General features: G+C 34.4%; 2 protein-coding genes across 3 annotated transcripts in view; one reads left to right on the top strand and one right to left on the bottom strand.

The window, feature by feature from the left end:
• The window catches only part of LOC139875982 (uncharacterized), a 25,101-nt gene extending 5,485 nt beyond the window's left edge, over positions 1–19,616 (bottom strand). Inside the window, exons 1-4 of the mRNA XM_071863280.1 lie at positions 18,276–19,616; positions 17,879–18,194; positions 17,365–17,458; positions 16,134–17,073 (exon numbers count right to left, since the gene is read on the bottom strand). Of these exons, the coding sequence (XP_071719381.1) occupies positions 16,134–17,073; positions 17,365–17,458; positions 17,879–18,194; positions 18,276–19,616 (2,691 nt within the window). The remainder of the gene's footprint in view (positions 1–16,133; positions 17,074–17,364; positions 17,459–17,878; positions 18,195–18,275) is intronic.
• Positions 19,617–63,200: 43,584 nt separating this feature from the next.
• On the top strand, positions 63,201–71,577 carry LOC139876349 (uncharacterized). 2 transcript variants are annotated; one of them, XM_071863658.1, is made up of 19 exons: positions 63,201–64,429; positions 65,120–65,194; positions 65,282–65,486; positions 65,570–65,672; positions 66,289–66,381; positions 66,547–66,633; positions 66,780–66,866; positions 67,012–67,086; positions 67,218–67,299; positions 67,433–67,545; positions 67,914–68,086; positions 68,468–68,672; positions 69,353–69,467; positions 69,561–69,806; positions 70,378–70,442; positions 70,522–70,578; positions 70,666–70,759; positions 70,868–71,008; positions 71,114–71,577. In XM_071863658.1, exons 1-19 carry the CDS (start codon positions 63,416–63,418, stop codon positions 71,249–71,251), a joined length of 3,168 nt encoding a protein of 1,055 aa, XP_071719759.1. In that variant the 5' UTR covers positions 63,201–63,415; the 3' UTR covers positions 71,252–71,577. The 2 variants fall into 2 exon arrangements, with proteins under 2 accessions (XP_071719759.1, XP_071719758.1); XM_071863657.1 differs by having other exon boundaries at positions 66,538–66,633.
• Positions 71,578–72,089: the final 512 nt, after the last annotated feature.

The following is a 72,089-nucleotide window of genomic DNA, read 5'->3' as shown; positions in this document are numbered from 1 at the left end:
TTCTCTATTATCTGTTGAGTATAGCTCAGAATGACATATTCGTTGCGTGAGGATGGTTATACTGGAGATTTAGTAGTTAGAACTATTGGTAAACCCTGGCCTGATCAGCTAGTGGTCGAAGGCCCGTATAAGCTGTCGGGCCTCTTATTGGAGCATTGTTGTTGTTGTTTCCTGATGTATGTTGTTGCTAGCTGTCGTGGCTTAGTATAAGTTGGTACTATATGCTAGACCTATTAGATAGTTTCATTCAATTAGCTTCGTGCTAACCCCTCATATCCTCCCTTACAGGATTTGGATCTTTTGCATGCTAGATAGAAGGGATGGAACTTGTTGAAGATATGTTTGACAGAGCCAACTGAAATGTCCCGTTCTTATTGATTAAAAACGTTCCATATTGATTGATTTCGTTGCGAGGTTTTGACCTCTATATGAGACGTTTTTCAAAGACTGCATTCATTTTTAAAACAAACCATAACCTTTATTTCATAAATAAAGGTTTAAAAAGCTTTACGTAGATTATCAAATAATGATAATCTAAAATATCCTGTTTAACACGACCATTACATAATGGTTTACAATACAAATATGTTACATCGAAATCAGTTTCTTGAATGCAGTTTTTACACAATATCATACAAACATGGACTCCAAATCTTGTCCTTATTTTAGTATGCAACAGCGGAAGCTCTTAGTATTCACCTGAGAATAAACATGCTTTAAACGTCAACAAAAATGTTGGTGAGTTATTGATGTGGTAGCGTGGGGGTACGTGATAGTACTATATTTTACTACGAAATACGTTACAAATTACACAAGTTTTAATTATTTATTTACAAATGGGATATACCTAAACCTTGCTACAACACTATAGGCAGTGTACCTAATCGTAGAGTAGTATAGTTTTTAGTAAGTCCGGTTCGTTCCACAGGGAGCGGGCTTATTGCACACTATATTTTTAAACAACTATATTTGTACAAAATATATATAATTATATATAATAATATATAAAAGGGGGTTTATCGTTTAATGACCGGTTTGTCGATTTTAAGACTTTAGTCGCAGTTAAAACCTAATGTAAAATATAAAATAAATACAAGACTTAAATTAAAGCGTAAAGTAAATAACGATAATGAAATTGCGAATAATAAAAGTGCGATAAAATAAAATTGCGATAATTAAAAAGTACGATAATTAAAAGTGCGATTAAATAACAATAAATAAAAGTGCGATAATTGGAAGTGCAATTAAATATAAAATAAAGGAAATTAAATATGAAATAAAAGAATTATGCTTATTTAAACTTCCGTAATCATGATGTTTGACGTGTTGATTTTAGTTTTATGCCCATGGGTTAATTGTCCTTTGTCCTGGATTATTTAATCTGTCCGTCTGGTTTTTGTCCATAACAGTCCATCAGTCATAAATATAAAGTGCGAGTGCCCTCGTCAAATTATTATTATACCCGAAGTTAAATATTCCAACTAATTGGGGATTCGAATTGTAACAAGGTTTTAATACTTTCTTTAATGAATACACCAGGTTATCGACTGCGTGTAATCCAAGGTTTTACTACTTTGTTAACAATTACACCAATTACCCTTGAATGTAATTTCACCCCTGTTTTAATTATTCTAGTGGCTATTAATCCATTCCCGTGTCCGGTTAAATGAACGATTATTCGTACATATAAATACCCCGCCCATCGTGTCCGATCGAGTGTAAATGGTAATTTATAGGGACGCCCAATTGTAAATCTTTATATTAACATTAACAAACTTTCATTTAGTTAAACAAATATAAAGCCCATTAATAGCCCATAGTCTAATTTCCACAAGTGTCGTTCTTTTGTCCAAACCCCAATTATGGTACAAAGCCCAATTACCCAATTTTAGTAATTAGCCCAACATCATGATTACTTCGTTTTAAATAAGCATAATAATAACTTAGCTACTAGACATTAATTTAAAAAGGAGAACATAACTTACATTGAGTATTTATCGCGTAGTGTTATACGGACAGAATTTCGACTTCAAAAACCCGTAAAATAACCTTTACATAACCCAAACTAATCTAATATAACACTAATCTATATTATATATATATATATATATATATATTATATATATTTATTTATATTATACTAGGGAGTATTATTATTATTATGTTTTTTTTTTACATGCAGAACTCGAGAGCTTTTATAGCCAGAACTGAAATTCACTGCTCCGCGAGTCGCGACCATTTTGGCCTTCCAGCTCCGCAAGTCGCGGAGGTTCCAAAACCAGCCCACAAGTTCAAGATCCAAGGCTGCCGATGGTTTTTATTTAAATATATATAATATATAAATAATTTTTATAATTATTTATATATTATATTATATTTATATACATAGTAGACTCGTAATTTTTTTTCCGTTGCGTCGAGCGTTGAGAGTTGGTTCATGTACCGGTTCCGGATTTTCGAACGTCCTTGCGTACGCTGAGATATTTTGTACTTTGCGTTTCGTAACTTGTGCTCTTGTCATTTTTAGACGTTCCTTATCAATAAATTGAACCTTTTTAATTGTATCTTGTACTTTTGAGCTTTTTGGACCTTTGCGTCTTCAATTCGTTGTTTTCGCCTTTTGTCTTCGCACTTATTTAATATAAATGAATATTACATGAAAATGGAACAATTGCAACTGAAATCTTTACATATCGGAGGGATATTGATACTAAATATATGTTCATTTGGAGCACTATCAAATATCCCCACACTTGAACGTTGCTTGTCCTCAAGCAATACAGTCTTGAAATAAAAATATACATGAATCACTTTTTTATTCATCACACTTTGTACATCAGTGATTTTGATATGGTGGTATAAACAATGATAGTAACGATAGAACCATGGTTAAAGGTGGGTGTGTCATCCACAGTTGCCTCGGGTTTAGGTCAACGACACTTGCAATCAAATAGCCGATTTACTTTCGGTTTCCAAAGCAAAGTGCACATTTGAAAGGCGGTTTACAGTCCCACATGACTATGAAAATTTAGATCCGTTAGGAAATTGGATCTTTATGAAAACATTTGATCTTTTGAAAATTCAATCTAGCTTTTACCCTAGACAAGTTTTCCGGAATAACCCTTCACCGGTGTTGCAAAATATTTTTGTGGGTTTTGTGGGTTTCAGATTTGAAAATTTTAGCTCAACACTTGTGGTTTTGTGTTACCCACTTGCTAACCTTGTATTAGGAAAGCAACACGTCCAGTTTACTTGTCCCGTATATTACCTTTCGGCAAACTACCATCCGGTTGTAAAGGAAAGCGTTGAACAAGCAACTGTTAAGGCAATGTCCCGTGACATGCTTTTGATTATGGTCTTATAACGTGTCAGATGCTATTACTATCCTTTGTAGGAGCAATAGTAAAGATCATCCTATGATTTTTTTTTTGTCTGGCACAAGGTCCTGTCTCTGACCATGCTATGCAACCACCGTTCTTATGGTTGACACCCGATTTGGTTCAGGTGACCTAATGAATTCCAGGTGAATTCCTAGGATTTTACGTTCAATGGTAATGAACGCATTGAAAATAGGTTTTCAGAAAACAAATCGGTTTTAATTTTGATCAAAATATTTTCTCGTTCAAGCTCGAGTTTAGATATCATCGAATTCCATGAGTTTGTAATTCTCAATCTTTAAGGTCAATCTCAAGGATTGAGTAATATCAGTCTTAAAAGCTGATTTTTAATCTTTTAAGGAGATTATCCTTTCTAGGAGTCTGATTCATTAGTCTTATCAAGCTAATTTGCACGGTGCCCTCCCCATTTTACGAGACAGACCCTCTCATGGTTAGGATAAGTCTGACCACTTGGCGACCCTGTTTTATGCTGAGGTCCGTGGATTTCCTGCTGATTTTAGTGATGACTTTTCTAGATTTTTCGTCAACCTACTGCTGGTCTGGACGACAACTTCTTGACCTAAATCAAGAAGCGCGTGTCTTTTTCGGAAGACTTTACTTCCTTTTAATGATGGAATTGATTCATCGTGTAGATCCATCTTTCTTTCAAGTATGTTACAGTAAATAGGGTAAAACAGTTAATTTAGTCCAAACAAAAGCACCTGCAATAAACTTTACAGAAACATGTGATAGATAGTTTTTAATTGAATAACTTGGTACATTCTCCCCACACTTAGTTTCTTTCTTTGCCTTTTTATTCTCCTTTATTCCATTTTAAATGAATTCAACCGTTTTAGGGTGTTTCTCAATTTATGTCCTTTTCGAGGTATCGATAATTTCGGTATTAACACCTAGTTTTCATCGTTCATAAATATGTATAAACATGATTTTGACTTCATTTAGTTGAAAATTTTTCAAATTTTCACAAAATTTGGCAAATAAACCAAGTGTAAACCCGAGAGAATTTATAACCCTTCCCCACACTTGAGATCATGCAATGCCCTCATTAGCATGAAATCAGACTATAATTATAAATTCATGAGGGTGATTAGTGTAGAAAAGTGATTGAAAATACCCAGTTTGTAATTACAAAGCTCGTCGAATGATAGATGGCGCGGCTCATCGTTCATTCCTTCTTGTTTTATCACACATATTTTTCTTCAAAAACGGTTGCTTTTCTGAACTGTTTGCTAATCTTTAAAAATGCGTCTTTTACCCTAATTTATTATGCATGTTTATTAACGAGTTATGCACTAACCCGAACCCCTAATTTAACGTTAAGTGGGGTTAGACTTCCCCACACTTAGCTGACGACATGTGAAGTCAGTAGAATAAGTTCCAAGAATTAGAATAGTGAGCCAGTTATTTACATCTCGGGTGGTGTATAATATATCAATGGGTTTAAAGTTTAGACTCTCCCGATCGTCACTACTTAATTCTTTTTTAAGTGTAGCTTTTAGTAAATGGATATGTCTCTTTTTTAGTTCTTGGTCAAATGGATCGATATACACCGACATTCTTATTTCTATAGGGTGGACAATTCCTAATATTTCCTTCCTTTTATTCTCAGGATCAAAATTTTCACCTCTATTACCCAATTGGGTGAAATTTGAGGTGTCATTATCTATTACAGCTTGTAGTTCATTTCCGGTGGATGACTCGTCTATTGAGAATATTGGGTTGGAAGGTTGTGGAATGGTGAAGTTTGGTTTGGCCTTGGGGGTAAAATTTTCAACGTTATCGTTTTCCCAAGAGTACCAATTTGTCACCCTTACTTCTTCTTCATCATCCATTGATGGATTGATGATTTCGTCGGTAGAGGCTAATGTGTCAATATGTTGTGAAATTGGTAAGACTGAATAAAAAGTATCATCGGGATAGTTGGTGATTTCGGAGCTCTTGAATTCATCAAAATTCGATGATATGAGTTTTTCTTGTACAATACTCCTCAGATCAACAGGTGTGTAGTCTGATAGAGTTTCAGCTTGCCGGTTTACAAACTCTCTCATTTGTTCATTTTGAGCATTGAGTTCTTCGAGTTTGATTTTCATATAATCTAAAGAATTTTCAGGCACATAATTTTCCTCGTCTTCTGGTTGTTGAGTTTGGATATATTCTTGGGAATAATCCCAATTTGAATTGTATTCTTCGTAATCGTTCCATTCAGGTTTCGTGGGTGCGTAATTTTCCATAGGAACGTAATAGTAACATTCCCATGTTGAGTGATAATCTCCACAAATTTCACAACCAGTTATTGTTTCGTCGTTCGTGATCCAAGATTGACCGAATGAATTTTTATCAACACTCGTTTGAGAGTATTGATTTAATTAATTTCGGATATCAAAAAGAGTTTCCATAGCCTTGTTTTCAAAATTTTCCATTTTATTGCGATGGCCAAATTTTAGCTACAATGTGGTGCATTTACTAATTATCCTATTAGTTATAAAAATAGAAAAACTTATATAAGTTGTCCAATTAATAGACTTTTCTGCTTTTGCCCACGTTTCGAATAGCCAAAAGATGCAGCAGGGAGCCAGAACCCTTTAAATCGGAAGCTCACAACTCAGCCACTAACAAATCCAACTATTACTACGAAGCAGAAAATTGTCAACGTCCATTAATTTAACCACTTAAATAATTTTTCTTTCTGTTTGAGATATTAGATAAGAAATAGAGAAAATTTCTAAGTCCTAAAAACTAAAGCGTCGAGAAATAAGAAAGAAAAAGAATGCGCGTCGAAAAACGTCGAAAAATAAAAACAAGAAAATAGGGCGTCGTAACTTAAAAAGGAATTAAAAACTAAGAATTAAAAGTTGCGTCTTAAAATATTAAAGCTTAAAAGAAAAACTATATCCCAAATGGTAATAACTTAAAAAGATACTAAAATATAAAAACGGCGTCGCAAAATTCTAAAGCACCTAAATCTTAGTCTAAAGAAAAAGCACTTAAGGGATTTTACGGCAAAGCCTAAAAATCTAGAAGTAAAAATAACTATGGCAAAAACTAAGTTTAAAACTAAATATGAGCTAAAAATACAAATATTATGCTAAAACGATTAAAAAGGGACAAAATATAAAAATATACAAAAAGTTGTAAAAAGTACAATTTTTATAAAAATATTATTTTTATATTATTTATTTATTAAAACTATTAATTTTACATATAATAAAACTAATAAAAATTTAAAATACAATTTAATTAAAAAAAACTTAAACTAATTATAATAATTAAACTAATTAGGGTTTATTAATAATAATAATAATAAAATCCGTAATTAATGTGAAATTAGGGTTCTGTCACGTGTGTCAGAGTGTCTCCGCGAGTCGCGGTATTTCAAGCAGCAAACCCCGCGAGTCGCGGGGTTCCAAAATTCAACTCTGGTACAGTTTTTAATTCGACGTTTTTTTTTTTTTTTTTTTTTTTCTAAAAATATATAAAAATATATTTATACAAAAATAAATTAAAAATATAGCGTTTTGCCGAGTCCCCGGCAGCGGCGCCAAAAACTTGATGTGGTAGCGTGGGGGTACGTGATAGTACTATATTTTACTACGAAATACGTTACAAATTACACAAGTTTTAATTATTTATTTACAAATGGGATATACCTAAACCTTGCTACAACACTATAGGCAGTGTACCTAATCGTAGAGTAGTATAGTTTTTAGTAAGTCCGGTTCGTTCCACAGGGAGCGGGCTTATTGCACACTATATTTTTAAACAACTATATTTGTACAAAATATATATAATTATATATAATAATATATAAAAGGGGGTTTATCGTTTAATGACCGGTTTGTCGATTTTAAGACTTTAGTCGCAGTTAAAACCTAATGTAAAATATAAAATAAATACAAGACTTAAATTAAAGCGTAAAGTAAATAACGATAATGAAATTGCGAATAATAAAAGTGCGATAAAATAAAATTGCGATAATTAAAAAGTACGATAATTAAAAGTGCGATTAAATAACAATAAATAAAAGTGCGATAATTGGAAGTGCAATTAAATATAAAATAAAGGAAATTAAATATGAAATAAAAGAATTATGCTTATTTAAACTTCCGTAATCATGATGTTTGACGTGTTGATTTTAGTTTTATGCCCATGGGTTAATTGTCCTTTGTCCTGGATTATTTAATCTGTCCGTCTGGTTTTTGTCCATAACAGTCCATCAGTCATAAATATAAAGTGCGAGTGCCCTCGTCAAATTATTATTATACCCGAAGTTAAATATTCCAACTAATTGGGGATTCGAATTGTAACAAGGTTTTAATACTTTGTTTAATGAATACACCAGGTTATCGACTGCGTGTAATCCAAGGTTTTACTACTTTGTTAACAATTACACCAATTACCCTTGAATGTAATTTCACCCCTGTTTTAATTATTCTAGTGGCTATTAATCCATTCCCGTGTCCGGTTAAATGAACGATTATTCGTACATATAAATACCCCGCCCATCGTGTCCGATCGAGTGTAAATGGTAATTTATAGGGACGCCCAATTGTAAATCTTTATATTAACATTAACAAACTTTCATTTAGTTAAACAAATATAAAGCCCATTAATAGCCCATAGTCTAATTTCCACAAGTGTCGTTCTTTTGTCCAAACCCCAATTATGGTACAAAGCCCAATTACCCAATTTTAGTAATTAGCCCAACATCATGATTACTTCGTTTTAAATAAGCATAATAATAACTTAGCTACTAGATATTAATTTAAAAAGGAGAACATAACTTACATTGAGTATTTATCGCGTAGTGTTATACGGACAGAATTTCGACTTCAAAAACCCGTAAAATAACCTTTACATAACCCAAACTAATCTAATATAACACTAATCTATATTATATATATATATATATATATATATATATATATATATATATATATATATATATATATATATTATATATATTTATTTATATTATACTAGGGAGTATTATTATTATTATGTTTTTTTTTTTTTACATGCAGAACTCGAGAGCTTTTATAGCCAGAACTGAAATTCACTGCTCCGCGAGTCGCGGCCATTTTGGCCTTCCAGCTCCGCAAGTCGCGGAGGTTCCAAAACCAGCCCACAAGTTCAAGATCCAAGGCTGCCGACGGTTTTTATTTAAATATATATAATATATAAATAATTTTTATAATTATTTATATATTATATTATATTTATATACATAGTAGACTCGTAATTTTTTTCCGTTGCGTCGAGCGTTGAGAGTTGGTTCATGTACCGGTTCCGGATTTTCGAACGTCCTTGCGTATGCTGAGATATTTTGTACTTTGCGTTTCGTAACTTGTGCTCTTGTCATTTTTAGACGTTCCTTATCAATAAATTGAACCTTTTTAATTGTATCTTGTACTTTTGAGCTTTTTGGACCTTTGCGTCTTCAATTCGTTGTTTTCGCCTTTTGTCTTCGCACTTATTTAATATAAATGAATATTACATGAAAATGGAACAATTGCAACTGAAATCTTTACATATCGGAGGGATATTGATACTAAATATATGTTCATTTGGAGCACTATCAGTTATAGGTTTAACCTATATATATCAAATCGTAACAATAGACCACAAGATTTCATATTTCAATACACATCCCATACATAGAGATAAAAATCATTCATATGGTGAACACCTGGTAACTGACATTAACAAGATGCATATATATATAAGAATATCCCCATCATTCCGGGACACCCTTCGGATATGATATAAATTTCGAAGTACTAAAGCATCCGGTACTTTGGATGGGGTTTGTTAGGCCCAATAGATCTATCTTTAGGATTCGCGTCAATTAGGGTGTCTGTTCCCTAATTCTTAGATTACCAGACTTAATAAAAAGGGGCATATTCGATTTCGATAATTCAACCATAGAATGTAGTTTCACGTACTGGTGTCTATTTTGTAAATCATTTATAAAACCTGCATGTATTCTCATCCCAAAAATATTAGATTTTAAAAGTGGGACTATAACTCACTTTCACAAATTTTTACTTCGTCGGAAAGTAAGACTTGGCCACTGGTTGATTCACGAACCTATAACAAATATGTACATATATATCAAAGTATGTTCAAAATATATTTACAACACTTTTAATACATTTTGATGTTTTAAGTTCGTTAAGTCAGCTGTCCTCGTTAGTAACCTACAACTAGTTGTCCACAGTTAGATGTACAGAAATAAATCGATATATATTATCTTGAATCAATCCACGACTCAGTGTATACATATCTCAGTATTGATCACAACTCAAACTATATATATTTTGGAATCAACCTCAACCCTGTATAGCTAACTCCAACATTCACATATAGAGTGTCTATGGTTGTTCCGAAATATATATAGATGTGTCGACATGATAGGTCGAAATATTGTATACGTGTCTATGGTATCTCAAGATTACATAATATACAATACAAGTTGATTAAGTTATGGTTGGAATAGATTTGTTACCAATTTTCACGTAGCTAAAATGAGAAAAATTATCCAATCTTGTTTTACCCATAACTTCTTCATTTTAAATCCGTTTTGAGTGAATCAAATTGCTATGGTTTCATATTGAACTCTATTTTATGAATCTATACAGAAAAAGTATAGGTTTATAGTCGGAAAAATAAGTTACAAGTCGTTTTTGTAAAGGTAGTCATTTCAGTCGAAAGAACGACGTCTAGATGACCATTTTAGAAAACATACTTCCACTTTGAGTTTAACCATAACTTTTGGATATAGTTTCATGTTCATAATAAAAATCATTTTTCCAGAATAACAACTTTTAAATCAAAGTTTATCATAGTTTTTAATTAACTAACCCAAAACAGCCCGCGGTGTTACTACGACGGCGTAAATCCGGTTTTACGGTATTTTTCGTGTTTCCAGGTTTTAAATCATTAAGTTAGCATATCATATAGATATAGAACATGTGTTTAGTTGATTTTAAAAGTCAAGTTAGAAGGATTAACTTTTATTTGCGAACAAGTTTAGAATTAACTAAACTATGTTCTAGTGATTACAAGTTTAAACCTTCGAATATGATAGCTTTATATGTATGAATCGAATGATGTTATGAACATCATTACTACCTTAAATTCCTTGGATAAACCTACTGGAAATGAGAAAAATAGATCTAGCTTCAAAGGATCCTTGGATGGCTTGAAAGTTCTTGAAGCAGAATCATGACACGAAAACAATTTCAAGTAAGATTTCCACTCGAAATAAGATTGTTATAGTTATAGAAATTGAATTAAAGTTTGAATATGATTATTACCTTGTATTAGAAAGATAACCTACTGTAAGTAACAAAAGTTTCTTGATCTTGGATGATTACTTGGAATGGATTTAGAAAACTTGGAAGTAAACTTGCAATCTTGGAAGTATTCTTGATTTTATGAAACTAGAACTTTTGGAATTTATGAAGAACACTTAGAACTTGAAGATAGAACTTGAGAGAGATCAATTAGATGAAGAAAATTGAAGAATGAAAGTGTTTGTAGGTGTTTTTGGTCGTTGGTGTATGGATTAGATATAAAGGATATGTAATTTTGTTTTCATGTAAATAAGTCATGAATGATTACTCATATTTTTGTAATTTTATGAGATATTTCATGCTAGTTGCCAAATGATGGTTCCCACATGTGTTAGGTGACTCACATGGGCTGCTAATAGCTAATCATTGGAGTGTATATACCAATAGTACATACATCTAAAAGCTGTGTATTGTACGAGTACGAATACGGGTGCATACGAGTAGAATTGTTGATGAAACTGAACGAGGATGTATTTGTAAGCATTTTTGTTAAGTAGAAGTATTTTGATAAGTGTCTGGAAGTCTTTCAAAAGTGTATGAATATATATTAAAACACTACATGTATATACATTTTAACTGAGTCGTTAAGTCATCGTTAGTCGTTACATGTAAATGTTGTTTTGAAACCTTTAGGTTAACGATCTTGTTGAATGTTGTTAACCCATTGTTTATTATAACAAATGAGATGTTAAATTGTTATATTATCATGATATTATGATATATAATATATCTTAGTATGATATATATACAGTTAAATGCCGTTACAACGATAATCGTTACATATATGTCTCGTTTCGAAATCATTAAGTTAGTAGTCTTATTTTTACATATGTATTTCATTGTTAATACACTTAATAATATATTTACTTATCATTTAACATAATTAACCAAGTATATCAATATCTTAATATGATTCATATGTACCTAGTAAGACGTTGTTATAACGATAATCGTTATATATATCGTTTTCGAGTTTCTTAAATTAATAGTCTCATTTTTATGTATATAACTCATTGTTAAAATACCTAATGAGATACATACTTATAATAAAATCATGTTAACTATATATATAACCATATATATGTCATCGTATAGTTTTTACAAGTTTTAACGTTCGTGAATCACCGATCAACTTGGGTGGTCAATTGTCTATATGAAACCTATTTCAATTAATCAAGTCTTAACAAGTTTGATTGCTTAACATGTTGGAAACACTTAATCATGTAAATAACAATTTTATTTAATATATATATATATACATGGAAAAGTTCGGGTCACTACAGTACCTACCCGTTAAATAAATTTCGTACCGAAATTTTAAGCAGTTGGAGGTGTTGACGTATCTTCTGCAAATAAATGCGGGTATTTCTTCTTCATCTGATCTTCACGCTCCCAGGTGAACTCGGGTCCTCTACGAGCATTCCATCGAACCTTAACAATCGGTATCTTGTTTTGTTTAAGTCTCTTAACCTCACGATCCATTATTTCGACGGGTTCTTCAATGAATTGAAGTTTTTCATTGATTTGGATTTCGTCCAACGGAATAGTGAGATCTTCTTTAGCAAAACATTTCTTCAAATTTGAGACGTGGAAAGTGTTATGTACAGCCGCGAGTTATTGAGGTAGCTCCAGTTGGTAAGCTACTGGTCCGACACGATCTATAATCTTGAATGGTTCAATGTACCTTGGATTTAGTTTCTCCCGTTTACCAAATCGAACAACGCCTTTCCAAGGTGAAACCTTAAGCATGACCATTTCTCCAATTTCAAACTCTATATCTTTTCTTTTACTGTCCGCTTAGCTCTTTTGTCGACTCTGGGCGGTTTTCAATCTTTGTTGAATTTGGATGATTTTCTCGGTAGTTTCTTGTATTATCTCCGGACCCGTAATCTGTCTATCCCCCACTTCACTCCAACAAATCGAAGACCTGCACTTTCTACCATAAAGTGCTTCAAACGGCGCCATCTCAATGCTTGAATGGTAGCTGTTGTTGTAGGAAAATTCTGCTAACGGTAGATGTCGATCCTAACTATTTCCGAAATCAATAACACAAGCGCGTAGCATGTCTTCAAGCGTTTGTATCATCCTTTCGCTCTGCCCATCAGTTTGTGGATGATAGGCAGTACTCATGTCTAGACGAGTTCCCAATGCTTGCTGTAATGTCTGCCAGAATCTTGAAATAAATCTGCCATCCCTATCAGAGATAATAGAGATTGGTATTCCATGTCTGGAGACGACTTCCTTCAAATACAGTCGTGCTAACTTCTCCATCTTGTCATCTTCTCTTATTGGCAGGAAGTGTGCTGATTTGGTGAGACGATCAACTATTACCCAAATAGTATCAAAACCACTTGCAGTCCTTGGCAATTTAGTGATGAAATCCATGGTAATATTTTCCCATTTCCATTCCGGGATTTCGGGTTGTTGAAGTAGACCTGATGGTTTCTGATGCTCAGCTTTGACCATAGAACACGTCAAACATTCTCCTACGTATTTAGCAACATCGGCTTTCATACCCGGCCACCAAAAATGTTTCTTGAGATCCTTATACATCTTCCCCGTTCCAGGATGTATTGAGTATCTGGTTTTATAAGCTTCTCTAAGTACCATTTCTCTCATATCTCCAAATTTTGGTACCCAAATTCTTTAAGCCCTATACCGGGTTCCGTCTTCCCGAATATTAAGATGCTTCTCCGATCCTTTGGGTATTTCATCCTTTAAATTTCCCTCTTTTAAAACTCCTTGTTGCGCCTCCTTTATTTGAGTAGTAAGGTTAGTGTGAATCATTATATTCATAGATTTTACTCGAATGGGTTCTCTGTCCTTTCTGCTCAAGGCGTCGGCTATCACATTTTCCTTCCCCGGGTGGTAACGAATCTCAAAGTCGTAATCATTCAATAATTCAATCCACCTACGCTGCCTCATATTCAGTTGTTTTTGATTAAATATGTGTTGAAGACTTTTGTGGTCGGTATATATAATACTTTTGACCCCATATAAGTAGTGCCTCCAAGTCTTTAATGCAAAAACAACCGCGCAAAATTCCAAATCATGCGTCATATAATTTTGTTCGTGAATCTTCAATTGTCTAGACGCATAAGCAATTACTTTTGTTCGTTGCATTAATACACAACCGAGACCTTGCTTTGAGGCGTCACAATATATCACAAAATCATCATTCCCTTCAGGTAATGACAATATAATTGCCGTAGTTAGCTTTTTCTTCAATAACTGAAACGCTTTCTCTTGTTCACCCTTCCATTCAAATTTCTTCCCTTTATGCGTTAATGCAGTCAAGGGTTTTGCTATTCTGGAAAAGTCTTGGATGAACCTTCTGTAGTAACCAGCTAGTCCTAAAAACTGGCGTATGTGTTTCGGAGTTTTCGGGGTTTTCCACTTTTCAACGGTTTCAATCTTTACTGGATCCACCTGAATACCTTCTTTGTTCACTATGTGACCGAGGAATTGAACTTCTTCCAACCAAAATGCACACTTTGAAAACTTAGCGTACAGTTTTTCTTTCCTCAATACTTCTAGCAGTTTTCTCAAATGTTCTTCATGCTCTTGATCATTCTTTGAGTAAATAAGTATGTCATCGATGAAAACAATGACAAACTTGTCAAGATATGGTCCACACACTCGGTTCATAAGGTCCATGAACACAGCTGGTGCGTTAGTCAATCCAAACGGCATAACCATAAACTCGTAATGACCATAACGCGTCCTAAAAACAGTTTTTGGAATATCATCCTCCTTTACTCGCATTTGATGATATCCAGAACGTAAATCGATCTTCGAATAAACCGACGAGCCTTGTAGTTGATCAAATAAGTCGTCAATTCTCGGCAGTGGATAACGGTTTTTGATGGTAAGTTTGTTCAACTCTCTGTAGTCAATACACAACCTAAATGTACCATCCTTCTTCTTGACAAACAAAACAGGAGCTCCCCATGGTGATGTTCTTAGTCGAATGAAACCACGTTCTAATAGTTCTTGCAGTTGGCTTTGCAGTTCTTTCATCTCGCTGGGTGCGAGTCTATAAGGAGCACGAGCTATTGGTGCAGCTCCTGGTACAAGATCTATTTGAAATTCAACAGATCGATGTGGAGGTAGTCCCGGTAATTCTTTCGGAAATACATCGAGAAATTCTTTTGCTACGGGAACATCATTGATGCTCTTTTCTTCAGTTTGTACTTTCTCGACGTGTGCTAGAACAGCATAGCAACATTTTCTTATTAGTTTTTGTGCCTTCAAATTACTAATAAGATGTAGCTTCATGTTACCCTTTTCTCCGTACACCATTAAGGGTTCTCCTTCTTCTCGTACAATGCGAATTGCATTTTTATAACATACGATCTCTGCTTTCACCTTCTTCAGCCAGTCCATGCCAACTATTACATCAAAACTCCCTAACTCTACTGGTATCAAATCAATCTTAAATATTTCGCTACCCAGTTTAATTTCTCGATTCCGGCATATATTATCTGCTGAAATTAATTTACCGTTTACTAATTCGAGTAAAAATTTACTATCCAACGGCGTCAATGGACAACTTAATTTAGCACAAAAATCTCTACTCATATAGCTTCTATCCGCACCCGAATCAAATAAAACGTAAGCAGATTTATTGTCAATAAGAAACGTACCCGTAACAAGCTCCGGGTCTTCCTGTGCCTCTGCCGCATTAATATTGAAAACTCTTCCGTGGCCTTGTCCACTCGTATTCTCCTAGTTCGGGCAATTTCTAATAATGTGGCCAGGTTTTCCACATTTATAACAAACTACATTGGCATAACTTGCTCCGACACTACTTGCTCTGCCATTACTCATTCCAACACCATTTGTTCCTTTCGTTCTGTTAACCCCTGGTCCGTAGACCTCACACTTTGCCGCGCTATGACCATTTCTTTTACACTTGTTGCAAAATTTGGTGCAGAACCCTGAGTGATACTTTTCACACCTTTGGCATAGCTGCTTCTGATTGTTGTTGTTGTTGTTGCGGTGGTTATTATTATTGTTGTTGTTGTTGTTGTTGTTGTTGTTGTTGTTGTTGGGCCGTTTGTTGTAGTTGCGATTGATGTTGCGATTGTTGGGATAATTGTTGTGATTATTATTGTAATTGCTGTTGTTGTTTTTTTTTTTTTGAAAAGCAAGAAGGACTTATATTAAACAATCACGAATAGTACATGGTTGACTGGGCAACCTTAACAACACAATACATCACGAAAGAAATAGAGAAAACAAATTACACCGCCCTAAGCTAATTGCAAAGATTGCAACTAACAGAAGAGAGAAACTAAGGTTGTGAGAACCATTGAAGCCAATCCATAATATGACCCTTGCAACGTCGTGAAATCCAATCGTATGAAAGAACTTGAACCTCGCTAAATAAAGATGGGACCGTCTCGAGCTTATTCTTGAACACCTTTGCATTTCGATTCTTCCATATAATGTAACAAACCACCCAACAAACCGCTTGCCATTGGTTCCTTTTGTGATCATGTGCTACGTAGCCGAAGGTACCATTAAAAATATCCTCATACCCGAATAAAGCCAAATTATACCCCCACCATTTAAGGACTTTCGCCCATATGTCTTTGGCCATTTGACAAGAAAAAAGTATATGTTCCACCGTCTCAATGTCACCATCACAAATCGGACATCTCACGCTGTTCAAATCGATGCCCCGTTTATCTAACTCGAACCTTACCGGTATACGACCTAATCTCGCCCGCCAAATAAACACCTCTACTTTTTTTGGAACCAAACCATTTCGCAACGACTCAATTGAATTAACCGCACGTGGTAGGATGACTTTGTCCACTAGAACCGAATAGTCCTTGACCATATATGTACCCTTCGAATTGAGATTCCAGCTCCAACAGTCTTTTTTATCTTCGATCAGCTGCAAGTTCCGAACAGTATCTCGCAATTCAGTTAGTTCACTATTCGTTCGTCCTATAGGTGGATAGGCCCAATTGCCGAGCCCATCTCCCTTAAATTCTTCGGTTTTGTTACTGATGTTGATATCTTTGTCAATCTCGAGCCTGTATAATCTTTTGAATTTGTCTTTGAGGCTTGCGTTCCCCACCCAAATGTCATTCCAAAAAGAGGTGCTTTTCCCGTCCCCGAGCAAGCGTATGAAAGACTTAGAGAAAGAAATCCCTAACCCGTCCACATATTTTCCTGCAACACAAATAGAATTCCAAAGGCTAGCGTTTGGTTTTCGGACAAGCCCGTTTCCAAGCACAAGACCTCCATTAGAACCATAAATGCTACGAATTACGGCGACCCACAAAGTGTTAGTTTCGGTTTTAAACCTCCACCACCACTTACAAAGAAGAGCTAAATTTTTACTTTTTAAGGACATGATATTTAAACCTCCTTCTTCGTGAGGAAGAAGGATTTTTTCCCACTTAACCCATGACATTTTAGATTTAGAACCCGTCCCGCCCCAAAAAAATTTCCGTCTCACACTCTCGAGAGAATTTAGCACACAAGTAGGGGCACGAAAGAGCGAGAAGTAATAGAGAGGTAGGCTAGAGAGAACCGACTTAACTAAAGTTAACCGTCCACCGAATGAAATCATTTTTGCTCTCCAGTCCGCTAACCTCTTGTTAAATTTCTCGATCACCGGGGACCAATCATTCAATTTCTTCATCTTATTACCCACGGGAATACCCAAATACATGAAAGGCAACCGACCTGCAAGACATGAACACCAAGAAGCAAGAGCTTCCACGTTATCATTACTAATGCCTATCCCAAATAATTGACTTTTATTATAATTAACCTTCAACCCCGAAGCCCGTTCAAAACATTCCAACAAGTACATTAAATTTCGCGCATTACGTCTACTCCATTCGCCAAAAAAAATCGTATCATCCGCATATTACAAATGAGAAATGACGACTTTATCTTTACCCACCTCCACCCCTTTATACATCCCTCTCTCAACCGCCTTTTTCGTTAGGATATTAAGTCCCTCCGCTGCAATAATAAAAAGGAAAGGTGATAAGGGATCACCTTGGCGAACGCCCCTTTTAAGATTAAACTCACTTGTCGGAGACCCGTTTATGAGAATGGAGATTGTAGCCGATTTAAGACACGAGGAAATCCACTTACACCATTTGGTACCGAACCCCATACATTTCATCACTTCAAGAAGATAATCCCAATTAAGCGAATCAAAGGCTTTCTCGAAGTCTACCTTAAAAATTAGGCCGTGCTTTTTGTTTTGTTTAAGATCTTCGACCACTTCATTTGCAACTAACGCACCGTCTAGAATATATCTACCCACAAGAAACGCACTCTGTTCCTTCCCTACAAGACTAGGTACCACTTTACAAATTCTCAAAGACAACTTCTTCGCGATAATTTTATAATAACTGCAAATAAGACTAATCGGGCGATAATCACTAAAACTCAGCGGGTCCGATTTCTTCGGAATAAGGGAAACAAAAGAGGCATTGCAACCCTTTGAAAACTCGCCAAAAACCCAAAACTAGTTGATAGCACCTACCAAATCATCTTTGATTATGGACCAAAACTTTGTGAAAAAACCAAAGTTGAACCCATCCGGTCCCGGGGCCTTCGAACTACCACAACATTTGACCGATTCCCAAATTTCCCCTTCCATGAAAGGAGCTTCTAAGAGCTCGTTGTCCGCTGATGTAATCAATTCAGAAAAAAGCCCTTCAAGGCTTGGTCCATCCGAATTATGTACCTCGAATATGCTCTTAAAATGGTTGAAAGCAACTTCTTTGATTGTATTAGGATTTTCACACCAAGACCCATTAACATTAATCCCCCGGATGTTGTTTTTATTATATTTCCTCTTTAAGGAATTATGAAAATATTTTGAGTTTTCGTCTCCATCGATCATCCAACGAACACGAGCTTTCTGTTTTAGCATCCCTGTCTTGATTTTTTCCTTTTCCATCCATGTTTTTCTTGAGTTTAGCCATTTAGTCCGCTCTTCATCCTTTAAACTACCTACTTCTGCTTTCATTTCAAGATCCGTTACCACCTTTTTAACCGACTCAATCTCACAATCAAGCTTGTCAAAGTGAACTTTACTCCATTCTTTAAGGTCTCCTTTTAATCTTTTTAACTTGTTACGAAAAACGCAATCCTTCTGGTTACCCCCCATTGGACCAGACCAAGAATCGGCAATAACCTTGTCAATACCCTCAACCACGAACCAATCATCAAAGATTTTAAACGGTTTAGGCCCAAAATCCACTTCACCATCCGACATCATAATAGGACAATGATCCGATACAGTTCTATCTAAAGCCACCACTTTTAGATTGGTCCAAAAGCTAAGAAAGTCGTCCGAAACCAAGAATCTATCTAGTTTACTCATTTTCAACCCATCATCACTAACCCTAGTAAATTTTCTCCCACCCAAAGGAATGTCCACTAAACTATTTCTATCAATAAACTCGTTAAACCTCCTAGCCCGGTTATAAAAAAATTCACAATTCAATCTTTCCGACTTATCTCTAACCTCATTAAAGTCCCCACAAATGACCCACGACACACCATCAATACACAAGATCTTGTCAAGCGAATCCCAAAACTTACATTTATTGGCGTCATCATGCGGTCCGTACACATTGACAATAATCGATTCATTTCCCGACTGTTTCCATTTCCCCCGTATAGCAATAAAAAAGTCACCAATTAGCTCACTATAAACCTCGAAGATGTTTTTATCCCAAATTATTAATTGTCCCCCCGACTTACCAATCATTTCTTTTTGAACATACCCACAATCATTAGAACCCCAAAGCCCGAATATCCAATTGTCGACAAGGTTATGACATTTAGTTTCTTGAAATGCTAGAATAGAGGGCATTTCGACCAAACATAAGCTTTTAACATCACCAAACTTACTTTCTTTCCCGGACCCGAACCCACGAATGTTTAAGGAAATAATCTTCATAAATAAAAAGAAGATACGAACAGAGAAAGAAGACACTTACATATCTTTCTTGGTCCATTTTAGACCAAGATTGGTGCCGAATTCCTCAACTCCAATACTGTTTTCCGATATCAATTGGCTCACCTCCTTCTTCTTGCTATTCCTAGACGACGATGGCTTCTTACTCAGTTTCGATCTTCTATTACCACATGTCACACAATTAATCCCACTTGGATCCTCAACGCCTTTCCCTTTCCTAGTCGATTTTTTCGCATGTAAAATTTTCGATGAAGCTTTCCAGTTGCCGATGGAATTCCAGCAGCAATTGGACGAATCAGAAGCATAAACAACCCCTTTACTTGCTTTTTTAGGCAAATAGTTGTTAGCGGTATCCATAACATTCAACGAGGATGTATCACCGGAAATCTTAGCCTTCTCCACCCCGTCACCACCGTAGTTCTTAACTGGACTTTTACATTCTTCTTCATCCGATGAGCAATCGGTATCACCGAGATCCTCTATCACCACATTATCTCTTGGATCGGCCGACCTAATGATACTAAACTTATTTTGATTAATAGGCCCATCAACACTAAGCACCTTTGCTGGATTATCACGAGATACTGGGCCAGATTTATCAACATGAAAGTTGGGCCCATTTAAGTTGAAGTGAGCTGACCCAACACTAGTACCCGAATAACAGCCCTCAGGATTTACTTTTTTATTCGAGACATCAGACCTCACCTTGGTATCCGGAGTCTTGGACTTGGAGATATTTGCATCTATAGGTGATTCTTGCACATTGGACAAAAAAGCATCATCATTATTATCTTTATCAAAAGGTTGCTTAATTCCCATGCAGGAAGACCCATCATCTTCCACCTGCAATGGTAAGCTGCCATGACCGCCACCATTCACCTGACCTTTTTCCGATCGAATCTCCCCATCTTCAAGTTCATCGGAAGCGTCATCACCGGACAAAGAATCCGGAATTTCTTCCTCACCTTCCGAGCTGTCCCAATCCGACTGTGGAATATTTTCCAAATCAAGTTCTATTTTATCATCACATTCTGAAATACCAACATGTTTGCACCAGATGCCTGCGACCAATTTTACTATTCCATTGATGCGTTCGTCATTCTTAGTATGAATCAAGACTTTACCCGAAATTAGATTTTGATTACCACGAATAATATTGCAATTCTTGAAATCCAGGGCTGGCCCCCACCACTCCGCAATTGATTTAAAGGTACTACAAGACCAATATTTAAACGGAACCCCTATGATCTCGACCCACGTTAATCTACCCGAATTGACTGAATGGCCATCCCACAATTTTAACTCATTAAAGCACTTTTTCACCGGCGAATTAGCATCACATACAATATTTTTGGCCGTAACACTGTTGGCACATATCAATAACACATGTAGGCCACCAATGTACTTAATATGTATACCATCGTATCCGTTAGCCAGCCCTATCGTGGTAATAAGGTTAAGTGCACCAATGTTTTTCAGTTCACCAACAATAATACAATCTTCCATCCCCACCAATGGAGAGTTATCTTCAACCTCCAACGTACGAAACCTTTCAGCTTCTTCCAATTTCCAGGCCTTTCTCGATCTAGATTTGATCAGCAGTGTTCTTAAATCCTCCTGAGGTTTAGGTTCACCGAATAACCTAGATTTAGGTTCACCGAATACCTCATTGAGAGCCGGAAAATCATCTCCACGACTAGTGCCCACCTTTGATGACCCCTTTGGTATCCAGACAGCACCACTAGTATTACCTTTTGGTCCGTTGCCTTGAAAAACAGGCCTGGTATTGAAACGATTTGAGTCAGGGTTTTGCGAACGGTTGACGGCTCTAAAAACCCTAATTGGTCTTGAATCAAACGTTATGCTTTCTAGTCGACGAAGAAACTGTGCTTCATCTCCAACACCATGGAACCTAGCAAAAGCGAACTTGAGTCCATTTCTTAGTCGTTTGCCTGCCAAGTAAATGTCCCTAAGATCTCCGAATTGCTTGAAGACCCGCCAAAGATCAGAAATAGCCCAATGATCACCGAAATTAAAGAACATAAATGATGTCAAACGATGCCCGAAAAACTTTGTTGTCGTCAGAACCCTAGGCTTTCCCTCTCCGCGATCTCTCTGCCCCGTCTTACTAAACCTGTGTGCATGACTCTCTCTCCTCTCACTCTCTCCCCTCTCACTCTCTCTCACACACTCCATTTTTACACTTTGGTGGTGGATGTTGGGTGGATTAGGGTGGTTTTACGGTGGTGGGAATTTGGTGAGAAGAAATTGGAAATGGGGATGAAAGTTAGTAGAAGATGAAATGGAAATTGTGCGAACTTAATTTCATTTGTATTTTAATAATACGAATTTTACAGGAATTGAAATGAACTAATCAGAGAAAAAGGAATCAGATCTGGATCTGTACAAACATTACCTTATCCACATACATGAATATAATAATGGATCTGTAAAAGACAGTTTTGATAGCAGATAAATAAACATGAAATTACCGGGATGATTCTAATAGCAGATAAATAATGGAAGTAGATCGGAAGAAGAAAGTCACCAAAACTAAAATTAGCTAAACAGCAACACAGTTACAAAATCAACAATTGAGATGTTGATTGCAATTCAATCACCGACTATAAAATTAAAAGGCACGAAATTTAATAATTGCCATATAGCATGAAAGGTAAATATATAGATACAGATTTACCGACAAGGAGTAATAGCAAGTGGAGTATTTCAGCGGCAGAGATCGGTCGCAGAAAAAATAAAGTAAACGGAACAGTAGGGTTTTCAAGTTGGGAAGGACACACCGGCAGAGATCGGTCGGTTTTCAACACAGTTACAAAAACAACAATCGGTCGGTTCTTGTTCATATATTACAATCTCATTTATCGTTTATTTATTTTGGAAGGGCATAACTCTATATTAATATTAATTGCTGTTGTTGTTGTATTGGTGATTCTTATCACCGTTTTCCTCCCACTTTCTTTTGACTTGCTTCACGTTGGCCTCTTCAGCCGTCTGTTCTTTAATTCTTTCCTCAATCTGGTTCACTAGTTTGTGAGCCATTCTACATGCCTGTTGTATGGAGGTGGGCTCGTGTGAACTTATATCTTCTTGGATTCTTTCCGGTAATCCTTTCACAAACGCGTCGATCTTCTCTTCCTCATCTTCGAACGCTCCCGGACACAATAGGCACAATTCTGTGAATAGTCTTTCGTACGTGGTAATATCAAATCCTTGGGTTCGTAACCCTCTAAGTTCTGTCTTGAGCTTATTGACCTCGGTTCTGGGACGGTACTTCTCGTTCATCAAGTGCTTGAATGCTGACCACGGTAGTGCGTACGCATCATCTTGTCCCACTTGCTCTAGATAGGTATTCCACCATGTTAACGCAGAACCTGTGAAGGTATGCATAGTGTACTTCACTTTGTCCTCTTCAGTACACTTAGTTATGGCAAACACCGATTCGACCTTCTCGGTCCACCGTTTCAATCCGATCGGTCCTTCGGTTCCATCAAATTCCAAAGGTTTGCAGGCAGTGAATTCTTTGTAGGTGCATCCTACACGATTTCCTGTACTGCTAGATCCAAGGTTATTGTTGGTATGTAGCGCAGCCTGTACTGCGGCTATGTTTGAAGCTAGAAAAGTACGGAATTCCTCTTCATTCATATTCACGGTGTGTCGAGTAGTCAGTGCCATTTCCTTCAAAATAGTCAAATAGAACAAGTTAATCATACAGAATATTAAGAGTAGTTAATAGTATTTCGTAGCATAATATGAACTCATTTATAAAAGCTTTTTCTTCATATTAGCGTTTTATAAGTTTAAATTCGGGTAGTACCTACCCGTTAAGTTCATACTTAGTAGCTAATATACAATTCAACTACTACAATTCTATATGAAAAACTGATTATAATAATATTTTGCGTTCAAACTTTTATACAATATTTTGCAAACTTACAATACCGCTTATTTTACATAAAGCATGAAATATAGCACACAATAACTTTGATACAAGATAGTTGTGAAGATAATTCTAGCTAGTACACAAGTCATTCAGAAAAGGCAATAAAGACACGTAATTCATACGTCCAGAAACAAGTCATGCATTCTGGTTTTACTAGGACTACTTCCCATCCTTGGTCTTGTGGAACATAACCGTTATGGCCGTTGATAAGACAGCGTGTTGTAACGTCGTCAAAGGGACGAGGGTTATGTAATGTCCAACAGTCCCGTAACAATCTAAAAACCTCATTTCTTACCCCAATTACCGACTCCGTTACTTGTGGGAATGTTTTGTTTAATAGTTGTAGCCCGATGTTCTTGTTCTCACTTTGGTGAGAAGCGAACATTACTAACCCGTAAGCATAGCATGCTTCTTTATGTTGCATGTTAGCCGCTTTTTCTAAATCATGAAGTCCTATATTCAGATACATTGAGTCAAAATAATTTCTTAACCCGTTGCGTAAAATAGCATTTGGGTTCCCCGCAATATATGCGTCAAAGTAAACACATCGTAACTTATGGGTTTCCTAATGTGATATCCCCCATCTTTCAAATGAAAGTCTCTTATAAACCAAGACATTCTTGAAACGTTCTTCGAATGTCTTACAAACTGATTTCGCCTTAAATAGTTGTTGTCATAACCCGTCCTTAACCGTAAGAACGTGTTAGATAACGTATGATTTCATTGCGAGGTATTGACCTCTATATGCGACATTTTTAAAAGAAAAACTGCATATATTATACATTACAAAACATGATTCTTATTTTTGATACAAGCTTTGGACGAAATAAAGATGATTATCTTTTAGCGATAATCTTCGACTTACACACTTTACAAATGATGATAACAACACGATTTCTAGCATATTTTACAACACAAGTTCTTGGATATGCAGTTTTATTTTTGACACAAATATGCGTACGCAAGATCCTGCTCAAATTCAACATAATGCAGCGGAAGCTTCTAATTATCACCTGAGAATAAACATGTTTAAAACGTCAACATAAAGTTGGTGAGATATAGGTTTAGTGCCGGCAGCAATATATATATATATAGACCACAAGATTTCATATATAAACATTTTCATAAAAATATTCTAAGTGGTTGAGCACTTGGTAACCATACTTAACATTTAATCACGTCGCATATTCCCTTTAATATGAAATCTTACTACACCGTACCAAGTGTAGTCACAAAACGAAGTACTGTGCAACCGTTGAATACTGGTCGTCCAGTCCGGTTGGGGTTGTCAGGCCCGATAGATCTATCAACAGGATTCGCGTTTACAATACCGCTGTAAATATTAGTTACCAAGCTACAGGGAAGTATGCCAGTGGTACAACTCAACGTAGAATATATTTTCAGTTACTTGTGTCCATAACGTAAAACATAAAATACATGTATTCTCATCCCGAAATATTTAGAGTTTAAAAGTGGGACTATATACTCACTTTCGTCTTGAAGATATATATAATTTGACTTGGCCTCCGGTTGATATCACGAACCTATCCATATATAATATATCAATACCTTTTTTTTAAAACAAACATCACATATATATACTTGTTATACTTTTAATACTTTTAATAATTCCTTAGTCCGTAGTTAGCAGTTCGTTGTTAGTAATTCAATTTTAATGGTTCATTTTTAGATGTTTAATATACCCGCAATGAAATAAATAAAACCCCCAACGAAATAAATAAAACCCCATCGTATATGTATTGGTCGAGATTAATCTTGACCCATGGTACCGGTGTTGTCAAATGACGTGTTGCGTACATAAAGTACCGGTGTTGTCAAATGACATGTTGCGTACAATCATGGGATCTTATGATTAATCTTCTCGTATTGTTTACGGGTGATCCTGAACCATATAAAATTAAATTATGAGTACATATATATAAAATATCATGTTATTTTAAAAAGATGTGATTTATTTAATTTTCTCCAATTATTTTCGTAGCTAAACTAGTCTTAGATATCCGATCTCGTTTTGGTCATAGTTTCTTCGTTACAACTCCGTTTTCGTTGATTCAACTTGCCACTTCCTTGGATCGAGTCCCTCTTTAAGACTATGAACTGTAAATACCTTAGTTTGTATTCGAAATCACAGGTCATAGGTCAAACTTTAGTGAAACTTATGAAGTTAATCATTTTCCATCATGTAAACAACCTTAAATGATTATTTTTCTAAAAATACTTATACTTTGAGTTAAATCATGAAATTTTTATGTGTTATCATATTTATAGTAAAAATCATTTTTCCAGAAAATAAACCTCCAATTCAAAGTTTAAGATGGTTTTTAATTATCCAACCCAAAACAGCCCCCGGTTGCACTCCGATGTCGTAAATTCAGTTTTTAAGGTGTTCTTTGAAAAACCAAGTTATACCTTGTTAAATTAGCATATATTTAAGATATATTACAGGTCTTGAAGTATTTTAAAAGTTAAGTTAGAAGGATCTATTTAGTTTGCAAACAAGTTTGAAAACTTTCAAACTATGTTCTTGTTGTTAAACTTTTATACCACAAAATAAGATAGCTATATATATATGAATCGAATAAGGTTATGAACATAGATTCTACCTCAAGTTCCTTGGACAAGGTTGCTGTAAAAGAGGAGTAAGAACCTAGAACCAAAAGGGTGATGGAAGTGGATGAAAGATTGGAAGTAAGTTGGTGTTCTTGGAAGGATTTCTTGAAGTGTTTTTGTAAGGTTTTCTTATGAGGTTTAAGTGTTGTTTTTGAAGCTAAATGATGGGGAAAATGCTTGGAGATGATCAAGTATGAAGTTAAGAGTATTTTGAGAGAGAAATGGAAGTGTAAGTATGAGAAAATGGGGTGAAGAAATGGTGTGCATGCATAAAAACGTTTTTAGGTTATAAAGGAAAAAAAAAATTCCTAACTTTGTTTTCTTGCTAAATAATTCATGCTACTTGACAAATGGTTGGTTCCACATGTTTCTTAATCATTTAAGGCTGCTAAGGAGCAGATTTTTATTGGTATATACCAATAGTAAATACATCTAGAAGCTGCGTATGATACGGGTACATATACCCTAGGTATACGTATAGAAATCTTTGAGAAAACGGAACGAGGATTCAAATATAGCTATCTTTTGTAAATATACTTATATTGTTTTATGTATGTAAGCCCTTTAAAAGTGATTAAATACATTACTTATACGATATATGTATAAACATTATAGGTTATAAGTATTTAAGTCAAATAACGTTACGTATGGTTATCGTTTTGAAAACTTAAGTTAGTAGTTTCAAAATATACTTATAACTTATTGTTATTAATACAAAATGAGATATTAAAACATTCTTAGATCATGTTAAATATGTATATATACATATATATACACAAACGTATAATTATCATATATTGTATAGTTCGTGATATCATCGGTCAAACTAGACTGTCAAACGTTGTGTAAAACTCTTTTCGAAAACATAAGTCTCAACAATTTGGATTTCTTATCATGTTGGTAAGGTTTAATTTATGTAAATATTAATCTTATAAGTATAGAACGATCGAAAAAGTGCGGGTCGTTACATTACCTCCCCTTTAAATAAATTTCGTCCCGAAATTTTAAAATTGTACCTATTTTGCGTCATCGAGAAACAAGTGTGGATACTTTTGTTTCATCTGATCCTCTCGTTCTCACGTAAACTCGGGACCTCTTCTAGCATTCCAACGAACCTTAACTATCGGTATGTTGCTCTGCTTGAGCTGTTTAACTTCACGATCCATGATTTCGATTGGTTCTTCGATGAATTGTAGTTTCTCGTCGACATGGATTTCTTCAAGAGGAATGGTGAGATCTTCCTTTGCAAGACACTTCTTAAGGTTTGAGACGTGAAAGGTATTATGTACTCCGGCGAGTTGTTGCGGTAACTCGAGTCGATAAGCTACCGGTCCAATGCGTTCGATGATCTTGAACGGGCCTACATATCTTGGGTTCAGTTTACCCCTTTTTCCGAAGCGTATTACACCTTTCCAAGGTGACACCTTTAGCATAACCATGTCCCCGATCTGAAACTCTAATGGTTTCCTTCGGACATCGGCGTAGCTCTTTTGGCGACTACGGGCTGTTTTCAATCTCTCCTTGATTTGTACTATCTTCTCAGTCGTTTCGTGTATGATCTCGGGACCAGTTAATTGTCGATCTCCTACTTCATTCCAACAGATAGGAGATCTACACTTCCTTCCATACAATGCTTCGAATGGTGCAGCTTTAATGCTCGCATGATAACTATTATTATACGAGAATTCTGCTAATGGTAGATATTTATCCCATCCGTTTCCAAAATCGATCACACATGCCCTGAGCATGTCTTCAAGAGTCTGAATCGTTCTTTCACTCTGCCCGTCGGTTTGCGGATGATATGCGGTACTCATATCCAAACGAGTTCCTAGTGCCTCCTGTAGTGATTGCCAGAACTTTGAGGTAAATCTACTATCACGATCGGATATAATGGAAATAGGTATTCCATGTCTTGAAACAATTTCCTTTATATACAATCGTAATAGTTTCTCCATTCTATCCGTTTCCTTTATAGGCAGGAAATGTGCAGACTTGGTGAGACGATCAACAATCACCCAAATGGTGTCGTATCCCCAGGCAGTCTTTGGTAACTTCGTGATGAAATCCATGGTAATACCGTCCCATTTCCATTCTGGTATTTCTGGTTGTTGAAGTAATCCTGACGGCTTCTGGTGTTCTGCTTTGACTTTGGAACAAGTTAAACATTCCCCAACATATGTTGCAACGTCTGTCTTCAAATTAGGCCACCAATAATGCGTCTTAAGATCTTGATACATCTTTCCAACTCCAGGATGTATCGAGTATCTTGTCTTATGTGCCTCATTCAATATTAACTTCCTTAATCCACCCAACTTTGGTACCCAAATACGGTTTGCAAAATATCGAATTCCATCTTCCCGCATAATGAGTTGTTTCCCATACTTCTTCATTATTTCATTTCCTATGTTTTCTTTAGTAAGAGCTTCTCGTTGAGCCTCTTTGATTTGTGAGTTGAGATTCATGCGAATTTTTATGTTCATTGCTCGTACTCGAATTGGTTCTCGTTCCTTTCTGCTTAAAGCGTCAGCCACCACATTCGCTTTCCCGGGATGATAACGAATTTCACAATCATAGTCGTTTATTAACTCGACCCACCTACGTTGCCTCATGTTCAGCTGTTTTTGATCGAAAATATGTTGAAGGCTTTTATGATCAGTAAACACAGTGCATTTAACCCCATACAAGTAGTGTCTCCATATCTTCAATGCAAACACGACTGCTCCCAGTTCTAGATCATGCGTCGTATAATTCCGCTCGTGAATCTTTAATTGTCGGGATGCGTATGCAATAACTTTCTTCCGTTGCATAAGAACGCAACCAAAACCTTGTCGCGAAGCGTCACAATATATTTCAAAATCATCGTTCCCTTCTGGTAATGATAAAATAGGCGCCGTAGTCAACTTCTTTTTCAGTAATTGAAATGCACTCTCCTGCTCGGAAGTCCATTCATATTTCTTCCCTTTTTGCGTTAACGCTGTCAACGGCTTAGCTATTCGGGAAAAATCTTGAATAAACCTTCTATAATAACCGGCTAAACCCAAAAATTGGCGTATCTGCATTGGTGTCTTAGGAGTCTCCCATTTTTCAATGGCTTCAATTTTTGCTGGATCAACCTGAATTCCTTTGCTACCAACAACGTGGCCAAGAAATTGCACTTCTTTCAACCAGAAAGCACATTTAGAAAATTTAGCATATAGCTGTTCTTTTCTCAATAACTCTAATATCAACCTTAAATGCTGTTCATGCTCTTGCTCACTCTTGGAATAGATAAGAATATCATCAATGAAAACGATAACAAACTTATCTAAATATGGACTACAAACTCGATTCATGAGGTCCATGAATACAGCTGGCGCATTCGTCAATCCAAACGGCATGACCAAAAATTCGTAATGACCGTAGCGTGTCCGAAAAGCAGTTTTCGGTATATCTTCTTCTTTGACACGTAATTGATGATAACCCGATCTTAGGTCAATTTTCGAGTACACACATGATCCTTGGAGTTGATCAAATAAGTCGTCAATTCTCGGTAGTGGATACCGATTCTTGATAGTTAACTTATTTAATTCACGATAATCTATACACATTCAGAAAGATCCGTCTTTCTTCTTGACGAATAAAATTGGAGCTCCCCACGGTGAAGTGCTTGGTCGTATGAATCCACGGTCTAGTAATTCTTTTAACTGACTTTGAAGTTCTTTTAACTCGGACGGTGCAAGTCTATTTGGAGCACGAGCCACTGGTGCAGCTCCTGGTACTAAATCTATTTGAAATTCTACAGATCTAAATGGAGGTAATCCCGGCAACTCTTCCGGAAATACTTCAGGAAAATCTCTTGCCACAGGCACATCATTGATGCACTTCTCTTTTTCTTTCTTTTCGACTTTATTAACATGTGCTAAGATAGCATAGCACCCTTTCTTCAAGCACTTTTGAGCTTTCAAATAACTAATGAGTTTTAGCTTTGAGTTACCCTTCTCTCCATAAATCATTACTGGCGTTTTATTCTTACGAGGAATGCGAATTGCCTTCTTGGCGCACACAACTTCAGCTCCTATTTTGGACATCCAGTCCATGCCGACTATTACATCAAAACTTCCTAATTCTACGGGTATTAAGTCAATTTTAAATGTTTCTCCGGCTAAATTTCTTTAACAATCACGGCAAATTTTATCGGCTTTAATTAGTTTACCATTAGCTAACTCAATCATGTACTTAGCATCTAGAGGTAATGATGAACAATTCAATTTAGCATGAAAGTCTCTACACACGTAACTTCTATCAGCACCAGTATCAAATATAATAGATGCGGATAAGTTATTAATGGTAAACGTACCCGTAACAAGCTCCGGGTCTTCACATGCCTCTCTAGCATTAATAACAAATGCTCTCCCACGTGCAGGTCCGATATTCTTCTCTGGATTCGGGCACTGGCTCTTATAGTGACCTTGTTTTCCACACCCAAAACAAGTAATGGTAGCCAAAGCAGTTCTATTTGCATTGGTGGCAGGAGTCTTGGTACCATTTGTAACGAGAGCCCTACAATCTTCAGCAAGATGACCCTTTCGATTACATTTGTTGCATACCACATTACAGTAACCAGAGTGATGTTTGTGGCATCGGTTGCATAAAGGATTTTGTCCTTTATAACCAAAGCTTAAACCACTACCCGCACCTTGCGTGTTTTCTTGTTTCTTAAAAGATTGTTGTTGGTTACCTCGATCATAATTTCCATTCCACTTTCTTTTGTTACCTGATACCTTCACATCAGTATTGGATACTTTCTTATCCATGATGACCTGATCCATTAGCTCGTTTGCCATGGTTATAGCTTCATGAATTGTCTTAGGTTTTGATGCTGTAACATTTGCCTTGACCTTTTTGGGCAACCCATCTTTGTACATTTCAATTTTCCGTTCTTCGGTTGGAACCAATTCAGGACATAGCAAAACTAATTCCATGAATCGCTGATTGTAGTTGGTGATTTCAGTACCAATAACCTTCAGACTTCGTAATTCATCTTCCAACTTCCTAACCTCGTTCCTTGGACAATATTCGTTGATTAACATTGTTTTGAATTCTTCCCATGGAGTATCATAAGCTACATCTCCTCCTACAACCTTCACATAATTTTTCCACCACGTGAGTGCACTATCTTGTAAAGTGCACGATGCATACTTGGTCATGTCCTTTTCAACACAACCACTTATTTTAAACACAGTCTTCATCTTTTCTATCCACCGGGTTAAACCGATCGGTCCTTCTGTTCCACTGAATGATGAGGGCTTGCAAGCTTGAAAAGTTTTGTAAGTGCACCCCACACGAGGATTTGGGTTAACTGCAGCACCTCTTGCAGCCTCGACCCATAACATTCTGTCGTTCACTCGCTGATTGATGAGTTCCTGGATTTCTTGTTCCGTCATTCGGTTCAATCGCGCCATATTCTTCTATAAGAATGAAAAGAAAATAATTATTCACATGGAATATTATAGATGTAGTGTATATTTACAGTACATTATAGCTTATTAATAATATGAACCAGGTATTATTATAAAAGCCTTTTCTTCTTATTAGCGTTTTATAATTATATCTAGGGTAGTACCTACCCGTTAATGTCCATACTTAATAGCTTAGTACAGAATCAATTACTACCATCTAAATAATACTTAACCATGGAAAATTATTGCATTTCACACTTCACTATTTTACATATGCTTATCTTACATCGAACATTAAACAAACCACACTAATAATATTATATAAAACATTATATGATCCCATAGTTTAATACGGCAGCGCATCGTTTGGTCTATTTTCTAGGACGTTTAGGTTCAAAGAATCGCTTAACGCTTATCCTGGCTGTCTGCCTATATTTTGGCTGTGGGACTGAAGAACTGGATGCCGGGATAGAACGAATAGGAATAGCGGGAATAGGGGTGGTAGTGTCTAGTGGAGTTGGTGCCACATCATCCTTATTAAACTCAGGATTTGAATTTTCTAATTCATTAGCCTTTCGTTTCTTTCCTAGTTCGAACTCTTCTTTTGTAATTTCCTGTATTTCTTCCTCGGGTTCACTTTCCTCCTCGGGTTCACTTTCCTCCTCGGGTTCACTTTCCTCCTCGGGTTCACTTTCCTCCTCGGGTTCACTTTCCGGGTTCTCTATAGTCGGTTCATCCGGAATTTGTGAGTCTTCCCCAAAGATATTATTTTCGTCATCGGATAGGTTAATGACTGGAACATCATCTGAAGATTCTGGTTCGGAGTCGCTGAATGTGATAACAAGTTTTGAGCCCGACATCTATCACACAACAACTAACCCATTAGTACTACATAATATTTACATATAAATTTTAACCAACGATGATAAGCAATGGTTTTTAAATAAGACCCGGTCAAAGTCCAGACTTACTAATGTATCCTAACGACTTATCAGTTAGACACACTAATGCAAACCTGGTTCGCTAAGACCACCGCTCTGATACCACATGTCATAACCCGTCCTTAACCGTAAGAACGTGTTAGATAACGTATGATTTCATTGCGAGGTATTGACCTCTATATGCGACATTTTTAAAAGAAAAACTGCATATATTATACATTACAAACCATGATTCTTATTTTTGATACAAGCTTTGGACGAAATAAAGATGATTATCGTTTAGCGATAATCTTCGACTTACACACTTTACAAATGATGATAACAACACGATTTCTAGCATATTTTACAACACAAGTTCTTGGATATGGAGTTTTATTTTTGACACAAATATGCGTACGCAAGATCCTGCTCAAATTCAACATAATGCAGCGGAAGCTTCTAATTATCACCTGAGAATAAACATGTTTAAAACGTCAACATAAAGTTGGTGAGATATAGGTTTAGTGCCGGCAGCAATATATATATATATAGACCACAAGATTTCATATATAAACATTTTCATAAAAATATTCTAAGTGGTTGAGCACTTGGTAACCATACTTAACATTTAATCACGTCGCATATTCCCTTTAATATGAAATCTTACTACACCGTACCAAGTGTAGTCACAAAACGAAGTACTGTGCAACCGTTGAATACTGGTCGTCCAGTCCGGTTGGGGTTGTCAGGCCCGATAGATCTATCAACAGGATTCGCGTTTACAATACCGCTGTAAATATTAGTTACCAAGCTACAGGGAAGTATGCCAGTGGTACAACTCAACGTAGAATATATTTTCAGTTACTTGTGTCCATAACGTAAAACATAAAATACATGTATTCTCATCCCGAAATATTTAGAGTTTAAAAGTGGGACTATATACTCACTTTTGTCTTGAAAATATGTATAATTTGACTTGGTCTCCGGTTGATATCACGAACCTATCCATATATAATATATCAATACCTTTTTTTTTAAACAAACGTCACATATATATACTTGTTATACTTTTAATACTTTTAATAATTCCTTAGTCCGTAGTTAGCAGTTCGTTGTTAGTAATTCAATTTTAATGGTTCATTTTTAGATGTTTAATATACCCGCAATGAAATAAATAAAACCCCCCAACGAAATAAATAAAACCCCATCGTATATGTATTGGTCGAGATTAATCTTGACCCATGGTACCGGTGTTGTCAAATGACGTGTTGCGTACATAAAGTACCGGTGTTGTCAAATGACATGTTGCGTACAATCATGGGATCTTATGATTAATCTTCTCGTATTGTTTACGGGTGATCCTGAACCATATAAAATTAAATTATGAGTACATATATATAAAATATCATGTTATTTTAAAAAGATGTGATTTATTTAATTTTCTCCAATTATTTTCGTAGCTAAACTAGTCTTAGATATCCGATCTCGTTTTGGTCATAGTTTCTTCGTTACAACTCCGTTTTCGTTGATTCAACTTGCCACTTCCTTGGATCGAGTCCCTCTTTAAGACTATGAACTGTAAATACCTTAGTTTGTATTCGAAATCACAGGTCATAGGTCAAACTTTAGTGAAACTTATGAAGTTAATCATTTTCCATCATGTAAACAACCTTAAATGATTATTTTTCTAAAAATACTTATACTTTGAGTTAAATCATGAAATTTTTATGTGTTATCATATTTATAGTAAAAATCATTTTTCCAGAAAATAAACCTCCAATTCAAAGTTTAAGATGGTTTTTAATTATCCAACCCAAAACAGCCCCCGGTTGCACTCCGATGTCGTAAATTCAGTTTTTAAGGTGTTCTTTGAAAAACCAAGTTATACCTTGTTAAATTAGCATATATTTAAGATATATTACAGGTCTTGAAGTATTTTAAAAGTTAAGTTAGAAGGATCTATTTAGTTTGCAAACAAGTTTGAAAACTTTCAAACTATGTTCTTGTTGTTAAACTTTTATACCACAAAATAAGATAGCTATATATATATGAATCGAATAAGGTTATGAACATAGATTCTACCTCAAGTTCCTTGGACAAGGTTGCTGTAAAAGAGGAGTAAGAACCTAGAACCAAAAGGGTGATGGAAGTGGATGAAAGATTGGAAGTAAGTTGGTGTTCTTGGAAGGATTTCTTGAAGTGTTTTTGTAAGGTTTTCTTATGAGGTTTAAGTGTTGTTTTTGAAGCTAAATGATGGGGAAAATGCTTGGAGATGATCAAGTATGAAGTTAAGAGTATTTTGAGAGAGAAATGGAAGTGTAAGTATGAGAAAATGGGGTGAAGAAATGGTGTGCATGCATAAAAACGTTTTTAGGTTATAAAGGAAAAAAAAGATACCTAACTTTGTTTTCTTGCTAAATAATTCATGCTACTTGACAAATGGTTGGTTCCACATGTTTCTTAATCATTTAAGGCTGCTAAGGAGCAGATTTTTATTGGTATATACCAATAGTAAATACATCTAGAAGCTGCGTATGATACGGGTACATATACCCTAGGTATACGTATAGAAATCTTTGAGAAAACGGAACGAGGATTCAAATATAGCTATCTTTTGTAAATATACTTATATTGTTTTATGTATGTAAGCCCTTTAAAAGTGATTAAATACATTACTTATACGATATATGTATAAACATTATAGGTTATAAGTATTTAAGTCAAATAACGTTACGTATGGTTATCGTTTTGAAAACTTAAGTTAGTAGTTTCAAAATATACTTATAACTTATTGTTATTAATACAAAATGAGATATTAAAACATTCTTAGATCATGTTAAATATGTATATATACATATATATACACAAACGTATAATTATCATATATTGTATAGTTCGTGATATCATCGGTCAAACTAGACGGTCAAACGTTGTGTAAAACTCTTTTCGAAAACATAAGTCTCAACAATTTGGATTTCTTATCATGTTGGTAAGGTTTAATTTATGTAAATATTAATCTTATAAGTATAGAACGATCGAAAAAGTGCGGGTCGTTACAGTTGTGCCGAGGAATTCTGACCGACTCTAGACAACATTTCATCAATCATGTCTCCGGGTAGGTCTCTTAAAATATTTGGTTGTCTATCCATTTTGTGTTTTTAAACTGTAAAATAGACAAGAGTTAGATTCATAAAAAAAAATTACTTATTAATACAAGCAATTTTTACATATATCATAAAGCATAAGCACACTATATTACATATATTACACCACACGAATACAACTATCTTATTCCGACTCGCTCGTTTCTTCTTCTTCGTTTTTGGTTCGTTTTGCCAAGTTTCTAGGGATATATGATGTTCCCCTAATACGAGTCGTCGTTTTCCACATTGGTTTAGAAAAATCTGGTGGTTTAGAGGTTCCCGGGTCATTGTTACAACTTAAGGGCTTCGGGGGTTGACGATACATATAAAGTTCATCGGGGTTGGAATTAGATTTCTCTATTTTTATGTCCTTTCCCTTATTATTTTCTTTTGCCTTTTTAAATTCAGTTGGGGTAATTTCTATAACATTGTCGGAATTCTCGTCGGAATCCGATTCATCGGAGAATTGGTAATCCTCCCAATATTTTGCTTCCTTGGTGGAAACACCATTGACCATAATTAACCTTGGTCGGTTGGTTGAGGATTTTCTTTTACTTAACCGTTTTATTATTTCTCCCACCGGTTCTATTTCCTCCTCTGGTTCCTCCTATTCCGGTTCTGATTCTTCTTCCGGTTCCGACTCTTCTTCCGGTTCCTCTTCGAGAACTTGTGAATCAGTCCACGAATCATTCCAATTTACATTTGACTCTTCATTATTATTAGGTGAGTCAATGGGGCTTGTTCTAGAGGTAGACATCTATCACATAATATCAAACGCGTTAAGAGATTAATATATCACATAATATTCACATGTTAAAAATATATAGTTTCCAACAAAATTTGTTAAGCAATCATTTTTCAAGTAAACACGGTCGAAGTCCAGACTCACTAATGCATCCTAACAAACTCGATAAGACACACTAATGCAAAATTCTGGTTCTCTAAGACCAACGCTCGGATACCAACTGAAATGTCCCGTTCTTATTGATTAAAAACGTTCCATATTAATTGATTTCGTTGCGAGGTTTTGACCTCTATATGAGACGTTTTTCAAAGACTGCATTCATTTTTAAAACAAACCATAACCTTTATTTCATAAATAAAGGTTTAAAAAGCTTTACGTAGATTATCAAATAATGATAATCTAAAATATCCTGTTTACACACGACCATTACATAATGGTTTACAATTCAAATATGTTACATCGAAATCAGTTTCTTGAATGCAGTTTTTACACAATATCATACAAACATGAACTCCAAATCTTGTCCTTATTTTAGTATGCAACAGCGGAAGCTCTTAGTATTCACCTGAGAATAAACATGCTTTAAACGTCAACAAAAATGTTGGTGAGTTATAGGTTTAACCTATATATATCAAATCGTAACAATAGACCACAAGATTTCATATTTCAATACACATCCCATACATAGAGATAAAAATCATTCATATGGTGAACACCTGGTAACCGACATTAACAAGATGCATATATATAAGAATATCCCCATCATTCCGGGACACCTGATAAGGCTAAAAAGGAACATATATTTCATAGCAATATCCCTCCTAAATAATAGGTTTTCATATGTAATTGTATTATATTTTCATTGTAATTGTTTAAATAAATAAGTGCGAAGACAAAAGGCGAAAACGAAGATTTGAAGACACAAACGTCCAAAAAGCTCAAATGTTCAAGACACAATTCAAAAGGTTCAATTTATTGATGAAAAACGTCTAAAAATGACGAGTACAAGTTACAAAACGCAAAGTACAAGATATTAAATTGTACGCAAGGACGTTCAAAAATCCGGAACCGGGACATGAGTCAACTATCAACGCCCGACGCAATGGACCAAAAATTATGAGTCAACTATGCATAAGAATAAAATATAATATATAAATAATTATATAAATTATTTATATATTATAAATATATATATAATCATGTCGATAAGCTATGAGACAAAGGATCCTGAGCTGGATTTTCAAACTCCACGACTCGCGGAGTTTGAAGGCCAAAAACTCCACGACTCGCGGAGCTGTCAGAAATCAAAATGCCTATAAAAGGCCATGCATTCGTTTAATAAAAATAAAATAATAATAATAATAATAATACTCTGTAATAAATAAATAATAAATAAATATATATATATATATATAATATATATATATATATATATATATATATATATATATATATATATATATATATATATATATATATATATATATATATATATATATATATATATATATATATATATATATATATATATATCTAGTATAGGATAGTTTTATATTAGTTAGTTTGGGTTATGTAAAGGTTATTTTACGGGTTTTTGAAGTCGAAATTCTGTCCGTGTAACACTACGCGATAAATACTCAATGTAAGTTATGTTCTCCTTTTTAAATTAATGTCTCGTACTTAAGTTATTATTATGCTTATTTGAGCCAAAGTAATCATGATGTTGGACTAAATATTAAAGACGGGGTAATTGGGTTTTGTACCATAATTAGGGTTTGGACAAAAGAACGACACTTGTGGAAATTAGACTATGGGCTATTAATGGGCTTTATATTTGTTTAACTAAATGATAGTTTGTTAATTTTAATATAAAGATTTACAATTGGACGTACCTATAAATAACCACATACACTCGATCGGACACGATGGGTGGGGTATTTATATGTACGAATAATCGTTCATTTAACCGGATACGGGAATGGATTAATAGTCACTAGAATTATTAAAACAGGGGTGAAATTATGTACAAGGACACTTGGCATAATTGATAACAAAGTATTAAAACCTTGGATTACACGCAGTTGATATCCTGATGTAATTATTAAACAAAGTATTAAAACCTTGTTACAGTTTAAGTCCCCAGTTAGTTGGAATATTTGACTTCGGGTATAAGGATAATTTGACGAGGATACTCGCACTTTATATTTATGACTGATGGACTGTTATGGACAAAAACCAGATGGACTTATCAAATAATCCAGGACAAAGGACAATTAACCCAGGGTAATAAATAATCAAAACGTCAAACATCATGATTATGGAAGCTTAAATAAGCATAATATATTTTATTTCATATTTCCTCGTACTTTTATTTATTGTCATTTTAATTATTGTTATTTATTTTATATTGTTAGTTAAATATCGTCATTTACTTTACGCTTCGCTTAAAATATAAAATCGACAAACCGGTCATTAAACGGTAAAACCTCCTTTTATATATTATTATATATAATTATATATATTTTGTACAAATATAGTTGTTTAAAAATATAGTGTGCAATAAGCCCGCTCCCTGTGGAACGAACCGGACTTACTAAAAACTATACTACTCTACGATTAGGTACACTGCCTATAGTGTTGTAGCAAGGTTTAGGTATATCCCATCTGTAAATAAATTAATTAAAACTTGTATTATATTTCGTCGTATTTCGTAGTAAAAATAAAAGCTATTTCGTAGACACCTCGCATAACATCAAGTTTTTGGCGCCGCTGCCGGGGAATCGGCGAAAAGCTATATTTTTAATTTATTTTTGTATAAATATATTTATATATCATTTTAGAAAAACAATATAAAATTAAAAAAAAAAGTCTTGCAAACTCCGCGACTTGTGGAGATTTTCTGCTACGTGGCACCGCGACTCGCGGAGCCACCCTGACAGGCGCACCCAGGAACCCTACATCGCATTAATTACGGATTATATTAATTATTATTATTTTTAAAACCCTAAATTAGTTTAATTAATTTATTATTTAGTTTATTTTTAATTAATTAGTTTTAATTAATTATAATTAGTTTTATTATATATAAAAATTAATACTTTTATAAAATAGATATAAAAATAATATTTTTATAAAAATAAGTAATTTTATCACTATTTATTTTTATATTTTGTATCCTTTTATTTAGTGTAATCGTAATATTTTTATTTTTATCGTTCGTAGTTAATTTTAAATTTAGTTTTGCCGTAGCTTATTTTTATTTTCTAGATTTTTAGGCTTTGCCGTAAAATTCCTTAATTACTTTTTCTTTAGACTAAGATTTAGGCGCTTTAGAATTTTGCGACGCCGTTTTTAGATTTTAGTGCCTAATTAAGTTATTGCCGTTTTGGATATAGAATTCCTTTAAGCTTTAATACCTTTAGGCGCAACTTTTTAGATATAATTTTTAGACTTTTAAGTTACGACGCGCTATTTTCTTATTTTTATTTTTCGACATTTTTCGACGCGCATTCTTTTTCTTTCTTATTTCTCGACGCTTTAGTTTTTAGGACTTAGAAATTTTCTCTATTTCTTATCTAATATCTCAAACGGAAAGAAAAATTATTTAAGTGGTTAAATTAATGGACGTTGACAATTTTCTGCTTCGTAGTAATAGTTGGATTTGTTAGTGGCCGAGTTGTGAGCTTCCGATTTAAAGGGTTCTGGCTCCCTGCTGCATCTTTTGGCTATTCGAAACGTGGGCAAAAGCAGAAAAGTCTATTAATTGGACAACTTATATAAGTTTTTCTATTTTTATAACTAATAGGATAATTAGTAAATGCACCACATTGTAGCTAAAATTTGGCCATCGCAATAAAATGGAAAATTTTGAAAACAAGGCAATGGAAACCCTTTTTGATATCCAAAATCAATTAAATCAATACTCTCAAACGAGTGTTGATGACAATTCGTTCGGTCAATCTTGGATCACGAATGACAAAACAATAACTGGTTGTGAAATCTGTGGAGATTATCACTCAACATGGGAATGTTATTATTACGTTCCTATGGAAAATTACGCACCCACGGAACCTGAATGGAATGATTATGAAGAATACAATTCAAATTGGGATTATTCCCAAGAATATATCCAAACTCAACAACCAGTAGACGAGGAAAATTACGTGTCTGAAAATTTATTAGACAATATAAAAATCAAACTCGAAGAACTCAATGCTCAAAATGAACAAATGAGAGAGTTTGTAAACCGGCAAGCTGAAACTCTATCAGACTACACACCTGTTGATCTGAGGAGTATTGTGCAAGAAAATCTCATATCATCGAATTTTGATGAATTCGAGAGCTCCAAAATTACCAACTATCCCGATGATACTTTTTATTCAGTCTTACCAATTTCACAACATATCGACACATTAGCCTCTACCGACGAAATCATCGATCCATCAATGGATAAAGAAGAAGTAAGGGTGACAAATTGGTACTCTTGGGAAAACGATAACGTTGAAAATTTTACCCCCGAGACCAAAATGGTGAGACCAATAAGTACCGTTAATGAAGAAGAATCTACTCCAATCCCGAAATTCACCATTCCACAACCTTCCAACCCAATATTCTCAATAGACGAGTCATCTACCGAAGATGAACTACGAGCTTTAATAGATAATGACACCTCGAATTTCACCCAATTGGGTAATAGAGGTGAAACCTTTGATCCCGAGAATGAACGGAAGGAAATGTTAGGAATTATCCACCCTATAGAAATATGTATGTCGATGTATATCGATCCATTTGACCAAGAACCAGAAAAGAGACATATCCATTTACTAAAAGCTACACTTAAAAACGAATTAAGTAGTGACGATCGGGAGAGTCTAAACTTTAAACCCATTGATATATTATACACCACCCGAGATGTAAATAACTGGCTCACTATTCTAATTCGTAGAACTTATTCTACCGACTTCACATGTCGTCAGCTAAGTATGGGGAAGTCTAACCCCACTTAACGTTAAATTAGGGGTTCGGGTTAGTGCATAACTCGTTAATAAAAATGCATGATTAGGGTAAAAGACGCATTTTTAAAGATTAGCAAACAATTCAGAAAAGCAACCGTTTTTGAAGAAAAATATATGTGATAAAACAAGAAGGAATAAACGATGAGGCGCGCCATCTATCATTCGACGAGCTTTGTAATTACAAACTGGGTATTTTCAATCACTTTTCTACACTAATCACCCTCATGAATTTATAATTAGAGTCTGATTTCATGCAAATGAGGGCATTGCATGATCTCAAGTGTGGGGAAGGGTTATAAATTCTCTCGGGTTTATACTTGGCTTATTTTCAAAATATTGTGAAAATTTTAAAATTTTTCAACTAAATGAATTCAAAATCATGTTTATACATATTTATGAACGGTGAAAACTAGGTGTTAATACCGAAATTATCGTTACCTCGGAAAGGACATAAATTGAGAAACACCCTAAAACGCTTGAATTCATTTAAAATGGAATAAAGGAGAATAAAAAGGCAAAGAAAGAAACTAAGTGAGGGGAGAATGTACCTAGTTATTCAATTAAAAACTATCTAGCACATGTTTCCGTAAAGTTATTGCAGGTGCTTTTGTTTTGGACTAAATTAACTATTTTACCCGATGAAAGAAAAGAAAAGATGGATCTACACGATGAATCAATTCCATCATTAAAAGGAAGTAAAGTCTTCCGAAAAAGAAACGCGCTTCTTGATTTAGGTCAGGAAGTTGTCGTCCAGACCAGCTGTAGGTTGACCAAAAATCTAGAAAAGTCATCACTAAAATCAGCAGGAAATCCACGGACCTCAGCATCAAACAGGGTCGCCAAGTGGTCAGACTTATCCTACCCATGAGAGGATCTGTCTCGTAAAATGGGGAGGACGTCGTGCAAATTAGCTTGATAAGACTAATGAATCAGACCCCCAGAAAGGATAATCTCCTTTTAAAGATTAAAAATCAGCTTTTAAGACTAATATTACTCAATCCTTGAGATTGACTTTAAAGATTGAGAATTACAAACTCATGGAATTCGATGATATCTAAACTCGAGCTTGAACGAGAAAATATTTTGATCAAATTAAAACCGATTTATTTTCTGAAAACCCATTTTCAATGCGTTCATTACCATTGAACGTAAAATCCTAGGAATTCACCTGGAATTCATTAGGTCACCTGAACCAAATCGGGTGTCAACCGTAAGAACGGTGGTTGCATAGCATGGTCGAAGACAGGACCTTGTGCCAGACCGAAAAAGTATAGGGTGATCTTTACTATTGCTCCTACAAAGGATAGTAACTGCATCCGACATGTTTTTGACCATAATTAAAAGCATGTCAGGGGACATTGCCTTAACAGTTGCTTGTTCAACGCTTTCCTTTACAACCGGACGGTAGTTTACCAAAAGGTAATATACGGAGCAATTATAGTGGATGTGTGCTTTCCTAAATACAAGGTTAGCAAGTGGGTGACACAAAACCACATGTTTTGAGCTAAAATTTTAAATCTGAAACCCACAAAACCCACAAAAATATTTTGCAAACACCGGTGAAGGGTTATTCCGGAAAACTTGTCTAGGGTAAAATCTAGCTTGAATTTTCAAAAGATCAAATGTTTTCATAAAGATCCAATTTTCTTAAGGATCTACATTTTCATAGTCATGTGGGACTGTAAACCGCGTTTCAATTGTGCACTTTGCTTTGGAAACCGAAAGTAAATCGGCTATTTGATTGCAAGTGTCGTTGACCTAAACCCGAGGCAACTGTGGATGACACACCCACCTTTAACCATGGTTCTATCGTTACTATCATTGTTTATACCACCATATCAAAATCACTGATGTACAAAGTGTGATGAATAAAAAAGTGATTCATGTATGTTTTTATTTCAAGTTCTGTATTGCTTGAGGACAAGCAACGCTCAAGTGTGGGGATGTTTGATAAGGCTAAAAAGGAACATATATTTCATAGCAATATCCCTCCTAAATAATAGGTTTTCATATGTAATTGTATTATATTTTCATTGTAATTGTTTAAATAAATAAGTGCGAAGACAAAAGGCGAAAACGAAGATTTGAAGACACAAACGTCCAAAAAGCTCAAATGTTCAAGATACAATTCAAAAGGTTCAATTTATTGATGAAAAACGTCTAAAAATGACGAGTACAAGTTACAAAACGCAAAGTACAAGATATTAAATTGTACGCAAGGACGTTCAAAAATCCGGAACCGGGACATGAGTCAACTATCAACGCCCGACGCAATGGACCAAAAATTATGAGTCAACTATGCATAAGAATAAAATGTAATATATAAATAATTATATAAATTATTTATATATTATAAATATATATATAATCATGTCGATAAGCTATGAGACAAAGGATCCTGAGCTGGATTTTCAAACTCCACGACTCGCGGAGTTTGAAGGCCAAAAACTCCACGACTCGCGGAGCTGTCAGAAATCAAAACGCCTATAAAAGGCCATGCATTCGTTCGATAAAAATAAAATAATAATAATAATAATACTCTGTAATAAATAAATAATAAATAAATATATAATATATATATATATATATATATATATATATATATATATATATATATAGTATAGGATAGTTTTATATTAGTTAGTTTGGGTTATGTAAAGGTTATTTTACGGGTTTTTGAAGTCGAAATTCTGTCCGTGTAACACTACGCAATAAATACTCAATGTAAGTTATGTTCTCCTTTTTAAATTAATGTCTCGTACTTAAGTTATTATTATGCTTATTTGAGCCAAAGTAATCATGATGTTGGACTAAATATTAAAGACGGGGTAATTGGGTTTTGTACCATAATTAGGGTTTGGACAAAAGAACGACACTTGTGGAAATTAGACTATGGGCTATTAATGGGCTTTATATTTGTTTAACTAAATGATAGTTTGTTAATTTTAATATAAAGATTTACAATTGGACGTACCTATAAATAACCACATACACTCGATCGGACACGATGGGTGGGGTATTTATATGTACGAATAATCGTTCATTTAACCGGATACGGGAATGGATTAATAGTCACTAGAATTATTAAAACAGGGGTGAAATTATGTACAAGGACACTTGGCATAATTGATAACAAAGTATTAAAACCTTGGATTACACGCAGTTGATATCCTGATGTAATTATTAAACAAAGTATTAAAACCTTGTTACAGTTTAAGTCCCCAGTTAGTTGGAATATTTGACTTCGGGTATAAGGATAATTTGACGAGGATACTCGCACTTTATATTTATGACTGATGGACTGTTATGGACAAAAACCAGATGGACTTATCAAATAATCCAGGACAAAGGACAATTAACCCAGGGTAATAAATAATCAAAACGTCAAACATCATGATTATGGAAGCTTAAATAAGCATAATATATTTTATTTCATATTTCCTCGTACTTTTATTTATTGTCATTTTAATTATTGTTATTTATTTTATATTGTTAGTTAAATATCGTCATTTACTTTACGCTTCGCTTAAAATATAAAATCGACAAACCGGTCATTAAACGGTAAAACCTCCTTTTATATATTATTATATATAATTATATATATTTTGTACAAATATAGTTGTTTAAAAATATAGTGTGCAATAAGCCCGCTCCCTGTGGAACGAACCGGACTTACTAAAAACTATACTACTCTACGATTAGGTACACTGCCTATAGTGTTGTAGCAAGGTTTAGGTATATCCCATCTGTAAATAAATTAATTAAAACTTGTATTATATTTCGTCGTATTTCGTAGTAAAAATAAAAGCTATTTCGTATACACCTCGCATAACATCAACACCCTTCGGATATGATATAAATTTCGAAGTACTAAAGCATCCGGTACTTTGGATGGGGTTTGTTAGGCCCAATAGATCTATCTTTAGGATTCGCGTCAATTAGGGTGTCTGTTCCCTAATTCTTAGATTACCAGACTTAATAAAAAGGGGCATATTCGATTTCGATAATTCAACCATAGAATGTAGTTTCACGTACTTGTGTCTATTTTGTAAATCATTTATAAAACCTGCATGTATTCTCATCCCAAAAATATTAGATTTTAAAAGTGGGACTATAACTCACTTTCACAGATTTTTACTTCGTCGGGAAGTAAGACTTGGCCACTGGTTGATTCACGAACCTATAACAAATATGTACATATATATCAAAATATGTTCAAAATATATTTACAACACTTTTAATACATTTTGATGTTTTAAGTTCGTTAAGTCAGCTGTCCTCGTTAGTAACCTACAACTAGTTGTCCACAGTTAGATGTACAGAAATAAATCGATATATATTATCTTGAATCAATCCACGACCCAGTGTATACATATCTCAGTATTGATCACAACTCAAACTATATATATTTTGGAATCAACCTCAACCCTGTATAGCTAACTCCAACATTCACATATAGAGTGTCTATGGTTGTTCCGAAATATATATAGATGTGTCGACATGATAGGTCGAAACATTGTATACGTGTCTATGGTATCTCAATATTACATAATATACAATACAAGTTGATTAAGTTATGGTTGGAATAGATTTGTTACCAATTTTCACGTAGCTAAAATGAGAAAAATTATCCAATCTTGTTTTACCCATAACTTCTTCATTTTAAATCCGTTTTGAGTGAATCAAATTGCTATGGTTTCACATTGAACTCTATTTTATGAATATAAACAAAAAAAGTATAGGTTTATAGTCAGAAAAATAAGTTACAAGTCGTTTTTGTAAAGGTAGTCATTTCAGTCGAAAGAACGACGTCTAGATGACCATTTTAGAAAACATACTTCCACTTTGAGTTTAACCATAATTTTTGGATATAGTTTCATGTTCATAATAAAAATCATTTTTCCAGAATAACAACTTTTAAATCAAAGTTTATCATAGTTTTTAATTAACTAACCCAAAACAGCCCGCGGTGTTACTACGACGGCGTAAATCCGGTTTTACGGTGTTTTTCGTGTTTCCAGGTTTTAAATCATTAAGTTAGCATATCATATAGATATAGAACATGTGTTTAGTTGATTTTAAAAGTCAAGTTAGAGGGATTAACTTTTATTTGCGAACAAGTTTAGAATTAACTAAACTATGTTCTAGTGATTACAAGTTTAAACCTTCGAATAAGATAGCTTTATATGTATGAATCGAATGATGTTATGAACATCATTACTACCTAAAATTCCTTGGATAAACCTACTGGAAATGAGAAAAATAGATCTAGCTTCAAAGTATCCTTGGATGGCTTGAAAGTTCTTGAAGCAGAATCATGACACGAAAACAATTTCAAGTAAGATTTCCACTCGAAATAAGATTGTTATAGTTATAGAAATTGAATTAAAGTTTGAATATGATTATTACCTTGTATTAGAAAGATAACCTACTGTAATTAACAAAGGTTTCTTGATCTTGGATGATTACTTGGAATGGATTTAGAAAACTTGGAAGTAAACTTGCAATCTTGGAAGTATTCTTGATTTTATGAAACTAGAACTTTTGGAATTTATGAAGAACACTTAGAACTTGAAGATAGAACTTGAGAGAGATCAATTAGATGAAGAAAATTGAAGAATGAAAGTGTTTATAGGTGTTTTTGGTCTTTGGTGTATGGATTAGATATAAAGGATATGTAATTTTGTTTTCATGTAAATAAGTCATGAATGATTACTCATATTTTTGTAATTTTATGAGATATTTCATGCTAGTTGCCAAATGATGGTTCCCACATGTGTTAGGTGACTCACATGTGCTGCTAATAGCTGATCATTGGAGTATATATACCAATAGTACATACATCTAAAAGCTGTGTATTGTACGAGTACGAATACGGGTGCATACGAGTAGAATTGTTGATGAAACTGAACGAGGATGTAATTGTAAGCATTTTTGTTAAGTAGAAGTATTTTGATAAGTGTCTTAAAGTCTTTCAAAAGTGTATGAATACATATTAAAACACTACATGTATATACATTTTAACTGAGTCGTTAAGTCATCGTTAGTCGTTACATGTAAATGTTGTTTTGAAACCTTTAGGTTAACGATCTTGTTGAATGTTGTTAACCCATTATTTATTATAACAAATGAGATGTTAAATTGTTATATTATCATGATATTATGATATATAATATATCTTAGTATGATATATATACAGTTAAATGCTGTTACAACGATAATCGTTACATATATGTCTCGTTTCGAAATCATTAAGTTAGTAGTCTTATTTTTACATATGTATTTCATTGTTAATACACTTAATAATATATTTACTTATCATTTAACATAATTAACCAAGTGTATCAATATCTTAATATGATTCATATGTACCTAGTAAGAAGTTGTTATAACGATAATCGTTATATATATCGTTTTCGAGTTTCTTAAATTAATAGTCTCATTTTTATGTATATAACTCATTGTTAAAATACCTAATGAGATACATACTTATAATAAAATCATGTTAACTATATATATAACCATATATATGTCATCGTATAGTTTTTACAAGTTTTAACGTTCGTGAATCACCGATCAACTTGGGTGGTCAATTGTCTATATGAAACCTATTTCAATTAATCAAGTCTTAACAAGTTTGATTGCTTAACATGTTGGAAACACTTAATCATGTAAATAACAATTTCATTTAATATATATATAAACATGGAAAAGTTCGGGTCACTACACCAACTCTGATGTCTAGTATTTTATAATTGTAATCGGGTATTAACGTAACACCTGTTGTTTTAGTAATAATTTAACTAAGAATGAATGTGTAAAATTTATGTTTATATGTATGCAAGGGTATGTTTTTATATACATTTGTCTTCTGATGTGAGTTTTTTTTTTTAAAGTACAGTGTTACAAGTTGGTATCATAGCATAGGTTTGACAGCATGTATATCATGTACATTGTTTTGAATGCCATATTCCCAAACCTTGTGTTGTGTCAAACATATCGGAGGGGATGTGTTTATTGAATGTAGAGATTATGTATGTTAGTTGATAGGTACTAACCTGTTATCCACTAGGAGTTTGTGTGATATGTTGTGGTAGTGCATGTATGGCAGATGATGTAGGAAACGCAATTAGCCCCACAGCCCTCGAAAAATTCAGAGCTGCTGAAGAAGGGCATGTGTCTTCTGATGATGATTCTCAAGAACAAATCCTGGATTTACAGAGTCAACTACAGGAGTGACTAGATCGAATTAAGGAAATGGATAACAGCAGGTTCCAGTGAACCCGAACATCAGTGTTTCAAATCAGACTACTCCTTCGGTGATATGTGGGCACCCCATTCCTCCCAACACATACCAGCCAATCGGGAATACTTTGCAACAACCGTTGTTTCCACATTAGTATCCATTTCCTCAATAACACAGATACCGACTCAGTACAATTAACAGTTGCCAATCATATGATGTACCCGTATCAGATGCCATTGTTTGAGACCCCGAAGAGGTGTACCTACAAACAGTTTCTGAGTTGTCAACCCCAGTGTATGCAGGACATGCATATCCTTCAGTGACATTAAACTGGTTACGAAAAGTAGAACGAGCATTAGAAGCCTGCAAGTGTGAACCAAAGTTACGGGTGTATGCTAGTCGGCTTCTTAAAGATCAGACAATGAGCTGGTGGGATTCCATTATTGGTCATCTGTCTAAAGAGCGGGTAAATCAAATTACTTGGGAGCAGTTTCATGCTAAGGTCTGTGAACAATACTTCTTTGAGTATGATTTGGAAAGGATGAAGACATAGTTTCTTGGGATGAGGATTACGGACGAAATGTCGATAGACGATGTGATCTGTGAGTTCAATGACAAGTTGAGGTTCGTACAATAGTGGGTCCCATATGAGAAGGACAGGGTGCAACATTTTATAAGGGTTATAAAACCAGAGTATAGAACGGTCTCTAGATTTACATCGATGTTGTCACAAGCTTTCCAGTGGGCTAAGACACCGGAGGGTGATGTGAAAGCTTCTAGAAACAGTATAATGGAGTATAATGTGTCTCAACATAATCTAGCGGCAAGTTAGTCAAGTTCGAAGTCCAAGAAATTGGGTGGATTGAAACAGAAAGGAAGGTCAGAACAGGGTGGATCGGTATCGAGTCAAAATTCACGGTGTCAAGATTGTAGAGCGTCGCATAGCGGTCCGTACTCAAGCTTAACCAAAAGATGTCTGAGATGCGGAATTGTGGGGCATGAAATTCAAATGTGTTCATTCAATGATAATGTTTGTTGAAATTGTCAGCAAGTTGGGCATAGATCATCACAATGTCCAAGAGCGAGAAGAGAGAGTTCTAAGGTAGGGCCAGGGGCACACTCAGTATCAGTGGGAGGATCTTGATCTTCTGCTTCTCCGGTAGGACAGAAGAGAAAAGTTGAGGCGAGAGCTTATCAGATGATTGCTGATGTAGATACTGCTTATGACGTGAATACGAGTATGATCTAATACCTTTGTACAGTTTAGTTGTAAATCTTATGTTGTGTTTATATTGTGTATATGTATGTTTCTTTCTTTGTTGGTTACGAGTTGCACGATAAGATAGATTACCATATAGTTATGTGTGATGCTAGTTTTGTTTGTTGTTGTATGCGTTTATTTGTGACCTTTGTATTTTTTTAAGGGGGATATGGTGAGCTTAAGTTGGCTTTTGCGTTTAAGGGAACCCTTGACCTGGGTTGGGTTCGGATTTCTAGGTATAATGTGAAGTTGGAAGACATAGAATATAATTAGATGGTGTCGATAATGTGACTAGTACGACGGTAAAGTGAAATATTTTGATTTGATAATTCCTTTGCTTTGAAGGATGTATGACATTACTTGATGATAGTAACTTGCTGACATTGGATGGACAATGTTTAGATAGTTGTGAAATGACTAATGACGATTGTTAACTAGTTGTAAATCAATTCTTTTCCTTATCATCGATGCTTATAAGTAATTTTGGACCTTAAATAATATGAGAATTACATAATCCTCGTCAAGCAACTCAGAATGAAGATATGACTTAGGATAGTATACTTGTGTCTGGCCAACAGAAGTATATTGTAGTAAGTCATACATAAATTCTGAGAAGCGGAAGGAAAATTAGATGACCTGTGTTGTACATGGACAGTGAACAACGTATTGGACAGTGGAAGGATTGGACATACGATGAATAGCCAAAACTATTTGGATGGATCAAGGGCATATTTTATGGATATGAATATGGAATTCAGTGAAATAAATAAAGATTTGTTACCCGTGCTTGGAAATATTAGGGAATGTAACAGAGTAAAGGAGATAAATGTTGTGACAAAATGGGAAATTTATTGCCAACAGGTAATTTAGTGATGCGATATGGACCTTGATCGATGAAAGGACCGTGAAAATTGTGAATGCTAAGTGTTTAGCACAGCGAACTTTGTGGTAAACATCATTGTTTTGGATAGTGCTTTTTCTTGAGAGTTGGTTATCCTTTACATTTTTTTAGGAACAGTGTTTGGTTTTGAATGGCAAAGACGTGGATTTAACTGTTGACTGGGTAAGGGAGTCCGCTGGAATTGTTGATTTGAAATTCGCTAGTAATGAATTAGTGGATTCGTGAACTAGAGTGGAAGGATATTTTCCTTTTAGAATTGAATGTGAATTAGAAATTAGAGGTTGTGGGAAGAACCTATGATTTCTGTGACCGTGATTGACCAGATTTCGGGGACGGAATCTCTTTAAGGGGGTAGATTTGTAACACCGTGAAACTGGGCTAGAAGAAAATGTCTAATTTGCCCTTGCATGTTATTTTAATAATTATGTGCTTATAATTATTTGACTATGTGGTTAAGATCAGTTTGTGACAAGGGTCACATAACAGGTTTGTGTATTTAATTTGGACTCCGTTAGGCCTGCCTAACGAAATATGTAAGATATCAGATAACTGATAAATATCTGTGTTTTATGGGGTATGAGTTTTAAACCAAATATGTATGCATGTATCTACTCATTAAGTTCATTTATAAAACTTTTCTCAAAACTAGCTTCCGTACCTTGTTCATATCAACTCAAAACCCTAAGTTAATCTATCGTAGAACTGAAGCTAATCAAGCTTAGAACCTAACTTCGTGCATCATCTAGTGTTGATATCCAGGTTTGTTTGATTGATTCATTGCTTTAATCTTTGTTTAAATGGGTTTTTAAGTTTAATGGGTTTTGTGCATATAATGGCTTGAATCTTGTTGTTTTGTGATGTTTGTGTTGTTTGTTGCTGATGTTCAAAAGTGTGCAGTGCTTAATTTGCCTTTCAAACTTTTAAATTTATCTAACCTTTATTTAATACACTTTTAACACCCTAACGAGCAACAAAACCCAATCAGAGGTAGTATTTTAGGGTATCGTCCCAAGAGAGCGTAGATGCGGATAAGAGTTGTTTTATTAAATAGTTTAATTCTTATTAAAGAATTAAAGATATATTTTTATGTCTTTTATGGATAGATTCTTATCTCTTAGGAAAGAGATGATTTAATATCAACAAAATAACAAAATATAAACCAAGAAATAAAGATTTAAAATAAACAATTATAAAAGAAAAGTGATTACAAGGACGTGTGAATCATGAGGGAATATTAATTATTTCATAACCTATATTAACAAATAGCAAGATAACAATCATAGACCAATCATTATCCCTAAAAGGTTAAGCTAAATGTCGCATATCGTTCATAAGGTAGGACCTAAAGCATACATTAACTAAGTGATGTTCATAGCTAATGTCTTCATTCATAGCATTCAAATAATCACATGATAAATATTACCTAAACCTGATGTGGATCCAAGGCAACATTTAATTAGACTGACAAATTATATAAGCTAATAAACTTAATCAGATCAACTAAAGTTACTAGCTGAAAGTTAATCTTAATCAGGTTCTCATGCAATTGACAATTAAACACACATAAACAAAGGTTCTTCGATTAAGCCTAACAATAATGAATTCTATTATATAAGTGTGATTCAAGTTCAACTAGTTAAATAACTACCAATGATGTTTACCTAATTTGCATGCAATTTAAACACTATATTTGATGGACTAGATATAAACAAGTGATATGAATCGAATATAAGATCATAGAATCAATTACTAGTTAATCCTAGATTCATAATATTTAATCATTAAGCATGGCAAACAAGTTATTTAATCATGGCAGATATAAACAGCTTAAATAATCATCACAGAAACATGAACATACAGATCTGGAAAAGAACCAGAAACTGTACGTACCGAAGCACGAAGTCGGCGACTTCCTTCTCACCAAGCCGGGCGGCTTGGGAGGTGAGGCCGGCGGCTTCATCTGTTTCCCAGATGAAGTTCAGTTTTCGTCCAAGTAACCACCATGAACGTTTAGTTCATAGTTGAAGACGAACAGAAACGAATACAGTAAATAAAATAGGTAAAATAATAAAATAAGGATAGGATCATACCTTAAAAAGAAGGTAGATGTAAAATAACTTGAATTAAAAACTTGAATCTTGATTACAATGAATAAATCTAACCTAAGTGTTTAGAGAAAACCCTAAAAATGAACTAACCAGAATTATTGAATTCTGAAAACTAATACATACGAAAACTGAGACCAGAGGCCTGTAGTTATAACATTCTGGGACGGTGGCCAAGCCGGCGGCTTCAATGAGAAGCCGGCGGCTTGCCTTGAGTCGGTGACTCCTTTTGCAAGTTAAACTTAATCCTCAAGCACAACTCTTTAAACCGTCATCACTAAGCCGGCGGCTTCATGGAAGGCCGACGGCTACAAAGATCCGCCAAATCTTTCTGATTTTGTTTTCATTTTTGTTTGAACTTGGTCGATAAGTCGAGAAACCGTGTCTTTTAGGCCGGCGGCTTCAGGATGAAGCCGACGGCTTCATTTTCCCTTTGCTTGATCAACAAGTTCTTTCAATTTTACGAAGATTCTGGAACATTCTGACATATGTGACTCCAAGTCGGCGGCTTCATAGAACCCATGCTGGTGGCTTCATTAGCCTTTCTGCAATTTCCCGTGTTTTTTATCCTGTTTGATACATAACTTTGATAAAATCATTACAAATACTTTTTTCCCATTTTTACCCATTTTAGCATGTTTTGGGGTTAAAATGACTCTAAAATACTAAGATAACTCCTCAAAATATTACTAAAAAACTGTATAATTTAGGAGTTATCAGTTGCTTGCAAAATGATCAATATATGTTGTATGTGTTTCGTGATCAAGCAATTCTCCAGAAACATCACAAACAATGATTTTTGGGTTGAAACCCGTAATGGAAACTGCTGATGTTATTCTTCATTACTCGCACGAGTGAGGTGTCACTCGTACGAGTAAATTGGTCAACCATACGATAAACCGTACGGATAAGGTGGTGTTCAGCTATGGTTATGATTGAGCTAACTCGTACGGTTCATCCATGACTCGCACGACTCACTTATCACTCGCATGGTTAACCGTACGGATCATTTGATTCTGTATTGGATGTTGGATCAAGGATCAAATCTACGAGTGAGGTGTCAACCATACGGTTAAGGTTTCTCTAATGTGCGAGTGAATATCACTCGTGCGGTTGACAGGTCTGAAAGTTAGATTGTGTGGTTGATTCTAACTTGATGTTATTGTCTTGTTGATGGTACAATATCAAGACATGATTTTTGACTTTGATTATATCTATATCATGTGGAAAAGATAAAGAGAAGGCTCGAAAACTCCGAGAACCTTCTGTTGCTGGTAATCTGTGAGTGAGATTGTCTTCGGGTGTAGTTTATATTAGAAAGTTGTGCTACTAGGATTTACCATTGTTTAGTTGTCTTGTATAGTATTTGTATTGCTGTTCTATTACTATTGATCGTATAGTTGTAGGGTTGTCATTCTTTTAGTAGTATTATTGGTATTGTTGTGTTGCTTGCTTTCTGATAGTGCACTAGCTGTTTAGATCCTTGACTTGTTAGGTTCCGCTTAATAGGTGAACCTTGAATTGTTAGGTTCAGCTCAAGGAGGTCAACCTTGCCTTGGTAGGTTGGGTCCTGTTGACTATTGTCTGTTAAGTATAGTTCGGAATGATGTATTCGTTGTGTGAGGATGGCTATACTAGAGATTCAGTAGTTAGGACTATCGTTAGACTCTGTCCTGATCAGCTAATGGTCGAAGGCCCGTACAAGCTGTCGATCCTCTTATTGGAGCATCGTTGTTGTTGTTCCCTGATGTATGCTGTTGCTAGTTGTCGTTGTTTGGTACAAGTTGGTAATGTATGTTAGACCTGTTAGGTAGTTCCATTCACTTAGCTTCATGCTAACCCCTCACCTCCTCCATTGCATGTTTTGGATCTTTTGCACGCTAGATAGAAGGGATGGAAGTTGTTGGAAATGTGTTTGATGAAGCCAACTCTGATGTCTAGTATTTTATAATTGTAATCGGATATTAACGTAACACCTGTTTTTTTAATAATAATGTAATTAAGAACGAATGTGTAAAATTATCTTTATATGAATGTAAGGGTACGTTTTTATATACATATATCTTCCGCTGTGATTTAAAAATAGTACGGTGTTACAGAGTGTGTCGTTACGAAGTAATAAGCACCACAATTGAGGTAAGGTGGAGTTTTCAACCCCGACAGATATATCCCAATGATTCGCATTTCACAATAGTATTTTAACGTATATGGGCTAAGGGCTTTGTAACCAATAACTCACGTATATAAAAGTTTAGGTACTCGTGTCTATATTGTAAAATAGTAAAAAGAGAATGCATTCTCACCTCAAAGTATAAAACATTTAAAAAGTGGGACTGTAAACCACCTTAAGTGCACATCATTAATCACGCAACAAATAGTGCAAACAAGTAGCTCGCAAACTCAACCTAAGAAAAGATAGTCGATTTAGGGTCCGATCAATATCAAGAAGTCAATGACATCACAATGTCACAATTACGTCCCTAAAGTGTTCATGTTTGACTCAAAACATGCAAAACAAAGTTTGACTCCTTAATTCAGCTTTTTTAGCAAAGACGACTTTAACCACGGTCAAGCAAATAGTCATATCTCACAAAATAAAAATCTAAAAATTCTATAAAACCCGGATCAGTATACGTCTTAATTAGATACTTAAAAAGTCCAACCACACTATCTAATTATTTTTACAGAAAGAGTTATAGTCGATTTACTCAGCAACAGTTTTAGCGAAATATTCATCACTAATTCATAAAACTTCACAAAGCTTTGATTCTAATTGAAGAATTTAGTAAATAAACTAATCTATCATCTGTAAAAAGATCAAAGAAATTGGTTTAGCCAATTAGTACAGTTTATTCCGACAAGTCTGACATTTCTCTTTGACACCAATTCAGAAACACGTTTTTGTAACGAGCATAACTTACTCTTAAAAATTCGTAACACGTTGAAACCAATGGAAAAATCTTTTCTTATATGTCCTTTATCGTTAGTAAAAGAGTTATAATTTAACACCGTAGCAATTTTTTAAATTCACAGATTTGGTGAGAAAAGGTCGGATGTTAACACCATATAACGTTTCAATTTTATTTTATTCATATCTTAAAAATCGTACGTCAGAAACTTAAGTGTGATACACGAAAAATTATCTACCCAACGAATAGAATCCAAATCTGAAATCTCCAGAAAAAAAATTTAGACCCTTATGGACTGATTACGAATTCAGGTTTTAAAGATCTTCCACAACGTTATTTAAAACAACATTTTTACACATAAAACATGCATACAATTAATCTATAAGTGATTTTGACTCATAATATTATTAAAAACCAGAATATTAAAATTTAAAGTTTGAATCTTTTCTTATTTTACTTAATTAGAACGCAAAAAGAATGAAAAACATGGTAGATTGGGTGCATGCTTTTAATCTCTAACACATATCGATCACTAAATTGTTGTAAAGATCAAAACTTCATGTAGGTTTGATGGTGATGTTGATGGTGGTGGTCGGCCGAATATCAAAAGAGGGAGGGAGAGAGCTCAAAACTTGTGCAAAAGGAAATAAATTAGGTAGATTTGGAATTAACAATGTTTAAATACTTAGCAATATAATTTATTGGACTTGGGTTTTGGGGCCATAAGGCCGATGGGATTTCATATGGGAGAAGGGAATGCCAAACTATTTTATTTTTACTCAAAGGCACCAACTTTTGTGGTCTAATTCCTAATCTTAACGTTTAACCGCTAACCTAAATTTAAATATACTTTTAACACGTACGCGTTAACACATATTATATTAAGTATATATAATTATAATTAATAACACTAATTATTATTTACGAATGTCAAAAAATTAATCAAATAACACGTTGGCATTTAAATCTAAGTAATGAATAACTATGATAGTTAAATATTTTAACGAAAAATGTAACGAAAATGTGGGTTGTTACAAAAAGCTGAATTAATTATGAGTAGAGCGAAGATGAGATGGTTGATGAAAGTGGAAGACAGTAGTTTAGAGTACTAATCTGTAAGATTGAAGGTTGATTGATTAAATAGTAGTTAATGGAAAAACAATCAATTGTTACAAAAGAAATAAAATATTTAATTAAGATTTTTATTTAATTTTATAACCTTTTTAGATGCTTTATTTAAAGAACTGAAAAAATATAAACATAATGATAATTTTCAGAAGAATGATCAAAAATTCTAAAACTAAAATTATATTAAATTATGAAAAATTGAGTGTTCAAAAACTGTCAAACCGCAATAACCAACTGAACCGTATTGAGTTAATTGATTCAGTCTAGTTACGTATATTGTTATCTACTACTACGTATTTAAGAAAAAGCTATTAGTTGTATATTATAATTATACATTATGTATTGTTTAAGAAAAAGTTATTAGTTATATGTATATATGTATATATATATATATATATATATATATATATATATATATATATATATATATATATATATATATATATATAAGGGCAGGATCAATGGGGAAGTAACCAATCGGGGGGAAGCGGGGGGAAGCAAAATTTTTTTTTCGTTTTTTTGAATTTTTTTTTCCGGCATCAAGATCACACGAAAATATGAACATTTAGAAGAGACACTTCGTGATGAATGTTATTATTTAGGCGGGAAAACGATCGACAAAAATACCATTCAAGATAATATTGTTCGTGAAGAATATGAACGTTTTTTTTCATGTTTTGTGAAGTAAAATTTAGCCCGATTTAGAGTTTAGGGTTTAGGGTTTAGGGTTTAGGGTTTGGTGTTTTGGGTTTTTTCATAAACCCAAAACACCAAACCCTAAACCCTAAACCCTAAACTCTAAACCGTTCGTGTTAAAAACTCAATCTAAACCCTAAATCTAAACCCTAAACCCTAAATTTCTAAACCCTAATATCTAAACCCTATAAACCCTAATATCTAAACCCCAATAGCTAAAACCTCAAAATACTCTCGAAAAACACGATAATTGTTATATATTACTTCTTCGAGCGTTTTCCCGCCAAAATAAAAATATTTATCACAAAGTGTCTCTACTAAATGTTCATATTTTAATCTCATCTATAATGTTCGTGAACAAAATTTTTTCAAAAAATGGAAGAAAAAAAAGTTTTTGCTTCCCCCCGCTTCCTCCCGAATAGTTACTTCCCTCTTGATCCTACCAATATATATATATATATATATATATATATATATATATATATATATATATATATATATATATATATATATATATATATATATATATATATATATATATATATATATATATGGAGAGCATGCCAACGATGCTTTTCAAAGCAAATCCAAAAGTGATCCCCGAAACATGCGGATGGCTACCCTCTAATAACGCTCTCAACGATGAACCGTTATACTGTATTATTCAACAAGACATATCACATATGTATCAAATTTTACTTCCAAGACTTGATAGTTAAATTGTCAACCCGCCAGTCATCAGTTTGACCAACTGGGAAAATATAAAGAAAATTAGAAGACGAACAGATTTTTTTATCCATTTATTCATTCATTTTTAATAATTATCTAAAAATGGTTTTATATTTATTACTCCGTATTCAGTTCACCTATACATACTCACCCTGTTTCTGTATCTACATAAAATCTAGGGCTCTTTTCAAATCATGCGCAAGGTACTCCCAAATCAGGTAAAAATTGAAAAATCTAGCAACGATTTTAGGCGTGAAAACCATAGGGCTTTTTAATTGCGTAATTCATATAACTCAATCTCACATTTTCGTACCTCAATTTCTATTTCCCCCCTTTTATTGAACCCTAAAATTGACAAAATCAATCGTTGAAGAAATCGATAATGAAGCGAGAACTAGCGTTCGCATTGGAAGCTAGATCGGAGTTTTCATGCTTCGTCGGCCGTACTCGATCTTCAAAAGGTTCTCCGGATCAAGTTACTGATACTAAACGGAGGATTACACGATCGGCTGCTAATAGTTCTGTGAAATTGAGTGATAAAGTTAGTGTGAATCGACGGAATAAAAGGATTAAAACTGAGATTCCGGATTTTGATTCTGTTAGTGTGGAGAAATCGGCGGTGGAGAAAGTAGTCAACGCCGGAGATGAAGCGGCGGTGGATGTTGTTATTGTCGGAGAAGAATCGGTGGCGGCGGAAGTAGGTAATGATGGAGAGGAGTCTACGGTGGCGAAAGTGGCCAATGCCGGAGTAGGATCGGTGGTGGAGGAAGTAGTCAACGCCGACGATGAAGCGGCGGTGGATGTTTTTATTACCGGAGAATAGATGGGTTATATATGTGTATGTATAATTTTTGCACTCACTAAGCTTTGCTTACCCTCTTGTTGTTTACCTTTTTATAGGCTCCGGCGTGGACAAGGGTAAGGGCGTTCGTTTTGATTAGAGATTCCGCTTTGTTTGATAGGGGACGCTTTTGATGTGATTGCTTTTGAAGTTTGACCGAGATTTGGGTAGTTTAATCCCCAAACACCATGCTCATAGTGTCGTTTGGAATTTAAACTAATGTGGTTAAAACTCATGTTTTGTATGAACTTATTTTATTATTGAATCGTGTGAGTTTTTCATATTATAACTTGTTGTGAAAAGCGTTTCGCCTAAATATGTCGGGAAGTGGGAGATCTTTATTTGAAAATTGACCAAATCGGACAGAAGCTGAATTGGCTTGTGCGCGCCGCGCACTGTTCAGTATAAAAAAAAAATTATTTCGCGTGTTCGATTGTGTAATGGGTTGGTTTATTACACTAGTTGTCGTTGTTTGGTACAAGTTGGTAATGTATGCTAGACCCGTTAGGTAGTTCCATTCACTTAGCTTCATGCTAACCCCTCACCTCCTCCATTGCAGGTTTTGGATCTTTTGCATGCTAGATAGAAGGAAGGGAAGTTGTTGGAAATGTGTTTGATGAAGCCAACTCTGATGTCTAGTATTTTATAATTGTAATCGGATATTAACGTAACACCTGTTGTTTTAATAATAATGTAACTAAGAACTAATGTGTAAAATTATCTTTATATGAATGTAAGGGTACGTTTTTATATACATATATCTTCCGATGTGATTTAAAAATAGTACGGTGTTACAGAGTGTGTCGTTACAAAGTAATAAGCACCACAATTGAGGTAAGGTGGAGTTTTCAACCCCGATAGATATATCCCAATGATTCGCATTTCACAATAGTATTTTAACGTATATGGGCTAAGGGCTTTGTAACCAATAACTCACGTATATAAAAGTTTAGGTACTCGTGTCTATATTGTAAAGTAGTAAAAAGAGAATGCATTCTCAGCTCAAAGTATAAAACATTTAAAAAGTGGGACTGTAAACCACCTTAAGTGCACATCATTAATCAAGCAACAAATAGTGCAAACAAGTAGCTCGCAAACTCAACCTAAGAAAAGATAGTCGATGTAGGGTCCGATCAATATCAAGAAGTCAATGACATCACAATGTCACAATCACGTCCCTAAAGTGTTCATGTTTGACTCAAAACATGCAAACCAAAGTTTGACTCCTTAATTCAGCTTTTTTAGCAAAGACGACTTTAACCACGGTCAAGCAAATAGTCATATCTCACAAAATAAAAATCTAAAAATTCTATAAAACCCCGGATCAGTATACGTCTTAATTAGATACTTAAAAAGTTCAACCACACTATCTAATTATTTTTACAGAAAGAGTTATAGTCGATTTACTCAGCAACAGTTTTAGCGAAATATTCATCACTAATTCATAAAACTTCACAAAGCTTTGATTCTAATTGAAGAATTTAGTAAATAAACTAATCTATCATCTGTAAAAAGATCAAAGAAATTGGTTTAGCCAGTTAGTACAGTTTATTCCGACAAGTCTGACATTCCTCTTTGACACCAATTCAGAAACACGTTTTTGTAACGAGCATAACTTACTCATAAAAATTCGTAACACGTTGAAACCAATGGGAAAATCTTTTCTTATATGTCCTTTATCGTTAGTAAAAGAGTTATAATTTAACACCGTAGCGATTTTTTAAATTCACAGATTTGGTGAGAAAAGGTCGGATGTTAACACCATATAACGTTTCAATTTTATTTTATTCATATCTTAAAAATCGTATGTCAGAAACTTAAGTGTGATACACGAAAAATTATCTACCCAACGAATAGAATCCAAATCTTAAATCTCCAGAAAAAAATTTAGACCCTTATGGACTTATTACGAATTCAGGTTTTAAAGATCTTCCACAACGTTATTTAAAACAACATTTTTACACATAAAACATGCATACAATTAATCTATAAGTGATTGTGACTCATAATATTATTAAAAACCAGAATATTAAAATTTAAAGTTTGAATCTTTTCTTATTTTACTTAATTAGAACGCAAAAAGAATGAAAAACATGGTAGATTGGGTGCATGCTTTTAATCTCTAACACATATCGATCACTAAATTGTTGTAAAGATCAAAACTTCATGTAGGTTTGATGGTGATGTTGATGGTGGTGGTCGGCCGAATATCACAAAAGGGAGGGAGAGAGCTCAAAACTTGGGCAAAAAGAAATAAATTAGGTAGATTTAGAATTAACAAGGTTTAAATATTTAGCAATATAATTTATTGGACTTAGGTTTTGGGGCCATAAGGCCGATGGGATTTCATATGGGAGAAGGGGATGGCAAACTATTTTATTTTTACTCAAAGGCACCAACTTTTGTGGTCTAATTCTTAATCTTAACGTTTAACCGCTAACCTAAATTTAAATATACTCTTAACACGTACGCAAACTAACACATATTATATTAAGTATATATAATTATAAGTAATAACACTAATTATTATTTACGAATGCCAAAAAATTAATCAAATAACACGTTGGCATTTAAATCTTAGTAATGAATAGTTATGATCGTTAAATATTTTAACGAAAAATGTAACGAAAATGTGGGTTGTTACAAAAAGCTGAATTAATTATGAGTAGAGCGAAGATGAGATGGTTGGTGAAGGTGGAAGACAGTGGTTTAGGGTACTAATCTGTAAGATTGAAGGTTGATTGATTAAATAGTAGTTAATGGAAAAACAATCAATTGTTACAAAAGAAATAAAATATTTAATTAAGATTTTTATTTAATTTTATAACCTTTTTTAGATGCTTTACTTAAAGAACTGAAAAAATATAAACATAATGATAATTTTTAGAAGAATGATCATAAATTCTAAAACTAAAATTATATTAAAATACGAAAAATTGAGTGTTTAAAAACTGTCAAACCGCAATAACCAACTGAACCGTATCGAGTTAGTTGATTCGGTCTAGTTACGTATATTGTTATCTACTATTTAAGAAAAAGTTATTAGTTGTATATTATAACTATACATTATGTATTATTTAAGAAAAAGTTATTAGTTGTATATATATATTAGAAAAGAGCGAGGAGAGAAGAACAAAATTTAGATGGAGAGCATGCCAACGATGCCTTTCAAAGCAAAGCCAAGAGTGATCCCCGAAACATGCGGATGGCTACCCTCTAAGGTCACTCCCTATTGTAACTAAACTATTCATCCTCTTAACCTTCCACATCAGCGCCACATCAACACCAATATCCTATAACTAACTATAACTAAACACTCCCTATCATGGCTAAAACAATACTCCTCTTAATATACAACGCACAAGCAATAAAGCATCAAGTCCAACAATAAAAAATCACTGGGACCCACAATTCCTATAACTAACTAAACACATCCGTTAAATCCATGGTGAGTGCGGGTAACTAAGCCGTGCCTATGGTTCATTACGGGTAACTACGGGTAATGAGCGGGTAATGACGAATAACTAACCCATAGGGAGTGGTCTAATAACGCTCTCAACGATGTATCAAATTTTACTTCGACAAGACATGTCACATATGTATCAAATTTTACTTCCAAGACTTGATAGTTAAATTGTCAACCCGCCAGTCATCAGTTTGACCAACTGGGAAAATATAAAGAAAATTAGCAGACGAACAGATTTTTTTATCCATTTATTCATTCATTTTGAATAATTATCTAAAAATGGTTTTATATTTATTACTCCGTATTCAGTTCACCTATACATACTCACCCTGTTTCTGTATCTACATAAAATCTAGGGCTCTTTTCAAATCATGCGCAAGGTACTCCCAAATCAGGTAAAAATTGAAAAATCTAGCAACGATTTTAGGCGTGAAAACCATAGGGCTTTTTAATTGCGTAATTCATATAACTCAATCTCACATTTTCGTACCTCAATTTCTATTTCCCCCCTTTTATTGAACCCTAAAATTGACAAAATCAATCGTTGAAGAAATCGATAATGAAGCGAGAACTAGCGTTCGCATTGGAAGCTAGATCGGAGTTTTCATGCTTCGTCGGCCGTACTCGATCTTCAAAAGGTTCTCCGGATCAAGTTACTGATACTAAACGGAGGATTACGCGATCGGCTGCTAATAGTCCTGTGAAATTGAGTGATAAAGTTAGTGTAAATCGACGGAATAAAAGGATTAAAACTGAGATTCCGGATGTACATTCTGTTAGTGTGGAGAAATCGGCGGTGGAGAAAGCAGTCAACGCCGGAGATGAAGCGGCGGTGGATGTTGTTATTGCCGGAGAAGAATCGGCGGCGGCGGAAGTAGGTAATGATGGAGAGGAGTCTACGGTGGCGAAAGTGGCCAATGCCGGAGTAGGATCGGTGGTGGAGGAAGTAGTCAACGCCGACGATGAAGCGGCGGTGGATGTTGTTATTGCCGGAGAAGAATCGGTGGCGGCGGAAGTAGGTAATGATGGAGAGGAGTCTACGGTGGCGAAAGTGGCCAATGCCGGAGTAGGATCGGTGGTGGAGGAAGTAGTCAACGCCGGAGATGAAGCGGCGGTGGATGTTGTTATTGCCGGAGAAGAATCGGCGGCGGTGGAAAGAGTTAATGATGGTGAGGAGTCTACGGTGGCGGAAGTGGCCAATGCCGGAGTTGGATCGGTGGTGGCGGAAGAGAATAATGTTACAAAAGGATCAATGGCGGCGGAAGTGTTGGAAATAGTCAATGGCGGAGAAGGATTAGTGGTGGAGAAGGAGAAGGAGAAGGAGAAGGAGAAGAATGTGAAGCGAAAAAAGAGAAAAAATCAAGTGAATGGTGATACACCGAAGAGGTTTACGCGATCTTCAATGAAGGAGAAGGAGGATAATGTGGAAGAATTGGAGACTCCAACAATGAAGAAGTTGGAGCTGAAAATGTCTAAGAAGATTGGGTTGGAAAGAATGCCTATTAATTCGAGGGAGCTTCTTGATACCGGTTTGCTCGAGGGGTTTCGTGTTTACTACAAATTGGATAATGAGGTACATTGGTACTTACTGATCACAGTTAGTTTTTCATATATTGTTGCTTACTGTAGTTTGTTTGGAATTTGGATATTTTGCATGGTAGTTGGAACAAAATTTTGTGCTTTTGATCCTTTTTATTGAGTGGAATAATATTCAAGGAAAAATGTTATTTGAGATTCGATGATTTGTTGTTTAGGAAAAGGTTTTGTGTTAGATAGGATTTAGTGTGTTGTGTATGAATGGTATTAGGGCTTATTTTGGTTAATGTTAGAGTATCCCGTCTGAGTTATTATGGTGGAATGTAATTGTATATATAGGCAATTCATAAACTTAGATTAATGAAAGAAAAGATGAACATGTTAAGACATGATTTTGTAGGTTTGAATGTTGGCGCTCAATTGTGCGTATTTTGTTTTCGGCATCCTCGCTAGTCTATATGGAAATCGATTTATACATATGCACTATGTTAGCGTTGTCACTCTTTTATAGTTTAGTTCTTATATAGTGCAAGTAAATGAATTCTATAGATTGTACTCATGTCATAAATGCCCTAAATCAAGATCTATGTGTGGTTGTTATCGTTTTTATATAGATATAGATATAGATTATTTTCATGTAAACTTCTTTTTTTGGTGTATGTGTGTGTTCTGCTTATCCATGTGATTAATGTGGTTCTTATATTGATCATGCATGACATCATTACAGGGAGGCAGCAATCTACAAGGACTAATCAAAGGTGCTGGCATATTGTGTTCTTGCAATCTTTGTAATGGCATCAAAGTAAGTAATGTTACTCTTAAAATGAAAAACTGTAGTTAACACACATTTTCTATATAACATGACCTTTATATACTTGTCTAATGGCAGGTTATTCCAATTTCTCAGTTTGAGTTGCATGCAAGAAAATCATATCGACATGCAATAAAGTTTATCTATCTTGAAAATGGAAAAAGCCTTCTTGAGTTGATTGCATTATGTAAAGCAGGGGAGTTGGAAAGATTAGAAGTAGCTCTTCAAACTGTAATTAGTTCATTGCCTGTGAAGGGACCTTTTTTGTGTACCAATTGCAACAGTGAGAAATGCTCTAGATGAGACAACTTGTTATACTGTTTTTTGCTTTTAGAGTTTCTTACTGGAGTTTTTATTGATTTTCAGGCTCAATTGAACCATCAACTGAAAATTTGTTAATTTGTGAATCTTGCTTGGATAAAAAACAAGTGCAAGCTGAACTAACGGCTACAACTCATGAAGAAGATAGGTGCGTATTGCTGTATATGATAAAGATATATATATATAGTGAAGGGATCAAGAGACAACTAAGGGTGCGAGAGAACCCATAGAACCCACAGATTGAGCTCAATCTGCACATAGATTGAGCTCAATCTGCACACAGATTGGCTCAATATGCACACAGATTGGCTCAATATGCACACAGATTGAGTCAATATGCACACATGCACACAGATTGAGCTCAATCTGCACCACAAAATGAGTTTAGCCTGTGAATTCTCTCCTACCCTTGGTTTAGTTCATTTTTTAGTCGTCCGCTCGCTACATACTAAACTAAGCTATATAATTTGGTAATTTCTTTAATGTTTGCGTTTCGCTTGCACTCCCAATATCGCATGCTCTTTATGTATACCATTTTATTTTATTTATACTTACAATATATTGCTTATGTTGTCAATCTTTACTCACATACTCAATTGAAATCACGTATGTCTGTAGAAGAAATTTTAATTGGCTATCTTATAATCTTATTCTTTATCACCCGATTTAGGATTTCCATTATCAATGTATTTGGACACGTGTAAAAAAGATTACTTGCATGTTAGCTTTAAATGAAATTTTTTGTCTAATTTGTTTATATCTAGGATATCAAGTCCGGTTTCAGAGGCCTTCACAAGTAACACCTTATCAATTTCCTCAGTTAAAAAGAAAAAGAAGCGACGAGGGAGACCAAGAAAGTTAGTATCTATTTTGGCTAACTACTATTTTGTTTTATTTTAAATATTTGAAGACAACATATAATCATACCTATTTCAGTATATCCTTGTATTATTTGATCTAGGATTTTTGTTTATAAATCAATATTAATTTTTTTTTTTTTTGCTTTAAATGAGTATTTTTAGGATTTCAACTCCGGTTACAGATGCCGTCACAAGTAATGCTTTTTCACTTTTGCCATGTAAAAAGAGTGGAAAAGGGAGAAAAAGGAAGTTAGTATCTATAACTACTTTCTAATTTAATACTGTATTCATTTAACTTATACCTATCTTGATTTTTTTTCTTACGTCACGTTTCTTTTTTACTTTACAATCTATTGCTAGTCCATTTCATAACGGATTTGATACGTGACTTTCAGGTCATCAAACACAGTTGCGACATCATCCAAAGGTTCAATGAAGGATGAATTGTCACCACTTAAGTCAAAATCGAAGATCGTGAAAAGGTTGGTGTGCGTTCTTGGGTTGTTTTGTTACTGTAAATTCTATAATAATAATTGTTAAGGGTGGATGCATAATGATCATCAAGCTTGTTTTTTTTTTTTTTTAATGTTTTTTAAAGAAATACTAATTTAATATTGGTGGTCGCAGATCATCAAGATCTACTGATAATGCTACTACACGTACCTCCTCACAGAAGAAGAGTGGAAAAAAGCCAACAATAAAGTTAGTTTCTTTTTGTATTAAAATGCTTTTTTTCATTATAAAAGATCTTTGTTAAATAAAGTGTTTATGTTCTTTCGCCCAAAAAAAAGGAGTATAAGTTTTTGTGGGTCGTTATTTGATGTTGATTCCAGGAATCTGCAACTGCATTCGGCGGTTTTTGAGGAAGGAGGTTTACCCGATGGGACTGAACTGACTTATGTTAGTCATGGAGAGGTGAAGCGTTTTATAATTTATCCATTTTAATCTCCAGTTTTTATTATTATTATTATTATTATTATTATATTATTATTATTATTATTATTATTATTTTAAATATTAATATTATTTAATTATATTATATCAACAGAAACTACTGGAAGGTTACAAGAAGGGGCGTGGAATCTTTTGTTCTTGCTGCCAAACTGAAGTCAGCGCTTCATTGTTTGAAGCTCATGCTGGTTGGGCTTCTCGTAGAAAACCGTGAGTTGTCTCCATTTTAGTCGGTCAAAGTCAAAATTGGTCAACATTATAATATGATATAAACTAGAGTTTTAGAACAAATGAATGATTATACTAAATGTTTCTAGACAATTATGCTTATGGTTTCTGCTGTATTTACCATATTATTTTGAATTTACTATTTTTAAATGTATAAAAAGTCCAATCCGATTAAAATTTCTAATTACTCCCTTCAATGTCCCGAGCGGGTACTCCCCGAGTTGAGAATTTTTCAACCATGATCCATATACACATACATATGTTTGCCATTATTTAAATCTTCTTATATTATATTTTTGTGTGTATAATGTGTGTTCTTATTGCTATTTTATGCTGCTAAATAATGACAGCTATGAAAACATTTACATTTCAAACGGAGTGTCTCTTCACGAATATTCTGTCTCTTTAAAGATGAACGAAAACCGAAGATTATCTGTAAAATCAAATGATGATGCATGTAGAATTTGTTGGGATGGCGGGGAACTCATGCTATGTGATGGATGTCCGAGATCTTTCCATAAAGGTGACATTTTTTTAAATTTTAGGGTTTCTTTTTTCTTTTTTAATTTAGTGTTAAAAATATAGTTAGTAACCACCGAGGCATTGCCTTAGTGTTATAAGAGGGGGCAGCCTGTTTGTCCTAACGAGTAGGCGCAGGTTTGATTTTAAGGGCCGGGATCTAATTGGTACTGCCAGCAATTAGCTTCTCGGAGGGGGCTTTCCCAACCTTCAGCTGTACTGCCAGGGTTGTTGCGATTTGGGTTTCCTTCTAACGCGTGTGTAGGTGGCATATGATCGCGAAGGTTGTCAAGTCCCCTCTTGGTGATGCTGAATACTGCCATTTAAAAAAAAATATATAGTTAGTATATTAGTGGTTTGATATGATTTGTGTTGGTGCATGCAGAATGTGTTGATTTAGATAGCATACCGCATGGAAAATGGTATTGTAAATATTGTCAACAAGCAATGAAACTTGTGGCAGATAATGATAATGCTGTGGCAGCTGGAAGGGTTACTGGTATTGATCCTATTGAGCAGATTATGTCCCGTTGCATCCGTATTGTTAAAAACCCTGAAAACACTGAATTTGTTGCTTGCGTTTTATGCAGGTAATACTATTTCCCGTATATATTATGTTTATGATTATATTATATATTACGACTTGTGTTTCCCATTTCTGAAAATCTTTTTTTAATGTTTTACATGTGTCAATTTCAACATATATGCATGGGGATGAATATATTTGGGCTTTTTTATATCTCAAATATATCAAATCTATAAAATTTACCCTCCCCGTTTCTAATTTATTGTCCACTATTTGTTTTTGGATGTCTCGAATTAATTGTACACTTCCATAAATAAATTAAAAAAGTAATGAGGTAAAGTTCTTTTATGCCCTTTTAATTTATGCATATGTAAGACAAAAAAATAGGTAAGACAAAATGTACAATGTAATAATGATGTTTATTAAACTGTGTGTGTTTTGTTTGGGGCAACAAAATTGGGACGGAGGGAGTAGTAAATAGGGATTTAACTGAACGTGTTTAAATTTTTCCAAAGTATATGTCAAATACGTATAAAAATCCATCCATGATTCTAATCAAGTATTATTTCAAAAAGTAACTTTAGTTTTTTACTAATTATAATTGAAACATTTATGGTTGTTTTTTTTTTGACCCATTAACCAACCCATAAGCACTCAGTTTGTCATATCTATATCTATATATCTAAAATTATTGTTTTTTTTTTATTGTCAAATACAATCTTTCTGAGACTTTATTATATGCAGATGCCAAGATTTCAGTAAAAAGGTCTTCAATGATCGAACAGTTATTGTTTGTGATCAGTGTGAAAGGGAATATCACATCGGCTGTCTTAGAGACAATAATATGGCTGATATAAAGGTGCACATAATCACATATACCTTCTTATTGCATTTTCTTCTTTTTTTTTTCTTTAAATAAAATAAAATATAATTTTATTTAAATTATCTATAGGCATTGCCGAAAGGGAAGTGGTTCTGCTGCACAGATTGTGAGAGAATTTATTCAGATTTAGCAAACTTGTTAACTCAAGAACCTAAATTGCTACCTGATGATCTGTTAACCTCGTTAAGGGAAAAACAAAAAGATAACGGGGCGGATAACGTCGTTAATTCTGAAATGAGATTTGTGCTTCTCAGTGGCAAAAACGCTTCTCGCGATACCAGAAAGTTGCTGGCGCAGGCTGTAGATATTTTTCATGTGAGTACTATTTTAATTAGTGTTGTAGAACTCGGGATTACTCGGCGAGTACTCGGTCAAACTTAGTCAAACTCAGTCAAAATTTGGAATTATTAGGAAAATGGATCAAGATTTCGTCCAAAGCTCGAAATTACTTGACAAATCAGTCAAAATTGGTCAACACTCGGTCAAGCCTGGTCAACACCCGGTCAAATATGGTCAAAACTCGGTCAACATTTGGTCAACAATCGGTCAAACTTGGTCAAAACTCGGCCAAAGCTAGGGATTACTTGGAAAATTAGTCAAACTTGGTCAAACTCGGTCAAAAATGGGTCAACATTTGGTCAACAATCGGTCAAACTTGGTCAAAACTCGGGCAAAGTTGGGGATTACTTAGAAAATCAGTCAAAATTGGTCAAAATCGTTGGAAGTCAAACTTGGTCAACATGCGAGTGCTCACTAAGTGGCCGAGTACTCTATAAAAAGTCCGGACCGAGTACTCTCAAGTAGCGATTTTTGAAAACTTGATTTTATTTATAGGCTGGCACTTTGAACTTAACTGGTGATAATAATTTTTTTTTAATGCTACTAGGAATGTTTTGACCCGATCATTGATGCAACATCTGGACGCGATTTTATTCCTTCAATGGTGTACGGGTAAGCACAAATGGAATTATGGTTAATAGTTATTTCTGTTTTTGTTTTATATCGTTTAAAAATCTTATCCACTTAACAGAAGGAAAATTTGGAGTCAAGACTTTGCAGGGATGCTTTGTGCAATATTGACTATAGAGTAAGGACATGTTGTAATTTCACATTATTTTGGTCCCTGTTTAACGCCTCCTTGAATTAATAGGCAATTGTTATTCTGATTGTGCAGGTCAAATGTAGTATCGGTTGGGATGTTTCGCGTTTTTGGAGAGGATATAGCTGAACTTCCACTAGTTGCTACAAGTAAATGCAACCAGGGAAAGGTAAATATATTATTATATTAATTGTGTATTATTATTTAGTGTAAATGTTGGGGATTTTCATAAAAAAAATTTTATTTATTTTTTTGGGTTTATTTTGACCATTGGCAGGGATACTTTAATCTACTGTTCACTTGCATTGAGAATCTACTTACGTCTATGAAAGTAAAGAAGATTGTTCTTCCAGCTGCTGAAGAAGCTAAATCTATATGGACTAATAAGTTTGGTTTTGAAACGATAGCTCCACCAGAGGTAATTAAAACTCATTTATTAATAAATAAGTCAACTTCATTATATTTTATATTTATATTTTATTAAAACCCATTTATTAATAAACTTGTTTTGTTTGAATATCAGCTTGCTGAACTTAAGCAAACATGTTCGGGTATGATGACATTTAAAGGAACATTCATGCTACAAAAGGATATTCCTCAAGCTCAAAACGAAGTTACAAATGCAGGCGACGATATTATTAAAAACCCTTCTGTTGAATAGCGGCGCGATGAAAAGCCAATTTTATATGAAAAATTTTCTTTGATTGGAACAGCTTGTTAATGCAGACAAGGTGGTTACAGTTGGGTAGATCATACATATGTAGTCTTTTGATTTTTTTCTCTTTTAACATTATTGTGGATTTTTTATGGCAAGTAGTTTTAAATGGTAAATATATCTTCTTTTTTTTTTTTTTTTTTTTTTGTGATCAAGGTTTTTACAATTAGATTGTGTATTGGTGTAACTGGTTTGAAACAGAGTGATCTGAATGTTAGAAGATACAATTTTCATGAATTGATGGTGAAAGAAGTGCGATACATACCTAATTTTTTTTACCAAGTAAAAACTTAACATGTTATTATCATTGCGCACGTGTAACTAGTAGAAAAGTGGGATTATACTCTTGGTAATAGTGGTATGTCACATAAGTTTGTCATTTTATTTTATTTATCAGGTATATTTGAATTTAAATATAATTTTGTAGGTAGTTCATATCTTGTTTTGTATAAGATTTGGTTAAAAAGTCAACGAAAAGTGTTAAGAAATGTAAATCGACTAAAATAAAAGGGTTAAAGTTATAAATAGGTTATATACTTTTACTTTTTTTTACAATTTAGGCTATATAACTTAGAAAATGAAAATAACAGTGTATGCTATATACTTTTAAAAAGTGTTATGATCAGACAAAACATAGTAACCGGATAAAAAACTCAACGATGACGTGACATCTTTCTAAAGAATGACGTTGGTGATACATCGGAACAAATTATTCTTTTATAAACAAAACAGAAGAATATGACTTATTTGTAGCCATATAAAATGCAAAAAAATGTTAAACAAT

This window comes from Rutidosis leptorrhynchoides, chromosome 11 (genome assembly GCF_046630445.1).
Source record: "Rutidosis leptorrhynchoides isolate AG116_Rl617_1_P2 chromosome 11, CSIRO_AGI_Rlap_v1, whole genome shotgun sequence".
Lineage (NCBI taxonomy): Eukaryota > Viridiplantae > Streptophyta > Magnoliopsida > Asterales > Asteraceae > Rutidosis > Rutidosis leptorrhynchoides.
Note: the sequence above shows the minus strand (reverse complement) of the source record. Positions and strands in the feature narration are given on the sequence as shown.

Coding starts and splice junctions, on each gene's coding strand:
- LOC139876349 (XM_071863657.1), top strand. CDS start 63,416: ATGAAGCGAGAACTAGCGTTCGCATTGGAAGCTAGATCGGAGTTTTCA. Junction 65,195..65,281: donor ATCTTTGTAATGGCATCAAA/GTAAGTAATGTT, acceptor GTCTAATGGCAG/GTTATTCCAATTTCTCAGTT. Junction 68,673..69,352: donor GTTGCTTGCGTTTTATGCAG/GTAATACTATTT, acceptor TATTATATGCAG/ATGCCAAGATTTCAGTAAAA.